The sequence below is a fragment of the Rhinopithecus roxellana genome, chromosome 15, assembly GCF_007565055.1.
Source record: "Rhinopithecus roxellana isolate Shanxi Qingling chromosome 15, ASM756505v1, whole genome shotgun sequence".
Classification (NCBI taxonomy): domain Eukaryota; kingdom Metazoa; phylum Chordata; class Mammalia; order Primates; family Cercopithecidae; genus Rhinopithecus; species Rhinopithecus roxellana.
The window spans coordinates 122,952,873-123,024,961 of record NC_044563.1 but is presented as its reverse complement, the minus strand read 5'-3'; positions in this window follow the sequence as shown (position 1 = coordinate 123,024,961).

Here is a 72,089-nt window from a genome sequence, read left to right as displayed (position 1 = left end):
CTCTAATCATTAATGCATTTCTGCTAGATAAATGCTAAATGTCTAGATACTCAATTATATTAAATGTAGTGTCAGAAATGGATACCCTCTTCAGTAAATGGTGCTGGGAAAATTGGATATTCATATTCACCAGAATGAAGTTAAACCCCTATCTCTCATCACATACAATAATCAACTCAAAATAGGTTACAAAACTAAATGAAAGACCTGAAATTATCAAAACACTAGAAGAATATATAAGATAAATGCTTTAGGACATTGGTTAGTAAAATACTTTATGGATAAGACTTAAAAAGCACAGACAACAAAAACAGACAAATGGTACTATCTCAAAGTAAAAAGCTTCTGCACAGCAAAGGAAATAATCAACAGAGTGAGAAGACAACTTGTAGAATGGGAGAAAATATTTGCAAACTATCCATACGACAAGTATCCATATAACATCCAGAATATGCAAGGGGGTCAAACAACACAAGGGTTCTTTAAAAATCCCATTAAAATATGGGATATAAATAGACACTTTTCAAAAAAAAAAAAAAAAGACACTCAAGTGACCAACAAGTATATGAAAAAATTCTCAAGATCACTAATCATCAGAGAAATACAAATTAAAACCACAATGAGATATCACCTTACCCCAAATGCTGGCAAGGGTGCAGAGTAAAGGTAGCTCCTATACATTATTGGTGGAAGTGTAAATTATACAGCCATTATGGCAAACAGTATGGAGAGTCCTCAACAAAACTAAAGATAGAACCATATGTTCCAACAGTCCCATTACTGGATATTTACGCAAAAGTAATCAGTGTTTCAAAGAGATATCTGTATCCATTTGTTAATTGCAGCATTATTCCCCCAATAGCCTGAATATAAAATCAGCCCAAATGTCCATTAACAGATGAATAAAGAAAATGTTGAATATATACACAAAGGAACACTCTTCAGTCATAAAAAAAGAATAAAATCCTGTCATTAGAGGCAACATGGATGAGCCGAATGACATTATATTAAATGAAGTAAGTCAGGCACAGAAAGATAAATAATGCACGTTCTCACTCATGTGGATTCTACAATGTTGAGCACGTGGAAGTAAAGGGTAGAATTGTGGTTTTTAGAGCCTGGGAACAGGAGGAGACGGGGGAGGACAGGGAGAGGATTGTTAATGGATAAAAAGTTATAGCTCTATAGTAGAAAAAAGTTATAGTGCTCTATAGCATTGTAGGGTGAATATAGTTAATGATGTATTGTATATTTTTAAAAAGCTTGAAGATTTTGAATGTTCCCAATACAAAGAAATGATAAATATTTGAGGTAATAGATATGCTAATTGCCACTATAAGATTATTATACATTGTATACATGTATCAAAATATCATTCTGTATCCCATAAACATGTACGATTATTACGTGACAAACAAAATTAAAGGGAAAAAATGGGCTACAGAGTGTCCTAGCTAGGTTTAAGAAGTAACTGGATGAATAAGCATAGTTGTTTATGCGCATGATTTTATTAACCTGAAGATATTTATTCATATGCTAAAAGGAAGGAAGAATTATAGATAGGTTCTAAGGAGAAAAACAGAAAAATTCAGAAATGAGAATATAGTATTTGCTCCCCAACCTGGCCCCAGGGACTCTTATAGGAAGGAACCCCAAAAGTCAAAGCTGAAAAAGTTGTTCTGCTAAAGACTCACATGCTACCTAGACAATAAGGAGTGCTGTTTCAAAGCCCAGGTGATGAATTTAACAGATTGCGGAAGAGATGTCCTCCCCAAAAGATCTGTTTAAACTTTAGAGAGAGGACTTAAATTCAAAATGTTACTGAGTTTTTAGAGAAAAGGTCACACATAAGCAATCTCTCACATAATTAAATGTAACACGTAATACCTGTTTGCTATCATCAAATCCTGAAGTTTCTGCCTTAGATAACTTCTTTTCCACCCTCAACCAAAGCATTGTGGTTCTTGCTGTCATGGATATGGCAGATGCAATTGTCTCTTACCCAGACATGCTTCACTAGCACTGGTCCATCAAATAGCACTTATCTGTGAATACTTTCCTTGTTCACAAAAAAAAAAAAAAAAAAAAAAAAAAAAAAGAAAAGAAAAAAAAGAAAAAAAATTATTTGGTGCTAAATCAATTTAATTTGAAAAACAGCTTTTAATTTAGAGGTTGAGTAACAGAAAGCCCAATTTAGCTGTATTGAGAGCCATGGTTGACAATAGATGTTCATTTTTTATATTTTTTAGTTTGCAGGAATACTTGCTCATTGTCCTGACCTACCTAGAGAATGTTTATCCATTCTTCTGTGTGACCACTATTATCTCTGCCTTTATGAATTTTTTCTTATCTTCTTCCCAACACCCTTTAATGCCACTGTGGGACATTAGTATCGGAAGGAGGTTGCCCCCGCCTTAGGAATGTAAAACAGAACAGACCACTAATGGTTAATAGCCAATGATGGAAAAGAGTGTCTTTTAAGATGGGTATACTGGCAAGTAACAGAAAACTGAATGCAATGGGCTTTTAAAAAATAAAGAAAAATTATGGGTTCACAGAATTAAAAATTCACATGTGCTACACAGATTTTGCATAACTGTGACTCCACCCTCTTTTTCCTGTCAGTTTGGTCTGCAGACTGGCTTCTCTTGTGAAAATAAAATAGCTTTGGCAGTACTTTTCTTCAGTCATTGAAGGAAAAGAAGGCCCTCTCTCTTTCTCTGGATTATGTTCTGATGTGAAGCATAAAATAAATTTAAAATAATTGCTTTGACTGGAGGAATGCTGTACCCTCACTAGTGGAAGCTGGATTATAACACATCCCTGAACCCAGCCTGAATTAAAGAGGGAGAAAATTATACTATTAGTTTACGGCAATAAATAAGCATCCATGTAGCTTTTGATTGGCAGTTATCCAATGGGAAAAGGGTGGAGTGGATTTAGCAGGTTAGCCATAGTTAGGCCAAATATCTCAGGATTATTTAATCTGCCAGTGGGTCACCCAAAATATGCAACACATTTTAGACATATCTAACACCCCAGTGTAACCAATTCAGTGTAGTAGAGATATTTGCATTTTCAAAGTAGGAATCAACATCAGTGACTAAATAGTGCATAGAAGGTAATATTTTCAGATGAAGTCTAGTTCCTAGTATCCTATAAGTCACATCATGTAGGTAGCCTCCTGCTTTGTATATGCATAAAGCAGTTCTATGACCAGAAAAAAGGTAATGTGAACTTTAGTATCACTGCTAAATCATGCATCTTTTAAATTATTAACTGTATTGAGGGTAGGGACTTTGGGATAGAATCTACCATGTGGATAGATATTAAAATCTTAAACAGATTTTTTTAAAGTCTGTCTCTCTGCCTTGTCTGCTCTTCATCATTCACCTAGAAAGTATGGAAGGAGGTTCATGATCAATGGTAATACTGAACATGTAGGAACTCTAGCCAGAAGACTGATTTTTCTCATTTGGGACCAAATATAAAGATGTCTCAATAAGTTAATGCAACTCTTGAGTTTATTAGTGCTAATATAAGACAGTGAGAATTGATTTAAATACCTGATACACACTGAGTAACGCATTTAAATGTAGAGCAAGACTTTCAGCCAGTTAAGATGAAAAGGACTCTCCAAATAACTTTTGCTGCTTTTTCTGGTTATGTGCAATTAATCAAGACTCATAGATAAGAATGGCCACCTACTCCACCCACCACCTCAGCACAAGATGGCTGGAACCACCATACATAATCACAATGATCCCACATGAAGATTTCCAACAGAAGATGCCCAATTATCACCAAGCTTCATGGCCAATCCTTGCACATCTTTATATTCAGAAGGGGTTTCTTAAGGCTGAGTTTAATAGTGAATTCTCTTTTAAAGTTTTCCAAAAAAGGGCTATAGTTATTAGTAAATTTGGACTACATGTAAGGTCCCATTTTACATTATTTCTTTCATTTTGTCCCCATGTTAACATTAGTATGTGGTTATTTGTTATTATCTGTCAAAAAAGAGGAACATTGAGAATTAGCAACTTTTCCCAAATCAGCTTGTACATTACAGAGCTAAACATCAGATTCAGAGCTATTACCTGTATTTCTCCAATATTGACAGAAGAATGCTAAATCTTTCCTTTTGTTAATTTTCCCTGTCTTAAAATCACCTCCAGTTTTCATCTTAAAGAGCCTGAATTGCAACCCTTGAATGATATGTGTTAATTTCTCATCATCCCTATCCAGGTTCTAACATTTCTAACATTCATTAATTTATCAAACATTTATTTACTAAACATAAACTCGAGCCTGGAGCTGTGTTTGGGAGGACATGCTTCCTCCCATGAGGGAACTGAATAAATTATAAAGGAGACAAAGATTAATCAGAATTGCACAATCAAATGTATAAATACAAATTGTGAAAGATGTGATGTGGGAACCTTAAGAAGTACTGTGATATGCAGTGAAACCCTGTCTCTACTAAAAATACAAAAAAATAATAGCCGGGCATGGTGGTGGGTGCCTGTAGTCCCAGCTACTCGCGGGGAGGCTGAGGCAGGAGAATGGCATGAACCTGGGAGTCGGAGCTTGCAGTGAGCCGAGATCACGCCACTGCACTCCAGCCGGGGCAACAAAGCGAGACTCTGTCTCAAGGAAAAAAAAAAAAAGAAGTACTGTGATATGTACAATAGAGATGAAGGAAAAAAATCACTGAGAATGGAGATTTTGAGCTGAGCTGAGTTCTGATGGGTGAGTGGGAGTTCTTAAAAAAAAAAAAAAAAAAAAAAATAGAGGAGAGAGGCCTCTATCTCCAGCACTGTAAAAGAGGAGAAAGCCTGAAAATGCCCCTCTAAAAAAGAGGTAGAAATGAAGGATGAAATATATAGATTAGCATACAAGAAAGTAAGAGGATGAACTGGAAGCCAAAAAGACAGAGAAACACTTGAGCTGATGCTTCAGAAGCCCTGTAGTGGTATGAGGAGAGGGAGAAAAAAAGATGACCGTTGGTCTCATTAAATAAGACATTTTAACATCTAACAGACACAAGGTCATAGGCCACAGGGAACTAGAAACACTTGGGATAAATTTGAAACTTACATGGGGTCAGTATAAAGGTGGACTGGGAAGAAAAAAAATCCACCCTATCCTGGACAGTTAGTTGCATGGAGGAAGTTTTCCTGCCTCAGTATGACTCAGGTGGGACACAAATAATAATTTTTCCTAAGTATTGATGACCACAGACCACAGTTAGGCTATTGAAATTATGCTACCATAGAGAATTTCCCCTGAAATGCTAAAACTCCTTGGATGCCTAGCAAAAAGAAAATGCAAAATATCTCTGGCATGAGATTATTCCAACCCAGAAGAAACAGAATTCCTAAACATAAAGCACTACCAAACATTAGTTCACAATCTAAAATTTCAAGACATAGAAGCAGAAAAAAAACTTCCACCAAAAATGTACCAACAGAAAAAGACAGAAAGGAGAAGGGTTGTTGATCTCAATAAACGTAAAAAGAATTATCTTATAAAAGAGTAGACCTTAAAAGTAACCTGAGGAAAGAAATAGAATTTCCACAGAGGAACAATATTTAGACAAGCAGCATGTATGTTTCTCAGTAACCATAATACAAGTCAGAAAGGAGCTGGTATATTTTTGTGTGCTCAGAGAAAAAGACTATAAATTTAGAATTCACAAGTTAGGGCAAAATAAAGACATTTTTACATAAAGATGAACTCATCACAAAAAGCTACTTAAGAATATATTTCTGGAAGAAATTAGAAAAAAATCTCAGAGAGATGATCTGAGACGTAGGAAGAATAAGAAGGAAGATATTAATGCATGCTTTGGTAAATCCAAATAAGCACTGACTATATACATAAAGAAAAACCATAATGCTGATTTAGGAGATTAAAAAAATCAAAGTGGGATAATACAGAAAATAACAACATGTAAAATGAGAATAAGTGATCAGAGTTAAGTTTTTTGAGTCTTATATTCTTGAGAGGAGGATATAAATGTTGATTAACATTAGACTTTCTACATCAGTTATGCCTGTTACAATTTAATAGTAAACTCAGCAGAAACGGAAACAAATTGTAAACTTTCAAACACAGAAAGAGAAAACAAAGAAAAAATAAGTGTGTGGAAAGAAACTAAAAAAGCTTCAATTAATACAAAGAAACAGAAAAAGAGAATACACAGGCATGGTCAAGAAAAAATACAAAATAGAATGTGTATAAATGTAAGAGTAATGACAATAATGTAAATCAATTAATATTGCCAATCCAAAAATGATAATTTTCAGCTTAAGTGGTAAAGAAAACTGCTTTGCTCAATTTCTCGAAAGATGAAAAGTCCGGGTGCCTAGGCCTTGGTCTTAGTCTTGCAAGGCTGCTATATAGCAAAATACCATAAACTAGGGAGCTTATAAACAGCAACATTTTGTTTCTCACCTTTCCAGTCCAAGATCAAAGCACATGCATACTTGTCTGGTGAAGGCCAGCTTCCTCACAGACGGTGCCATCTAGCTGTGCCCTCGCCTGATGAAAAGAATAAACCAGATCCTTTGGGCCTTTATAAGGTTACAAATTCTGTTCACAAGGGTTCCCCCTCATGATTTAATCACTTGCCAAAGGCCCTACCTTCTAATACCACCACACCGGGGGCTAAGATTATAACATGAATTTTGCAGGCACGCAGTCTGCTCACTGCAGCCTGTCTGTGGAACACTAAAAATACTGTGTGTGTGTGTGTGTGTGTGTGTGTGTTTATATATGTATAATTGAGGTATAAGAAATAGTACATGAGCCAAGCATTTAAGAGCCATAAAGCCGATCTACCCTTGAACATTTTATCATATCCAGTAGAATTGAACATGTACAAGTTGAGAGCTAGTATCACCAGAAAATAGAAGATAAACCCAGGATTTTGCCTTCATTTCTTAAACTCAGACCACAAAGAACTAAACCTTTGATGTAAGAGTAAATGAAAATGTAACTTCTCCCTACTACTTAGAAAATAGCAAGAAAACTATTTGTTTCATTCCTTGGCACTGATTAGAGGACAAAATTAACATCTCCCTTGAGAAATTATAATCGTATCTTGATTCTAATGCAGGTGAGCAAGTCAAATGAAAATTGCCTGGGCTGGCCAATAACCTCAAGCCAAGGATTGCAAAATACAATATGTTTAAGGCAAAAGAAAAGAAATGGTCTAAGTTTGTCTCTGACAGAACTTTTAAAAGAACCTTCTAAAGAATGTGCTTTTGGGTGAAAGGAAAATGAATCCAGAGGAAAAGAATCTGAGATTCCACAATTAATTTAAAAAATAGAAAGCAAAAAAAAGTGAATAAAATTAAAAAATTCATTGGCCACATAAAACAATTATTATAATATTTTGGGATTATAAACTATAAAACTAAACCAGAATATATGATAACAATATCATACAGGTTGGGATGGGCTGATCACAGATAATATAAAGGATATTTATATATCCTTAGATGTTCTAAGAATAGACCCTGTGTCATTTGCCAGAGGCTAAATAAAGGTATTGATTAATGTGAGATTTTGGAAAGTTGCATATGTATTTTAAAAAGTATAGATACATATTAAAATAGTATAAATTATATCCAGATTAGTAGAGGAAAAACATAATGAAAAATGAAATAGTCATTCAATCCAAAATAAGGCAATAAAACAAAGAAAAAACAGAAAATACTGGGAGAAATAAAAGCACAAAAACATGTTAGCAATAAATCAAAATATGTCATTAAATTATAATAAAAAAGAAATTTAGAGGTAATGTTAAAAAAGAAAAATTGCCAGACTAGGGGAAAAGTTCATCTATACGTTATTTATAAAAAATACATTTATAACAGAAACATACAGAAAGGTGGAAATAAAAAGATAGAAAAATATACTGAGAGTCCCTCTCCCCAAATTTAGCTATATTTATATCATGGAAAATAGACTTTAGGCAAAAAACGCCACTAGATGTTAAGAATATCACTTTCACAATTCTGAAATGTTCAGTTTACTTTAAGATAGTAAAATTATAAACTTGCTCTTCGTAATGAAGAGGTGTTCACGTGTATGGATGTGTGTATGTATGCACAGGTACAGTTGGCCCTCCATATGTGGAAGTTCTAGGACCCCTCCCCTCCCAGATACCAAGATCCTCAAATGCTTAAGCTTTTTATACAAAACGGTGTAGTAAAGCTGGCCCTCTATATTTTCAGCCTCTACATCTCAGGATTTAACCAACTGCAGACAGAAAATACATGTAGTTGGTCCTCCATATCCTCCAGTTTTGACATGTGGTGGGTTGAATTCAAGGATGCAAAACCCATGAATATGGAGGGCTGGCTGTAGGTTGCTTGGTTGGTTGGTAGATAGATAGATAGATAGATAGATAGATAGATAGATAGATAGATAGATAAAGCATATGTATGTAAGCCATATATGTACCAATAAAAATCCGCAGAAAGGATAAGTAAAATAGGCAAATCAATAATCCTAGTGAAAAATACTTTTTACATGCTTTACTCAGTAATTGATAGACCAAGCAGATATGAGATTCATAGGCATGTGAAATATTTGAACACATTTAACACGTATGGAACGTTTTACGTAACTGCTGCAGAATACCCTTCCTTTTCAAGCACACAAAATAGTTAGAAATTTTTCCATATTGTACTATATGACACATCTGAACAAATTCCAAAGGATTGCTTTTTTTCAGTTCTAAATATTATTTAAGTTTCCTTATGGTTTGTTCTTTGACTCACAAATCATTTAAATATTAGACTCACAAATCATTTAAATATTATATCAAAACTTTAAGGTGATCTTTATAACATTCACATGGAAAAATTAAATCAAACCTCTATCTCATATCATCTATAACACACATTTCAGGAGGTTTAAAAAATTTAAATGTGCAAGGCTATACTATAAAGCTTTAGAAGAAAATAAAGCAGAAAATCTGTATGACCTTAAGGCAGGGAAGGATATCTTATTGAGACAGTAAAAGTATAAGTCATAAAGAAGATACTGGTTTATTAATCTATTTTTTAATTTTAAGAAACACAAAGGAAGTGGAAAAAAAGCACAAACTGGAAAATCATGTTTTTATCACATATAATCAATAAAGCATTTCTATTCAGAATATATAGCTTTAGCACTCCTAATTCAAAACGTTCCAAAATCCAAAATTTTTGAGCGCTGAAATGGCACCGTAACTGGAAATTTTAGCCCTGACCTCATGTGATGGGTCACAGTCAAAATGTGGGCACAAAACACACAATCATTCGGCATCTCCAAGAGAAAAACACCCCCTTCAGCTGTGAGACATGTTTTTTGTGCATGCCCAGATTCCCTCATGCACGCATGCCCCAAAAGGACAATAAAATGGCATATCTGCAGGTTAGACATGCCAATGGCATGTTCCCTACAATGATCCACACGAGGCCAAGACCTATGGCATTACTCATTGTGATTTTTTTTTTTTTTTTTTTTTTTTTTTTTTGCTTATTCTCTGCTCTGTGATGTAGAGGTACTGGTAAAGGTGTTGTTAAAAATGTCAAAAAGACTTGCAGATACCTATATGGGTAACAGTAATTAGAAAAAGAGAAGCATTCATGTTTAACTATAGCACAGAAAGTCAAGCTATAGGAGAAACTGGACAGCAGTGTAAGTGTGAAACATCTTACAGAGAAGTATGGTGTTGAAATGACCAGCAAATATGACCTGAAGAAACAGAAGGACAAACTATTGGAATTCTATGCTGAAAGTGATGAACAAAAATTAATGAAAAATACAGAAACACTGCATGAAGATCTCAATTGTGTATTGAATGAGTGGATCCTTCAGCATCACAGAAAACATGTGTCACTTAATTGTATGATGATCATGAAACAAGAAAAAACTATCACAGTGGATTAAAGTGAAAGAGTTTAAAAGTGAAAGAGAACTGAATATTCAACAGGTTGGTTGCAGAAATTTTAGAAAAGACGCAGCATTAAACTTTTAAGATTTGTGGTAAGAAAACATCCACTGATTATGAAGCAGTGGAGAAATTCATTGATGAGTTTGCCAAGGTCATTGCTGATGAAAATCCGATGCCAGAACAAGTCTAAAATGATGACAAAGCATCACTATTTTGGCATTTTTGTTTCAGAAGACATTGACTACAGTTGATGGGACAGCCTTGTAACTAAAGATGCCAAGTAAATAATAATTGTGTGGAGATGTGCTCATATAGCAAGTATGCATAAGTGTAAACTTGCTGTGATAGGCAAAAATTTGCATTCTCTCTATATTCAAGTAGTGAGTTTCTTACATTCATTATTATGCTAACAAAAAGGCATAGATCCCTAGGGACATCTTTTTTGATTGGTTTCACACATATTTTGTACTAGGTACATGCTGATTGCAGTGAAGTAGGACTGGTTAACAATTGTAAGTTTTTATTATGTCTTGACAACTGTTATGCTCATTCTCCGGCTGAAAATCCCATTGAAAATAATGTTTATGTCATGTACTTTCTTCCAAATATGACTTTATTAATTCAACTCTGTGACCAGCTATCCTTAGATCAATGAAGAGTAAGCATAAAAACACTTTCTTGAACAGCATGGTAATAGCAGTGAACAGAGGTGTGGGTGTGGAAGGTCTTCAGAATAAGTTTAGCATGAAGGATGCTATATATGCTGTTCCCAATGCTTGGAACACAGTGACTAAAGACACAGTGTGCATGCCTGGCACAACCTGTGGCCTGAGCTATGTACAGTGATGATGAACAAAATGGTGACTATGATTCTGTATTCAAATGGGAAAAAAAAAATGTTTCATCTCCTTTATATGCTAAATATATACCTTCAGAGTCCATCTGTAAACTGGAAGAAGTGGATATTGAAAAAGATTTTAACATCAATAATGACGCTCCAGTTGTTCATTCATTAACCACTGGTAAATTAGTTAAAATCGTTTCAAGTTAAGGTGACTGTGATAATATTGACAATGAAGATGATGTTAATACTGGAGAAAAAGTGCCTACAGATGACATGGTGAAAATGTGTGATGTGGTTTTGTCATACTAGAACAGCATGCCCTCATAACAGAACAAGAAATCACATCAGTTTACAAAACTAAAGAGAGGTTTCTAAGACAAAAAGTATTGTTAATGAGGAAAATGACTCTGGAAGAAATAGTTTTAAAAGTCATCCAGCAGAATGCCTGCTCATCCCCAGAGAACCTACTTTCTGGGCCCTCAATTTCTTCTGATGTTTCTTCTCATAAAAAAATTTAAAATACATAAAAAAAATTAAAATACAGTGTATAGTAACCATTTAATCAAAACACAGAATCATAGACAGAGACCAAAAAAACATGATTGTTTGTTGTTGCTGTTGTTGACTAACTGATGCAGGTATTCTGGTGATGCTACTGTGTTGTTTAGTTACCCTAAACACATTATTTTTTCATTGTGTTAAATATGACATTTGTTTTTATTGTTAAGTACTTATGTGTGAATAAATGTAAAAAAAAGATTGCTTATCGGTAGTTGATAAATGTATAGTGAGAATGATGGTGACGCCACAACCACAGACTGTCCACATGGGTAGCTAAAATAGTGACACCTTTGCTTTCTGATGGTTTAACATACACAAACCCTTTTGTGCTCAAAGTTATTAAAAATACTATATAAAATTACCTTCAGTTTATGTGTATAAGGTCTACATGAAACAAATAAATTTTGTGTTTAGACATGATCTCATTCCCAAGATAGCTCATTATACATATGAAAATATTTCAAAATTGGAAACTTTTTTTGTCCCAAGCATTTTGGATAAGGAATACTATATTAAAGAACTTCCAAAATAAGTAAAAAAAAAAAAAATCAACTACCTAATAAACAAAAGAAAAAGAAATTTCACAAAAGAGATACAATTGTCCCAAACATAAGAAGAATGTAAAGCCATTAATCATTTAGGATATACACATTAAAACCACCATGTGACACCATTTTCATCCTCCAGATGGACAAAATTAAATAATCAAACAATATCAAGTGATGGCCAGAGTGTGTAGAGAAACTGAAATGCTTGTTCACTTTTGGTACGAATACAAAGTAGGAAAGACTACTTTAAAAACCAGTTTTGCATTACTTATTAAAGCTGAATATACACAACATATCTACAACCTATGGCTTCTTAATTCCACTACTATATTTATATGTGAGAGAAATTTTTCATATGCACCAGAAGTCAGGTACAAGGATATTTACAAAATCTTTGTTTTAAGGCAAAAACCCCCAAAACTATTCAAACATCTATTAACAATAGAAAGATTAGTTCAGTTATGGTATGCTCTTAAAATGATCTAAGAAAAGGCATGTAAATTGATGAAATAAAATATGTTGAAACATTAATAAGTCTCTAAAACATAATGTGGACCAAAAGAAACAAATTTTTAAATCATATAAATATGGTTTATATAATATTCAAGAGCAGATAAATCAAAAAATATATTGTTTGGGAAGAGATAAATGTATAGATACAAAAACTACAAAGGAAAAGCATGAGAATGAGTAGCATAAAAGAAGAAGCACAAATGGCCAATACATATGTGAAGGGTGTGCTACTCGCTAGTAATCATGGAAATGCAAATTAAGACAATAATGATATCCCATTTCAAACCCAGTTATTGCCAAAAATTAAAAAGAGTTACAAAATCAAGGTTTAGGAGCAATATTAGCAAGATGGGTAACAAGAGGTGCCTAATGTTCATTTTTCCCCTACAAGAAAAAGGACCCAAACAACAACCAACCATATTTTAACCAAAGTACTTGAAGTAGAGTGCTAGAGTGCAGCAGCAGACTGGCAGATCTCCTGTAGAGCATGGAGACATGGGATGTGTATTAGTTCATTCTTAGGCTGCTATGAATAAATACCCAAGACTGGGTAATTTATAAAGAAAAGAGGTTTAATTGACTCACAGTTTCAATGGCTGGGGAGGCCTCAGAAAACTTACAATTATGGTGGAAGGCACCTCTTCTCAGGGTGGCAGAAGAGAGAATGAATACCAGCAGGGGAAATATCAGAGGCTTATAAAATCATTAGATCTCGTAAGAACTCATTCGCTATCATGAGAATATCATGGGGGAAACTGCCCTCAATGATCAATTACCATCCACCGGGTCCCTCCCATGACATGTGGGAATTACAGGGATTACAACTTAAGATGAGATTTGAGTGCGGACACAGGCAAACCATATCAGAATGGATGCATAGAAAAGGAAACTAAACACTCTGTTTTTGCTACTCTATCTCCCTTGTTGGGGTCAGTTTGAAAATAGAAGGGACTCCTCCTGTGGGGAAAAGGTAAACAGGAGGCCCCCAGAAGTCCTAATTAAAACTGTCAAAATTTACTGTCTTTGTTGCTTAAGAATGATCTAGTACTCTCAGGACCTGAGCCCAGTCTGGGGTGGGGCTGCCAAGAGTTCACATGACTACATTGCTCCAAAGTGGAAGTCTACATTGTGCTTCCTCTACCTCATGATATGATCCAAGCTGCTGCTGTAAGGTGCTATCTCAAGACTGAAGCCACTGCTGGAGTGTGTCCTGTATTGGGGGCCAGTAGCCACGGCAACTCCCCAAACCTGAGGCTCTGCTGCCACTACACAATGCTCACACATAACACACCATTCCCTAGCCAAGCAGCTACAGCTCTGCCTTCCGAGAATCAACTGTATAGGAGGCACTGTATCTTCCTATTCAAGTTGCTGCAGAGTCCTGACTCTGCTACTCAAAGCCTAGGCCCAGAAGAATAGCCATAATCCTGGCACTCAGTCTTACAAGGTGCCCTGCCTTCCAAGGAATAGGCAGTCTTGCCCAGCATGGACTTTATGACCGAACTGGTGGTAGAGTAGCCCCCAGGCACCTCTGACCATGGCACAGTGCAGTGCTCCCATCACCAGCAGGGAGGTAATGGTAGACCCAGTAGTGGAGCAGCCCTGGTACAACCTTGGTGCATCGAACAACCTGGTGCCCTTGGCTCCAGTGGGGAGGCTGCTCTTGAGAAGCTGCACGAACTTCTGTAGCCTATGCCACTGAGTCACTGGCAGGCATCACTGACGTTGACTACAGCTAAAGAAACTGCACGAGATTACACTTCTGTGCCCACCTGGAACCAAAGCCAACATCAGAAGACATATCTATAGATGATAATGTTTCCCAGTGAAAGATGCTCTATAAAATTGGAAGTGGTAACTCTTACACCAGATGCACAGATGTCAATGCAGGGAAAAAGGAAACATGAAAAAGCAAAGAAGCTTCAAAACACCAAAGAAACAAAACAACTCTCTAATAACTGACCCCAAAGAAAATTTATAAATTGCCTGAAAAGGAGTTCAAAATCATGATCTTAAGGAAACACAGCAAGATGAAAGAGAACACAGACAATTCAGTGAAATCAGAAAAACAATTCATGATCTGAATGAAAAATTTAACAGAGATAGATATTAAAAAAAAACAAATCTTTGAGCTAAAGCCTTCAATGAACAAAATAAAAAATTGAATTCAGAGCTTTGAGAACAGACTAGATCAAGCAGAAGAAACCATTTCTGAACTCGAAACAGGTCTTTTGAAATAGCCTAGTCAGAGGGAAGATAAAGAAACAATACATAAAAGTGTGAAAATATCCTTCAAGACCTATGAACTCATAAACAAATATTTATATTATGGGCATTACGAAGGGAGAAGAGACAGAGAAAGGCACAGAAAGCTATTTAGGAAAATAAAAGCTAAAAACTTGCCAGGTCATGAGAGAGACATGGACTTTGAGATACATATAGTTTAGAGGTTGCAATTAGAATCAGCCCAAAGAGGTCCTCTTCAAGGCACATTATAATCAAACTTCCAAACATCAAAGACAAAGAAAACATTCTAAAAGCAGCAAGAGAAAAGTGTCAAGTCATATTTAATCCTCATTAGATTATCAGCAGATTTCTCAGCAAAACCTTGAAGGCAAGGAGAGAATGGGATGATATATTCAAAATGCTGAAAGGGAGACAACTGTTATCAAATAATAATATCCCCAGCAAACCTATCTTTCAGAAATGAAGCAAGCAAAAGCTGAGGGAATTCATCACCACTACAGCAGCCTTACAAAGAAACGTTTATGGCAATACTTCAATTAGAAGTGAAAGGATGCCAATTACTAACATGAAATTATATGAAAGTATAAAACTGACTGGTAGAGGTAAATGCATAATAAAATTCAGAAGACTTCATTACTGTAATAGTGGCACATATAATCTTTTAAGTCTCTCCTGTGAAAACATCAAAATAGACATTGATATTTATAGCTACAATAAGTGGTTAAGGAATATACCCTAGAAAAATGCAAATTAATGTAACAAAATTACAAATTATGGGAAGGAAGATAAAAGTCTAGAATATTTGTATATGACCAATGTTAAGTTGTTATCAGCTGAAAATAATCTTCTACAGGATTTTTAATGTAAGCCCCGGAGAAACTATAAAGGAAAAGATTACAGGAAGGGATTATTGTTAAAGATGGGAGAAGTAAGTCCTGGTATTCCACTGAGAAACAAAGTAAGATGATTACAGTTAACAATATTGTATATTTCAAAATAACTAGAAGACAGACTTTCAATAGTCTCACCACAAAAAAAAAAAAGTTTGAGATGATGAATAAGCTGAATACTCTGATTTGATCATTACGCAATATATATGTACCAAAACACCACACTGCATGATATCATTTGGCTGTTTCCTCGCCCAAATCTTATCTTGAATTGTAGCTCCCATAATTCCCATGTGTTGTGGGAAGGACCTGGTGGTATATAATTGAATCATGGGGATGGTTTCCTCCATACTGCTCTCATGGAAACGAATAAGTCTTATGAGATCTGATGGTTTTATAATGGATTTCCCCTTTCACTTGGCTCTCATTCTCTCTTGTCTGCCGCCATGTAAGGCATGGTTTTGCCTTCCACCATGATTATGAGGCCTCCCTAGCCACATGGAACTGTGAGTTCATTAAACCCCTTTTTATTAATAAATTACCCAGTCTAAGGTATGTCTTTATCAGCATCATGAGAACAGAGTAATACAGTAAATTGGTACCAGTAGAGTGAAGCACTGCTGTAAAGATACCTGAAAATGTGAAAGCAACTGGAACTGGGTAACAGGCAGAGATAGGAACAGTTCAGAGGGCTCAGAAAAGACATGAAAATGTGGGAAAGTTTGGAACTTCCTAGAGACTTGTTGAATGCCTTTGACCAAAATGCTCATAATGATATGGACAATAAAATCCAGGCTGAGTTGTTCTCAGGTAGAAATGAAGAACCTGTTGGGAACGAGAGTAAAGGTGATGACTCTTGCTATGTTTTAGCCAAGAGAGTGTCAGCATTTTGACCCTGCCCTAGAGATTTGTGGAACTTTGAACGTGAGGGAGATGATTTAGGGAATCTGGCAGAAGAAATATCTAAGCAGCAAGGCATTCAGGAGGTGACTTGGATGCTGTTAAAATTATTCAGTATTAAAAGGGAAATAAAATTTCAGAAAATTTGCAGCCTGACATTGCAATAGAAAAGAAAAACCCATTTTCTCAGGAGAAATACAAGCTGTCTGTAGAAATTTGCATAAGTGACAAAGAGTCAAATGTTAATAGCCGAAAACAATGGGGGAAATGTCTCCAGGGCATGTCAGAGACCTTTGCAGCAGCCCCTCCCATCACAGGCTGAGGCCCAGGAAGGAAAAAACGGTTTTGTGGGCCCAGCCCAGGGCTCTTTTGCTGTGTGCAACTGAAGGACTTGGTTCCCTGCATCCCAGCTGCTCTAGCCATGACTAAAAGGGGCCAATGTACAGTTCAGACCATGGCTTCAGAGGGTGCAAGCCCCAAGCCTTGGCAGCTTACCTGTGGTGTTGAGTGGGCAGGTGCATAGAAGGAGATTTTAGAGCCTCTGCCTAGATTTCAGAGGATGTAAGGAAATGCCTGGATGTCCAGGCAGACATTTGCTGCAGGGCAGGGCCCTCGTGGAGAACCTCTGCTAGGGCAGTGTGGAAGGGAAATGTGGGGCTTTCCCTTCCCCAGTGAGAAGTCTCCACTGGGGCACTGCCTAGTGGAGCTGTGAGAAGAGGGCCACTGTCCTCCAAACCCCAGAATGGTAGATACACCTGCAGCTTGCATCGTTTGCCTGGAAAAGCCACAGACATTTAATGACAGCCTGTGAAAACAGTCTGGAAGGGGACTGTACCCTGCAAAGTCACAATGGCAGAGCTGCCCAAGACCATGGGAGCCCACCTCTTACATCAGCGTGACCTGGACGTGAGACATGGAGTCAAAGGAGATCATTTTGGAGCTTTAATATTTGACTGCCCTGCTGGATTTCATACTTGCATGGGGGCCTGTAGTCCCTTTGTTTTGGCCAATTTCTCCCACTTGCAATGGCTATATTTATCCAATGCCTGTAACCCCATTGTATCTAGGAAGTAACTAACTTGCTTTTGATTTTGTAGGCTCATAGGTGGAAGTGACTTGCCTTGTCTCAGATGAGACTTTGGACTGTGGGCTTTTGAGTTAATGCTGAAATAAACTAAGACTCTGGGAGAGTGCTGGGCATGATTGGTTTTGAAATGTGAGGACATGAGATTTGGTAGGGGTCAGTGGGAGAATATGATTTGGTTGTGTCCTTACCCCAATTTTATATTGAATTGTAAAATTGGGGTAAGGACACAACCATAAGGTTGTGTCCCACCTCATAAGGAGGCACCTGGTGACAGAAAAGTGAATCATTGGGGGCAGTATCACCCATACTGTTCTTGTGGTAATAAATAAGTCTTACGAGGTCTGATGGTTTTACAAGGGGTTTCCCCATTCACTTCGTTCTCATTCTCTCTTGTCTGCCAGCAAGTAAGACATGACTTTCACTTTCAGCTATGCTTGCAAGGCCTCCTCAGCCACGTGGAACTGTGAGTCCATTAAACCTCTTTCTTTATCAATTACCCACTCCTGGGTATGTCTTTATCAGCAGTGTGAGAACAGACTAATACAATGCACTTTATAAATACATACAATTGCTAAGTGTCAATTTAAAATGAAATAAAACATAAATAAACAAAACAACTCCCATCCCATGGTTTGGCCAAATTGAAGTTGCAGATACCACATATTATGAATCCAGTAATTCCAAACCTATGTTTAATATGCAGGAGAAATGTATGCATATGTGCAGAAGGAGGTATGTATAAAAATAGTTTAAAAATGTAATATAGTCATACAATGTAATTCTAATTAGCTAGAATGAAAAATGGATGTATAAAGATGGATAAATTCACAATATTGACAACCCCTGGTGATAAATATGTTCAGACATGGGTATCCAGAAGGTATCACTTTGTTGGTATTGGTTTAATATATTCTTTATTTAAAGAGGGTGAGTGGAAACAAATATGACAAAACTAATACTTGATAAAGCTAAATAATGGGATGACACATAGTGCCACCTGATTTCTCAAGAAATCAGAGCTAGATCACAAATTAGATGTTATTTAAGAGACTGCACATATTTTTGTTGATTGCATGGTATAAGAGAATATAGAGCAAAATAAAATTATGTTATATAAAACATCTTGAACTATCTGAAATGTTCTCATTGACAGGTTTCAGCATATTGCCATTAAGTAATATTTTTAAAGCCTAATGTAAACAGCATGGTGGTGAAGAAGATGGCCTACTATTAAAGCTAAAAAAAAAAAAAAAAATGAAGGTCAAAACTTCCAAAAAGGCTTATAATAGAGACTCAGTAGTATGGGTCAAACTGGTTGTTTATGACTGATGCCCATTCTAGTGAAGTTGTCTGTACCATACAAGTTGATAAATATTTTAGACTGTCATTCTTATTTTGATATATCAAGATTTAACCAAATATTTCAGTTAACGGAAAATTTCTATACACATTACTAACAAAATTACCAGTTTACAGTTGTTCAAATGTATTCAGACCTAAAAGTTTATCAAATTAATGCAGGTTTTACTTTTAAAAATTTGTTACTGATTCTACTTTTTTTCACTTCTTAAAGTGCTTCAAGGCTATTTAATAAATTTTCAATAACACTACATAGTGTTTGAACAGAAATATAGGCTGACAGAGTTCCAGTTAATTAAGATGAATCCATTGCTGGATGTATTCAATTTTTATTAACTATATTTTACTTTGTATTCATGAGAGCACAAATAGAAACAATAGTAAAATTTAAGTTACTAGCTTTGGTTGAATTCATAAGTTTTGAAATTTTAATTTTCACAACTTGTTGGTGCTTACTGGTATGTGAAGAAAAGGCAAAGGGTTAGCTATCCTTAATTAAATATACAACATTGAGAAGGCTGAAGTGTAAGTTTTCCTTCTTAAATCTAGAAAAACAATGTTTGCCCGAAGGAGTTAGTTTAAGAAAAGAACCTGATATTCTATAATCAGGATAAACTGCAGGTATCTGAAGAGCTTCCAGAGAGAGGTTAAAAGGAAGAGACTGAAAATGTCAAAAGTACATACACAGGAAGAAGACTTGGAACACTTTGCAAAGTGAGATAAGTACTTGGAAAACACTTTGAGATGAAGGGATCTCAGATTTTTCAGCTCAAGGTGAATGTTCTATACTCACATAAATGGCTTCCTATGAATCTAAATCTCAACTCCCACTCACCACTACAGTGCGTGCAGGGAAAAACATATTTTGAGGAGTCCTAGGCACAACCTGTAAACATCACTGAAGCACAGAATTTTCTAGGCTTTCTTGACTTCCAAAGTACTGATAACTCAAAAAGGCAACCAGGATATAGCAAACCCCTGGAGTTGGCCAGAAAGGATGACTTTCCTTCATCCAGCACTTTCTTCATCCAGAACTAGAATTATTTGCAAAGGGAATACAGACACTTGAGTGGTGAAGAGGGCTAAAATGGAATATTTTATCTTTAGTGGCAGCTCTGGAACCTATATAGATGTTAGAATTAGCAATCTCATTCTTTTTCTTTCTGCTTCTCAGATTGGATAATTTCAAGTTCACTTATATTTTTCTTCTGCCTGTTCAAATCTACTGTTGACTCCTGTAGCAAATTTTTCCTTTTAGTTAATGTACTTTTAAGCACAGAAATTATGCTTGTTTTTTTAATAATTTATATCTATTTATTGATATCCTCATTTAGTTTATTTTTCTGATTTCCTTTAGTTCTTTGCCCATGGTTTTCTGTAACTATGTTCATATCCAGTTTTGCCAACTCCTTTAGTTGAAAAGACTGCCTTTCCGCCTTTGAGACAGCTTATAACCTTTGTCAAAAGTATTCTCTCCTCTTCAGTTTTCTGGAAAAATTCAAAGAGTATTAGTGGTAATTCTACAAATGTTTGGTAGAAACCATCAGTAAAGCCATCTGGTTATGGACTTTTCCTTGCTGGGAGGTTTTTGATTACTGATTCAATTTCCTTAGTGTACAGTTTGATTTAGACTCTCTATGTTTTCATGAGTCAGTTTTGTTAGGTTGTGTGTTTCTAGATATCTGACTAATTGCTTTTACTTAAATACATCTTATAATGCTACCAAGAGCTTGCTAAATAGTAGCAAAAGTCATCATGCTTGTGTCATTTCTTCACTTTACTAGGATGCCTCTAATGCTTCCCCATTAAATAAAAAGCCAGAGGATTTTAAAATATCTATGGAGATAAGCGGAATTTTTCTTTTCAGACTTACTCATACAATGAATTGTATTTTCTGCTTATTGAAACTGGATTCATGGAATGAACCCCAGTAAATTATAATGTGTTTTTGAATATGCAGTTGAATTGTATAGGATAGTGGTTATGCTTTTGTAACTACTAAGTGGTGTGTAGTTTTACTTTTTAAAATAATCTTTATCAAGCTTTAGTAATAATACTATATTCATTTCATTAGTTTCTTTTCTTTTTCTATTTTAGTACAGTTTAAGTAGCACTAGAAATATGTGATTTTTAAAAGCTTGGTAGGCCTTTTTCCATTTTCTTTCCTATATTGAATTGCTCTGTTAAACTTTCTAGGTCTAAAAGAGTCATTTTTAATAAATCACATTTTTCTAGAAAGTCTTTGATTCAATTGGCATTTTTAAGTGTTAAAAGAAAACTTATCAGATGAACTAAATTTAACAGAGTTAATTGAGCAAAAAATGATTCACAAATCAGGCAGCCCCCAGAACCTGGATAGGTTCAGAGTGACTCCGGCTGCCACATGGTCAGATAACATTTATGGACAGAGAAGGAAAATGAAAGCAAGGTACAGAGACAACTGAACTGGTCACTGCTGGGCGTTTGCTTTATTTGAACATGGTTTGAACAGTTGGCTGCCTATGATTGGCTGAGACTCTGCTACTTGTTACATGAGTAGGTTACAGTTTGTTTACACATTCAGTTATGCTACAGTTTACTATGTATGGAAAAACCTTTAGGTTTTACATAAAATATGTAAGGAGGCAACTTTAGGCTAAACTTAATATAATAATTCCTCCCTTTTGGTCAGCCTCTCAATTTTGACCAAAGAGATTGACCAAAACTTCAGGCATTGACATCACTCTGTCACCATCATAAATGGACTTACTGGGGTACTTATCTGTTCCTACTTACTCCCACTTATCTATTCCCACTTATCTGGGAAATAACAAATGATGGGTTTTGTATGCTGTGAACAAGGAAACAGAACAACAAGAAAAAAACCTAATGGGTTAACATAAGGTCACTTCAGGTTACTTTTTTCTAAGGGTTAGAGCAGAAAAGACTATTTTGCTGGAATCTCCTGTTTCTAGCAGAAAAAAAAAAAAAAAAAAAAAAAAAGCTGGTCTGCTTAGGGTTATATCTGTTTACTTAAAGTTTTATTTTGATTATATTGCATTTAGCATGAATGACTTTATTTTGGTTTGGTCTTTTGTGGCATAGTGTACAAGCTCAGTCCAAAACAACTGCCTCCCATAATTTTGTTTTACAATTACCCCCTTTTGATGAGGTTCTCAGTTAGATGAGAGTGACCAAAACTTGGGGCTTTAATGCTATTCCCAGTTACCATCATTTTGGGTTTTCGGTCTCAGCATATCATTGGTGGATAAACGTCTTTATGATTATGCATTTCTTTGAGTTGTTGTCATTCCAGCTGAAGACAGACCATTTGACATTGTATTAATGGCTGCACGTAAACATTTAAACTTTTGAAAGAATATAGCACACCAAGGAGACTACCACTATGATTAGGAGATAATACCAAAGTTTGGAGTGTGTTCCTTAGCCAGGGTCCCCGTGATCAATCAAAGAATGAGCCAAATGAAGAGTCTACTTGCTTTAACCAAACAGCATGTTCATTAACCTGCTGTAATTGAGTCTTTATATGCATTATGTATTCATCCATGTGTAACAAAAAGTATCAGCAACTGTACAAATTTTTCCTTTGTCATCCGGTAGGTAATTTTGAGCAATTCTATAATCTATTACAATTTTAGCAAGATAATTTTTGAAATTCTATTGTGCAACAATAACCTCATGGCGGAATCCTGCTATAGAGCTTATTATGAGGGATAAATTTTTAATTATTGCCCCATTTACTCCAAGTCATGGAAAAAGTGACCTAAAACTGATGTCCAGTCAGAAAGGTGAAGTCCTCCTGGCACTGTTCTCTTTAACCTATGATGTAGGTTAAGAGGAGCTGACCAATGTTCTGTTTCTAATTATGAAGTAACAAAGGTACCATCAAAATTACTAACCCACATTGGACTTTCATCTCCCATTCATCAAGGCATAAGACTGGCCATGTGTAAGATTAGCTGCAAAATCCTTTACAAATAGAAGTGGGTTAATACAAGGCCCGTTTTCCAGTTCTATTGTTCATAGCAAGGAAAACAATTGAGAGAGCTAAAAGTATTGTGATGGCGGAGAAGTACTGATTTTTGATCTTGAGGAAACTGTCCAAATCTAGGATGGCATCTGCTTCTGGGCAGAAGCTTTCTTGATTCTTAAGGTTTCCAACGGGTGTGCCATATTCCAAGAGTTTGAAGAAACACTTCTGAGTTGTAAGATTACAGACCCAAGGTTTGAAGTCCCAAAGGTTTGTGGAAGTGTGTGTGGAAAAGGCAGTTTTTCTCTTGGTTTTCAGAAGATTTGATCTCTAAGTTCTAGATTATGAAGGATTTTATTGCTCTTAGTCAGTAGATCATGAAAAGCTTCCTTTACCTACTGAAAATACACTTTGGCATAATGCATTAAAGCCTCACAGCATTTAGACATAGCAGAGTTTAGCAGTGGAAGATACATAGAAGATACATAAACAGACTTCCACTGACTATTTTAAAAGGGGCCAACTTCTGCTTTACACTGAAAGTGGATCTAATTATTACAAATCTGTAATACCTTTCAGCAAGGCAATCCTCAATTCATTTAGTTTTGCCTAATGCAATTGTATCTGTAATGCCTTATCTAATTGTTTTACAGCATGTCTAGTAAAACAAATACATCTATCAATGCGTATTTCTCAAATAATGTCTCATGAAAGAAATATAGTTCCTAATAACATTTTAGCTACTGCTATATCATTGATCTTCCTGATTGGGAGAGTTTCTATAAAACCAGAAAACACACATTGAAAATGGCAGTTGAATGAAATCTCTCTATTAATGTTCATGAGGTCCATTAGGTAGCAGAAATGAACCAGAAGTTCTCTTTCCCAGGATTCAAGATTTGACAAAACAAACATTGGTATAAACTTTCAGAAAGTTAGAACAGTCACCACAATATATATGGGCATGTGTATATGTATTTTATTTAGATCATTTTATCTCTTCCATGATGAGTCATGGAATGCAGAGCTTTTAATAATGGAAGCTTTAAGGACTCAGGAAGAACCAGGACACCATCCAGGCTCTCCATGAGTCCACATTGAGCTTATATTCTCTTCAATACCAATTTTGGTTTTCTTTTTTTAGCTTAGGTGCATAGCACTGATTATTAAATGTGTGACCAGAGGTAAACTGAACCTCTGAGCTTGGAGCTCATTCAAATAGCACATCTTAGCATTTTAATACCGGCTGATTTAGCATGAAAATATGGCAAAGTATTTTGTTGGTATTATTTATTGTTCTGCATGGGCTAGCTGGTTTATAATACATTTAATCTCTTCATTAGATTTCTGGGAATTCTTACCCAGGCCAAATGATATAATCCTAATGTTATCAGAAACTTTTATTCAGGAGTGCTTGTCAGTATTATTTTCATTCTGTTTATGAATCTCCTTAAAGAAACAATACTTTAGAATTACAACTGCTTGCAAAGAGCTTGTAGAGAAATCATCAGAATTAAGCAATTAACTGGACAAGACAAATTTTCATGACTATAGACACAATTGATGAAAAATTCAGTAATTTCTGTGGCCTTCAATGATTTAAAATAATAGCCATAATTATGTGTGATAACATATACCAAAACATATCAGAGTTTTAGAAACCTCATACAATTCTGAAACACGTATTAAGTTATATTTATAGAAATATAACTTAAAAATTAAACGTTATTTCTTACTGCAAGGCCTCCCATGTAACACAACATATCAAATAAACCTGTTCGCTATCAGTCTTTTGGATGCTTCAGGGCCCTTGGGAACATCTCAAAGTTAGTTTGAGGTCAATAAACAATTTTAGAATTTAAAATTTGATTTTGGAAAGTCTGTTAAATACATCAAAGGTTAAAAATACTTAATCCAAATCAAATCACAGGTCAATGTAAAGTAATATAATTTATTTAGCCAAATGATAACTAAAAAAGTTTTTTAAAAGCAAATGTTTTTACTCTTTTACAGAGTGGAGACAGTTTTCCAAACAATTAAAAGACCAATAACAACAGCATGAGATGGAATTAGTCTCTCCTCTGTTTTTCTTTTTTTTTTTTTTATTCTTGTTTTGCAGTTTGCTCAAAGGTGAACAAAAATCTTCTAGTTTCTAATTAATACTACATGAAAATCTTGTTCAAAAAAGAAAAGCAAATTTGTATTAGCTAATTTTAATAAAATTTTATAAACGAATTCATCCAATGTCAGTTAGCTTTTGACCACATTGAGATTTCCATAAACATTTTATAATTCTTATCTGTTCTTTTTATTTTCCCCATTTTATATATTAATCTAGTTTTATCTACATTTCTTTTTATTCCATCAATTTGAAATAACTTTTAAGTAATTTCTGAAGTACACAAAATTATTTTTTCTTGGCAAATGCACATTTTCATGCCTTTATAACTTTCCTCACCAAAAACATATTTTGCTTGTACACTTTGCATATAGAATTATTTCTTATTTTAGTAGTTTTAACTACATATATTAATGTGACTTTTAACTGTTCCTAGCCCTAATTTATAGTAAAAATGTAGAAATTGTGAACCATTTAATATCTATGTTTAGATTTTGTAGATGAAAACGATTTTGTAATTTTATAAACACGTTTTCTTGTTTTTAATGTTTATTAGATCTAAATATATTTAGCTTTTCTAGACCATAAAAAAATAAGATTCCGACATATATAAACTTAAACTTACATTTAATAATTAATGGTTTGGTAATTTACTTAGAGATGCCTCATACATTTTATGGTAGCCTATTACTTAACATAACATGATTTTAAGATTTTAAATTACTAAAAATAGTTTTGAAACTATTACACAAGTACTCTTCCCTATATCTTCCCCAGTTGTCCTGGTTCTCAAGTACCCATGAGGCACCCAAGGAATGCTATGAAGAGCATGGCCTGTCTGCGCCCTAAATTTAAACACCAAATGTAAACCTCAGGACAGAAGACAGTTGTGCAGGCAATGCCCAGAGGAATTGATGCCTCTCAACACAGTCAGGAGGCAGCTAGGCCAGAAAGGATGGGGCCATATTAGGCTTGCGTTTCCTTTGCAAACAGTGGCCCAAGCACTATGAATCCCATATATTCCTAACATCATCATGGCCACCTGTCCAGACCTCAGAATCCAGAAGCTCCAAACCAAAGACATAAGCTCACAGTAAGGTGTGTAAAAGGCTTTGGGGGAGCCCAGCAACCAGCTCTTATTGCTTTGGCTTAATGACAAATCAAGCAAGTATCAAAAAAATTAGGAAAGTAGGAATGTTATTACCTTAAAACATCTAGCAGAGATGGTATAAATTTGTCTGATGAGTAGACCTAGGCAAAAATGTCTGAATTATATTTAATACTAATAATTCTGAAGACATTCCTATTTTACCACCAATTTTAAAGCTAGCTTTAATTGCCAAATATTATTTTAGATCAGAGATATCACATACACATAACACATAAAGACACAGATACGCAGACAGAAGTAGATCTTATTACTTTCATAAAGATTTTTCATTTGCCACTTTCCAAATAGACTTTTTTCCTTTTCCCCTTCATACTATCAATTTTCCAATTACCTGCTTCATTGCCCTAAGCAATTGTTAGCTAAGCAATCCTAAATTTTTATATCTAAACAGTTGACTGCTAGATGAAATAAGATAGAAATTTTTTATCTCAAAAGCGTAAATCTGAGATTTCAGGTATAAATGTTATATCATCGTTTGCCCAAACTAAGGAGGGAAGGTTTAGATAAAGGCCAGTTGAGACAAGATGATCAGAAAGAGCACCTTAAACAAAAGTAAGATTTGTTTGTAAATGTAAACCAATTGTAAGGGTTCCCAGTGACTCAGTCCTTCCTCTCTCTCCAGGTTGCAGAGGCAAACACATTTAGAAACGGAGATTTTCTTTATAGATATACATTTATTTTAAAAAGGGTTTCAAGATAGTCAGCTAAATACCAGAAAGGTATATTTTGGATACAGATATTTATCCACTATTTGTTAGCTAACACTATTGAGTTCAGAAAAGACTCCATTAACTAGTAAGGCAAAGAAAGCATTCCCTATGCAGGGACTCAGCATGACTAGCTCTAAAAAAGAAGCAAGCCTATATTATCTGAGGGGCTCCCTTTCATAAACACATTATCCACTTTTCTTTGGCCTTTATTGTACAATAGTAACTTAGCCAAATGGTGAGCAGATTCAAGTTTTTTTATTAATTAGTCGCTTAAGCTTTTTATTTCCTCTTGGGAAGAGTTTTTAAAAGAGGCAATAAAATATTGAAATCTTTTAAGAAGATTTCACATATCAATATACATCCCTGGTTTAACCTAATTCAGGAGCTCTCTTTTTTACATGCACTTCTAAAAGTACACTATTGTGGATTTGGAATGTTCCACTGTAATTTTAAATTCTCCTTAGTAAAATCTGGCTATTGTTGTATTTTCTTCTTCTGGGGCATAATCCTTATACATGAAAGGTAGGCATAGCCAGAAATTTGACGACTTGGTTATTTGTAATTAAGGATCCAATTTTTACATTAAATCTTGGCTTTGGTTCTCAGATCTCTTTGATCAACTTAGCCAATAATTTTACCCTATCTAACTGATCAAGAAAAAGAAACAAAGGAGAGAGAATATAAAAATCTCATAAATTTTTAAAAGTCTTTATCTGTATCTATCTAATTTATTTATATCCTCATTCTGTTAGTCTGGAGAACCTTGACTAATACAGTAGACTAGCTCCAGAACATTATACAGTCCAGAAGTGCTTGGTTGCTCATGTTTTTCTATTTGTTCATGCAGTGAGGTATGGGGAAATGTATTAGTCAGGGTTCTCTAGAGACAGAACTAATAGGAGAGAGAGATATATATATAATTATAATATATCATACATGATATATGATATATATGATATATTATATAATATGTATTATATTATATCTATTATAATATATATCTATATATTATACAATATATATTTATATATTATATAAAATATAATACATATTATATATATTATATAATACATACTATATATAAAATATATATCATATATAATTATATATTATATATTATATGTAATATATAATTATATATTATATATAAATATATTACATATAATATATACTATTAATTAATATTAATATTATTATATATTAGTATATATAACATATAAATATAATATTCATACATATGATATATCTCTCTCTCTCTCTCTCTCCAAGTTTAATGAGGAGTATTAACTTACACGATCACTAGGTCCCACAACAGGCCGTCTGCAAGCTGAGGAGCAAGAAAGCCAGTCTGAGACCCAATGCTGAAGAAGTTGGAGTCCGATGTTCGAGGGCAGAAAGCATCCAAGATGGGAGAAAGACGTGGCCTGGGAGGCTAGGTCAGTCTAGTCTTTTCACGTTCTTCTGCCTGCTTATTATTCTGGTCATGCTGGCAGCTGATTAGATGGTGCCCACCCAGATTAAGGGTGGATCTGCCTTTCCCAGACCACTGATTCAAATGTTAATCTCCTTTGGCAACACCCTCACAGACACACTCAGGATCAATACTTTGCACCCTTCCATCCAATCAAGTGGACACTCAGTATTAACCATCACAGAGGAGCATAGAATCAACCACAGGGGACTGAAATAACTTTGGCTATCAAACATTCTATTTGATTAATACTTGTGACACTAAAGAAGACAAGAGGCACAGAGTAGATATTATTTTACATCACAAGCATAGAATGTTGTGTCTGAAAATGAGTCAAGCTCAATATTGAAGTGGACGTATACAAATGCACCCACAGGCCCCATAAGAAAGGGAACTGGGACATGCTGTGCATATGACGTGTTCAGAGAATCCTTGTTAGCATGATCTTTGCATAAAAACATTTTTAGTGACAAAATCATTGAGGGTACACTAAATTGTCCATTTGTTAATTTATTCTCCTGTGGGGAGAAAATGATATATAATAAATGTTCATTATAACTATTCTGTTCTCCCAAAAGCATTTTTTAGGTGTCTGAATGCTATTTTGAGGGCCAGACACTGGAGCCAATTTTCATACAGAGTGCTCACTATTTCTTAATACCGCTCCTGCCTGATTAGAAGAAGACATAAAAATTTTAGCCTATATTTAAAATAAGCCTGTAATGATGATGATTAGGGAAATGCTGGCTATCAATGGCTAGCAGAAGCATGTGGACATTATCTGGACATTTTCAGCCATGGGGCAGCATTTAGCGGCTAATGACCTGACACGGTTTGTTTCAGTGCCTCTGGTATAGGCAGAGATAGGGGAACCTGGGAAGGTGTAACTATTTGCACCCCAGGAAGAGGGAATGTAGGGACAACAAAAACATCTATATTATTGTGGAAAACAGTCATATGCTTTTTACACTTGTCAGCGTCATAAGTAGAAGGCAGACTTACTTGAGTGTTTTGGACTCTCCTTGGAGAGCCAGGTCAGCACATCAAAGGTTTTGAAAGCCACACTAGATACTATGACAAATCCCCAAGCAGCTGTTTAATTGTGTTCGTAGCTTGTTTTACACCATATCCCTCCATCTCGCCTTCAGCACTACTAACATTTGAGACTGAATAATTCATTGTTGTGGGGGGCTTTGTGCACTGCAGGCCATTTAGCAGAATCCATGGCCTCTACCCGTTAGGTGCCAGTAGCTGCCTGACCCTTAGTTGTGACAACAGTGAAATGTCTGCTAACATTTCCAATTATCCACTGGTGGACAAAATTCCCCCCAGTTGGAAGCCACTGTTCTACAAAGTAAAAGCTTCATCCCTTAGAGGACAGTAACTTTTATGATTTTTTCTGAATTGGTTTTTTAATGGGATTTTAAAACATGTCAATGACCTAAGACTTCTACACATTTTGTCTTAACTTTTTGTAATACAAAAATTACTTTTAAAAATTCTGTTTTAAACATTTTATTTGCTTAAAAGTTTGCTTGCCAATGGATGAAAGCAAGGCTCAACACATTTTGTCTCTAAAGGGCAAGAACTAAATATATTGATCTTTGCAGATTCAGTCTCCATTGCAGCTACTCAACTCTGATGTTGAGTAGCAACTGTAAGCTGGATAGTATGTAAAAGAATGAGCATGGCTGTATTTCCGATTTTCTTTACAAAGTAGGCAGCTTTTCCCACTCCCTGCTTGATTTGAGAATTAAAGTAAAACTTTAGAATCACCATATTTGTTGGTTAGTTTCTGTTACTACATTCACAATAGAGAACAAATAGATTTAGGAACAAAGAACAGAGGAATTTAGACAGGAAAAATGATTCCTAATTGTAAAATACAGTATAGGAAGAAAAGGATTATTCACTAAATCACTACTCATGACATGTACTATGTGGATATTTTCATACAGAACCTCAACTGTGTATTATCCTCAAATTACATATAGAGATATTGGCTCAGAGATGTTAAGCTACTTGAATAAGATAACACAACTAATAAGTGACAGAGCCCAGACTCAAACCCAGGTGTTCTGACCTAATTCTAGTGTTCTTTTTTCCATGCCTCATTCTGCTCTATAGGAAAAGGACAATTGGTGTATGAGATGATGTTTCTTGTAAAAACACTGCTGAAAATAGTCTCCCCAGCCTGGATTTGCGTGATTCAGTAGTAATGCTATAAGGAGATAGTTTCATAGTGAACTTTAACTGTTTTTTATTGTAACTTTTCAAAGTCAGTTTCTTAAAGTTTCATTAGAGCACTGAGAGAGTTTACTGGACAATGGGAGTTAAGAAATGTGTGCGAGACTTCCAGAACAAGGTGGCTGCCTGGGTCTCAATCACTGATTCAGTGAATTTTTATTAAGAACATGCACCATTCAGTGCCTTCTTCTAAGTGTTAGGACACTGTGGCGAACAAAGCTTATGAGACCCTTGCCCTCACAGTTTTACTTTCTAGTACAAAAGACAGCCAAACAAGTCAACCAAAAGGATCATTTAAAATAGTAATCAGTGTTCAGAAAATATAACAGAGAGAGAGCATGTACCTGTTGAGGGGAGGTGTTAGTAGGTAACATTAAATATTAATACTTTTGTCAGAGAAGGCATTGCTGAATATGAGATATTTCAAATGATACTAAAATGATCACAAGAAATTGGCTATGCAAATACCCTCTCAAGCAATTCCCAGGTAGGAGGAACAACCAGTACAAGGCTTTGTGGCAGGAACCAATGTTGATCTTAAAATGAAGCCTTGCTAATTGACAAGCTCCATCCATTGTTTCAGTCAGCTTTTTTAGTATCTAATCCTTAAGTATAACTGGGCAACCTAACATTAGCTACTATTTGAGGAAACATTGCAACGTGAAAAAATAATACACACACATATAGAAGAAAATAATTCCAAATGGAATAAGAGCTAATTCAGGGTATGAGAGGGAGCATTACTTTATATAAGAGGAAGCAAATTAGTATCTCTATTAAGAAGATTATTGCATCCATAAAGCAAGAACAGGATGCTAACTAAAGAATAATCAGAGAAAGAGATCCTGAAAATTACTGTACAAGAGAGTAAACATCAGGAAGTATTCACTGGGGAGCCATGTTTGGATGGCTACCAGTTGGCCACATGGCCCCCAAGGAGTCATGTCATTCCCACATGTAAAATGCACCCAGCATGTCCTGTTCTCAGATTTCATTCTGACATAGCATCAGGCTAAGGGTTGGATTTTAGGACCTTGCCTTTTAAATTAGGTCCAGGTATGGATAAGGCTCTCTGAGTATGACTTCTCTCAGGCTGAAGACATATGAACTAAAGAGATGTTCTCTCCTGACTTTTCATCGACCACCAACATACAGTGATGAGACTGCAATGAAAGGACCACAACAGACACTTCCATTTAAAAAGAGAATGGAAAACCAGCAAGCACATGGCAGTCACTCCTTCGTAACAAATCTGAACTCCAGATTTTCACCAGGCACCTGTTGCCAGCTCCTGATAAATGCCCATTTCTGTTCCCTGGAAGCGGTTTTCCCCTCTTAGTTCTACCCTCAGAACTCTGGATCCAGCTTCTGAGTCATTCTTCCTTTTTTAATAAAAAATTAATGTTTGTTTTCTTGGTTTGCTCCCTCTGTCAGAATTTAGGGGCCCAAAGACCTTTTGGTTTGCTTCCCCCTCCCCCCCCATTTCAAATGGCTTCTCTTCTCTCCTTTTCAGTTCAAAAAAAAACTTTGTGAGTTTTCTTATGATTCAAGGTATAATTTATAGCATGAGACAAAAGCCTTACCCACGTATCTCTGTAAGACAGGTCTCTCTCTATGTTGGATTAACTAACTACTATGGTAGGATATTATGAAACAATACCTTTAGGATTTTAAAAGCCCTACATCTAGCTGAGGGAGTCTTTGAGGCACCATCTTCATTTTTTCTGAGATCTTAAAAAAGGATCTTGAGATATTTACCCTGAGATCACATTTTAAATGAAAAACACTGGGTTTGATATTCCTCCTAAGGTTCTTTCTTCCTTTTAGTGTATTTTGCCAGGGACCCAGAAAGTCTTGACATGGAAATGTTTATCTTCTTGAAAATTGAATAGTTCCTACTTTAATCTTTTTCTGTATCCGTATCTAAGCACAGCTAAAGGAAAACTGTTGGCACTTTTAACATTATGCCTAGCAATCTCCTTAATCAAATATGCACAATTTATTAGACATATTTTCTATTTTCTATGTTACTACAGATGACAGTGCTGCCAAACTATTCGTCCTTGCATTTCAAGGGTCACCATTATTGCAGCCTCCTTGTCCTTGTAGCCTCTTTTAATAGTAATGTTTAGACCTTCTGGCCTCCAAGTGTTGCCCATTAAAAAGCCAAAGCTACATATTTTTTTGTTACAAGCAGTTTATATTGTAAACAGAACTCTTCTCTAATAAATATGTTCTAATTTATGTTTTGATTATTTATTGCTTTCCAACAAACCATCCGAAAACTTCACGGCTTAAAAAACAATTATTTATGATCTCCCATGGTTCTGAAAGTTGGCTGGACTTAGCTGGGTGGTTCTTGCCTTGGCTCTCTCACGTGCTAACAGTCAGATGGCAGCTGATGCCACATGGGACATCTGGGTATTTCCTCAACAAAGTAGTCCCAGGGCCTCTCTTTTCCATGTGGCCTTCTCATCGGGCCTCTCCAAGTGGTCTTTTCAGCAGGATAGCTGATTTTGTATTACATGCAGGTCAGAATTCCCAGATGCACAAAAGTGGCAACTAATAAGCCTTCTTAAGGCTTAGGCTTAGAACTGGCACGTGTCACTTCCACCATAATCTGTGGGGTCAAGTTAGTCCCAACTGAGGCTGAATTCAATGCTGTAGGGAATTACATAAAAATGCGAATTCCTAGAGGCCTAGTTCATTGAGGGGCCATCTTTGGAGACCAGCTGTCATTAAGTATGTATTCTTTAGTGTTGAGCTTCTTTTGCTGAAAGATATCGTGAGATTAATTCTCCCAGTTCCCTGCAGCTGGAGTTGAGGGTATTTTGTCTGCCATGCCATGTTCCATTGTATGAATGTGTCACGATTTAATTATCCATTTTACTCTTGAGGTCATTTGGGCTGATTCTAATTTTCATCTGCTACGAACAATGCTGTCATGAACCTTCTTGTGCCTGTCTTTTCAGTGCCCAGGTTAATACATATATTTGCTATAACTAAGCATGGAATTGCAGAGTCTATGACACATCTAAGTTCAACTTTAGTAGATAATGCCATATAGTTTTCCAAAATAGTCTTAATTTTTACAAATGCCACCAGCTTATGTTAAATTTTGCCTCCCTACAACTGACCCTGCACACATCAGCCAATATATTTTTAAAAAATAAACTCAATTATGTCTCTACTCTGCTTAAGACCCCTGGGTGAGTCATACAACACTATAAATGAAGCCCATACTTCTTACTGTGGCTTACAAAGCCCTCCACAGTTTTGCCCCTCCTGCCCCAGCAGCACAGCTTCATACTACTTTCCTATTTAGTTACTGGGCTGCTGTTACACTGTTCTTTCAGTTCAAGAATCTGCCAAGCTCATAGCCACCCAAGTTCTTTTCTCTAATTGTTTCTAACTTTGGAATGCTGTTCCACTTGACTTTTATAAATGGCTCTGTTTAAATTAAAACAAGAATTACTTACTGAGCAGCTATTCGGTATTAGACATTACAGGTTCTCAAGATACATTAATGAACAAAGACAAAAATTGCTGCCCTCTTGGCGCCTACAGTCATGTAGGAGAAGATAGACTAAATAAATAAGTAAATTATATAATATCTTAGCAGACAAAAGGAATAAGTGTCAAAAAATTGGAGCAGGAATAGAAATACCGAGGGAAAGGGATGTTATAATTTTAAATACCAAGTACAGGATAGACTTCTTGGAGAATGTAACATTTGAACGAAGGCTTGGAAAAAGTGCAAGATTTAGTGTGTGGAGGCCTGAAGAAAGAACATCCCAGTAGGTGCTTGTGACTGTGCAAAGACCCCAAGGTGAGAGCCTGTCTGTTCAATGGAGACCGAGAAGGCCAGCGTTGCTAAAGCAGAGTGATCAGAGATGACTTCAAAGTTGATGCACTTGAAAAAATTTAGAAAGATTATCAGGCTGTGATACAGAAGGAAGATGAGAAGCAGAGGGACAAGTTAGGAGGCCACCACAGAATTCAGGGGAGAGACGATGTGGCTCATGCTAGGGTGGTAGCAGTGGAGCTGCTGCAAAGTGCCAGAAATTTTGTAATGTAGAGCCAAGACGGATTGTACATGAGGTGTCATAGAAACAGGGGATTCTGAGCAACTAGAAAGATGCAGTTGTTGCCAACTGAGATGAAAGCTATTGCAAGTGGTGTAATTTTAGGGCATGGGGTCCGGGGGGTATATCAAGAGATCAACTAGTTACATTTTTAACTGAAATCTGTTAGAAATCCAAGTGGATAAATTGGATAGGCAATGGGATCTATGCACCTGAAATTCAGAAGAAATATAAGTGAGATATCAATCGGGGGGTCATAGCTGCATAAACGTTGTTTAACGACATGAGACTAGATGAAATTCCCATGGGAATGAGTATGGATAGAATAGAAAGGAGTTTGTGCTCCAGCTGTTTACTCTCTGACCTTGGGCATGTTATTTATCCTCTCTGTCCTCTGGTTTCCTTATCTGTATAATGAAGTACTAGAGTGTAGTAAAGATTACATGATGTTAACACAGTATATGTAACCTACTTGGGGCATGACTAGCATAGAATAGGCACTACATAAACATGAGTTGTTATCCAGTAGAATGTAAACCCCATGGTACCAGGGATTTTCTTTCTCATATTTATCACTTTATACCCTGCACCCAGGACCATGCATGGTCCATAGTTGGCACTTAAAATATTTGTTATGTAAATTTTTGGACCTAGATAATAATGAAGAAATCCAGAACACTGGTGTTTAAAGAAAATAATTCCTCAAAAGTATTATTACGATTTTAAAAGTACAATCATTGAGAATTTGTTTCTATTTGAGTTACAGATGAGGCAAAAAGAAGGAAGAATCACATCTAAGGTAGCAGTTCCAAATTGGTATGCCATAGGCTGAACAGGAAAACGAGTGATTTCAGATGAGAGTCTGGGATTCCAGAGTATTTAGTAAGGATTCTTATTTAATTCTCATTTGGAATCTCAATGCAAAGAAATTCTCTACTCCAATACTGAGTGGTGGGATACTACATTAATAGTAGCTAGAGTATTTTAATTTTTGTTGCCACATGCACAACATCAACTCTTCCCCAGTATATCTGTTATTTTATTATTTGTGAATGTGAGATATCTTCTAGCTCAAATTGATAGCATTCTCTACAATAAAGTCATATTCATGAATGTTCTCTTTAAGTCTCAGGATTCTTAACAGAACTCTTAGATATAAACTGGTTTTAGAAATACTTGGAATCTAGAGGTTGGTAGGGTTGGTAGATGGGGCCTATTCTACTGATAAGTCATTGGTCTTGGCTTTAGGTATTAAGAGGTGGAGTTCAAGGCTTTTGCAAGAATAGTAGATGTGAAATTGTTGACATTTAAGTCTGAACTAAGATGAAATGGCACTTCATGTGTCTCTTCTGCCTCCATGTGAGAAGCCAACAATGCTTCAATATAGGATCACAACAGCGGTTTTTGTCTTCCCTTGCATCTGCTTTAGGAAACACCTGTTTTTTTGGCAAGTTGTTTTGATATCAGGTAGTAAATAAAGTTGCATCATATTGAGCGTCAAATCTTATTTTTTTAATAGCAAAAGGTGAAGATCCAGAGGACTTTGAACTACACCAGGCATCATTTGACAGATCATGCAGCTTGTACCTCTAGTTACCACAGGCGAGTAAATCCAGCAGCTGGCATTAAACCAGCTAATAAACTGCAGAATGCATCTAGTATTTTCCCAGTGGTGTTCTGCTCTTTGGGGAAAAGATTTAAAAGTTTACCAAATAAAGTTTTGTTTCTGCACTAATATTCTGACTTCAGCTGTGGGAATGCCATCTGTGGGTTGCCTGGTCGGGAAAATACAAGACAAAGGAGCAAGAAACATGGATCTAGACCTAGATCTGCCATTGAGATTTTGATAGTTTCTCTTCCTCTCTAGAACATCAAGTTTCTTAATCTGTCAAATGAGGAGGGGAATAGCTCTCTCATAAGGAATTCTAGACCTTTAAATCCAACTCCCCATTAGACATCTATACTCCTCCTCAGATATCTATATCAGAATTGATCTCAAATATAACAAGTCTCAAACCAAACTCATTATATTTACTTCTTTATTTGTATTGTTATAATTGAACCCACTTATTCTTATGAGCTACTAATTTAGAATCTTACTCAAATGTTCTATTTCCGTAGTTTCCATCATCTATACAGTGATCAGATTCTTGGTATTTTTCCTCAGAAATTTGTTTCCATTCTATCTGCAGTGACACTGTATTGGTCAAGAACAAGAAAAAAAGTTTAGTTTTTTTTTTCTTGTCCACATGGCAAGTGTTAAATGATCAGGAATGCTTTCCTGCTCAATCTCTCTACAATCTCAAATTTTACCTCACTAAACTTTAAGCAGCCAATACTAAGATTTATTAAATATGCTGACTCTCAAATTATTTAAGCATCACAAAATATACATATGTCAAAGGACTCATGTCTAGTATAATATATGTAAAGAACTCTTACAACTAAGAGTAAAAGACAAACAACCTGATAAAAATGGGCCAAACTTCTGAGAAGAAACTTCACAAAAAGAGATATGCAAATGATCAATAAGCATATGAAGAAATGCTCAATCTCATTTCTCATTAGGAAAATGCAAATTACAATCACAAACAGATACCTCTACAGTACCCTTCAGAATGGCTAAAACCTAAAAGACAGACAAATACAAATGCTGGTAAGGATATGGAGTAACTGGGATCCTCATACATTGTTAGGTGGGAGTGTAAATAGAGTACAATAACTTTGAAACATTACTTGATACTTTCAAATAAAACATAATGTATACCTGACAGAGCAGGAATATCCCCATCTTGGACAAGCACCACCATTTTAAAGTTCTCCTTGATCAAAAACCACCTAAATCCAACCCAAAGGGCATCAGCCTAATGGCTAATGTCAGCACGACCATAAACCACAAATGACATCTCCGACTAGAAACATTCCAATCCTAAGATAAATCCCTCCCCAACCAGAGACATACCAGCCCTGAGATAATCTCCCCTCCGACCAGAGACATTCCAACCCCACAATAAACTTCTCCATGACACAGAAACATTCCAAGTCTGTGATAAGCCGTCTTGCCCCTGAACACTTAAATACTCTTAGTCTGTAAGACAGAATGCTCCTGAAGTCCCTCTCAGGTTTATTCTCCAAAACAAATGTGTCTTTGGCTGTTCAGCTACTTTTCATGTTTCTTTCCTCTTTAACTCTTACAATGTCCACCCTTAAAAAATAAAAGATTTGTATAAGAATGCTCACAATTTAATTAGTCCTAACCAGACACTAGAAACAGCTCAGGTGTCCAACAATACAACAATGTTTGAACAAACTGTGGTATAATTACTCATATAAAGGATTATTATTGTGCAATAAGAAGGAATGTGCTAATGATATGCACAACACAGATGAATCTTAAAAACATTATACTGAGTGGAACACACTTTGCACAAAGAGTATATATTGAATAATATCATTTATATTAATTCCTAGAGTAGCCCAAACTAATAGTCAAAAAAATATCAAGGCAGTGTTTGTCTCTGGGGTAGAATATAGGGAATGACTGGGCAGTGGAATGAGAGAATTTTCTGGAGTGAGGAAAGGTTTTCTATCTTCATACAAGTTAAATAGTTATAGGCATTTGTCAAAATGTAGCTAATGTACATTTAAGATTTTTGCATTTTATTGTACATAAATGATACTACAAAAGATAAAACTGCATACAAATATTAAGTTCTGGTGAATAATATGAATGCTAATGTATGCAGTGAAAAGGCAAGTGGTGCTTTCAATTTACTTTGTGATAGAAAAAAATAAAATTAATGGGTGACTGGCTACAGTAATAGATGAATGGATGGATACATGATGAAGCAAGTTTAGGAAACTGTTGTTTATATGGGTGTTCACTTTAAAATTATTTTAATTTTGCTGCTTGTTTCTAAAATTTTTAAAAAATTATTAGACACCCCCATAGTTAAGGCCTTTTTCGTTAGCCATTTTGATTGTATTCCAGGCTCTTACCTGATATTCTTACCCCAGATATCTATCTTCTCTGATTCATGTTCATATTGGTGCTAGTCTTCTAACTAAAAAGAAAATATGATCATGCCATTAATTTTAGCCTTCAAAATCTAACTCCTTTGTAACTCCTAGGTTTGTCTATCCTTACTCTACCCACACACAATGTAGATCAGCCATGTGGAACTTCAACAATTTCAAAGCATATCAAGATTCTAAGGACAACCTAAGAAAGCCCCCTACTCACCCTTCCAGGTGGCACATCACCTTGGATGTAAACCCTGTGTAATTTTCCCAGTAACTGCCTTATTGTGTTTCCACATCACACATGCAACATCATTATTAAAACATTGATTACATTGTGGTGTAATATATTTCTGTTTCTAGCTCACTTATGAGCCCAGTAGTCTCAAGCTAGCATGCATTTGAATCACCTGAAGGTCTTACTGAAATAAAAATGACTGGGCTTCATCCCCAGAGTTTCTGACTCTGTAGGTCTTGAATGAGGCCCGGAGAATTTGCAGGTCTCTTAACTTTTCAGGTGATGCTGATTAATTCATTAAAAACCACTGCATTGAACAATATCTTCTTTTAAGATAGGTACTATGCCTGATTCACTTTTATATCCTAGAATATAGGCCAATGTCTGGGAGAAAGTCAACATTTAATAAATTCATGTTGAGTTCCTGAATAGCTCTTTGTGCTTAAAAGATTTTTTTTTAATGATACTGCATATAGAATGTGTGGTGAGCTTTGGGATACATGAGTTCTTTCTTGACAGCTCTGAGTGTTGAGCATGTAATGCAGGCACTCAGGCTGTGCATAGTTAAGAAAGTCTGCAACTCTTTTGACAGCCATTTTTCCCTTTTTTTTTTTTTTTTTTTGCTATCACCTCAGTTGTCTACAGAAGACCTTCATTTTTGAATAGTCATACCCAATCCTTTCCAGGTTTTGCAGAATAGAATAGGAGCGATCTCAAACACCCTAGAAAATGTGACAAAGACAAATAAAACTTACAGATGGGAATTGCTGATTTAACTTTAAGGTTAAACTTTAGGTGACATTTCTTAGAGATAGCTCTTTCATTGTGAGATTACAGATGAATGGAGGTGGGGAAACACATGTGAACTGCTTCCATTTTCCCCTACATCAGTAATTACAGCACGTATTTGTTAGGGGGTGACTCAGGTCAAGGTACAAAATTGATAGACTTATAGTATTCTTATGTGATAGGCAGCATAATAGCTCTTGAAAGATGTTCCCTAGCATTTGTAAATATACTATCTTTCATTACTGAAGGTTTTTTTTTTTTTTTTTTTTTTTTTTTTGCGATTAAATTTAAGGTCTTGTGATGGGGAGATAATCCTGGATCATATAAATGGGCACAATGTTATCATAAGGTTCTTATAAGAGGAAGGCAGGAGGATGAGAGTCACAGGAGAAAATGTGACAGCAGAAGAGGAGACTGGAGTCACGCCAGGCCATAAGCTAAGGAATGCAGGGGGCCTCTAGAGCTGGATGAGCCAAGGGAATGGTTTCTCCCATAGACCTTCAAAATCTGGCTGATTTTAGCCCACTGAGACTTATTTTGGGCTTTTTAACCATGAGAAAGTCAAAAAATACTTTTTTTTTAATACACACGTTTGTGGTAACTTGTTGCAGTAGCAACAGGGAACTAATATTGCTTGTTGGATAAAGCTGTTCATGGCACACTTTTCTTCTTCTTTAGAGATTTAGTGACTATCATTGGTTTATACTTTAGCAGGTTTTAGAATCAATCCCAGGCCTGGGGCAAGCTACCAGGAATTCAAGCTTAAAATCATGGAGTCTTCAGTATTTTTCATTCAAGCTATAATACATATGTATGTAAAAAGAATCAATACAGTGTCATGGTAAGAGCTTGGAATAAGGTTCAGGTGAGCTAGAGCTCAGCTATACTCCTGGCTCTATCACTAACTTGTGTATTTGGGCAATTATGTTTCTTGACTTGCTTAGAAAATGTGGGGCTTAGATTACAAGTAAATTGCTTTTAATGGTAATTCCAGCACATTTATTTCTTTATAAAACAGATTATTTGCCAATATTTATGTCAGCTGCTTGGAGGAATAATAAATGCCATATTTTATATAGCTCCTAGCTCTACAGCTAAATGAGAAATAAACTGTATAGGATTTAAAGTCCATGAGGAGTGGTAATAAGAGAAGATATTCATTATGTTACTCATTATCATTTTAATAAACAAAAATAGAGTTACAAAATCTCAAGGAGAAAAGTTAAATTAATTTGGACATTGCCACCAGCATAATTAGAACTATCTTAGATGAAAGAAAAAAAATCAGACATTTCATTAGAATAAATCTCAATGTGCATTGTCCTACATAATATAAATTATATACTTCTTCTGATGCTGGTTAAATTATTCCATCTCTGCTACACTATAGTTTAATTTTTCAAGTACAATCATGTGGAATATTAACCTCATTTTAGTTTGCTAGATAAGAGAAGAATTACTCTTGCAGTTAATATAGCAAGCACAGAAATCTGATTGCAATGTAGATACAATTTTTCTCCATTTTGTCTCATTCTTCTTCATTGCTTTCACAGATGTGTAGTTGTTCTAAGTGAGATCTACTTCCAGAGGAAGCCAATTGTATCAGGTTACAGCAATGAAACCTGATACAAGAGGAGAAACTTGTATGATTTTTTTTTTGTCAGCTTGGCCCCTTCCCTCTCTTACTATTTCCATTTCTGTTTCTGACCCATGCAACTAGTAGTCCGAGAAATTTTTCCAGAAGAAGGAAATAAGTAGAGAAGGACAGAGGGATGTGTGAGGGTATAAAAAGGAAAGATAGGGGCATTTGAAAGACATTTGTGGCCGGGCACGGTGGCTCATGCCTGAAAATCCCAGCACTGTGGGAGGCCAAGATGGGCGGATCACGAGGTCAGGAGTTCGAGACCAGCCTGACCAACATGGTGAAACCCCGTTTCTATACAAAAGTTAGGTGGACATTGTGGCACATGCCTGTAATCCCAGCTATCCAGGAGGCTGAGGCAGGAGAGTCGCTTGATTAGAATAACAAGGGCCAGAGATACTAAGTAGTTAAGTAATATTTCACAGTTAATTATTGCTAAACAATTCCAACCTGTGTCCATCTGACTCTGAAGCCAAAGCTCTTGCTACTACAAAGTTACCTCCAAACTGTTTCTCACAGGTGCACCACTTCACTCATCTCCAGAAGTTTCATGGATCTTTTGGCTTTTCCCATTCCCTCAATTCTAAACCTCTAGCATTTTCCTATTTCTATTGTACTAAAAGTGAAGTATTTTAAATATTTATTTAGCATGGATAGGTAATTGCCTATATTTGTCACAAATTGTTTCATATTCTCGCAACCAAAAGTTCAGAAAATTAAATGAACTGCATAGGTTACGACTCTCAGCACTCAAATTTGTATTTACATTATCACTCACACTGCATATTCCTGTTAGAACAATCTTTACAAGTACCAGGGCCAGCTTGAGGCAGGTACAGGATGCAGTTCCATCTCTATCTGGCAGACTAAGTACTCTAATCTATTATCTCTTTGACCATCCCTTTTCTTAACTGTGCTTCTGACTCATGGAGAAATTGTTAGGGATTGATTGCAGATGAAATTGATGCTCAGAGAAGTCAATGAAAGTCAACTGCTAGACTTTCTCTTAAGACTGTGGAATAGAGGGTTTCCAATTATCATAGAGATGACTTACACAACCTAGGCATCACTGTGTATCAATACTATACAGGCAAAGAAGGGAGGAAGAAGGGAAAGGGTGGGAGCTAACACTGAGTAATCAACAAAGATGTGCTAATGTTTCTTAGATAATCTATCACTGAATCTCCAAAACAATCTTGAGAGGTAAATATAATTTCTTGATTTATTAAAAATTATTTATTGACTATCAGGTACTGTTCTATGTACTAGTGATAGAGCAATAAACAAGACAGATCAGATCCCACCTTTTCCAGCTCTTATATTCTGGTAAGGTGGAGGCATACAATAGAAAAGCAAAAATAAAACCAAACAAAGGGATGGATGGTGATTTTTGAGGAAGTAACATTTTAATCTCAAACTCAAATGATAAGGAGGGACTGGCCAGGAGCCAATCTTGGAGCTGGACATTTTAGGCAGAGAGCAAAGGCCCTGAGCCTCTTGCATTCTCGGACAGAAGAAGAGTACATGCAGTGTAATGAATGAGAGGTTGAGTAGCTGAAGATAAAGTGAGACTCACGGGAAAGTTAGAAGGGCCTTATAGGCCACTGTTTCTCAACATTAATACACATATGAATTACATAACGATCTTGTTCAAAAACAATAACTGCCTCAGAAGGTCAGTAGAAGAGTCTACAATTCTGCTCCCAGGTGATCCTGCAGATCACAGTTCAAATACTGAGGCTTTGGGTTTTGATATGTTTGTATAAAATTCTAGTGTTACTGAAGTCACAGAAGGGGTCTTAAGTGGGCAGCGATGTGATTTGCTTTTCAAAATTTTACTCTGAATGATGGATTTTACAAACGCAAGAGTAAAGCATGAAACCAGTTAGAGACTGCAGAAGAAACTGATTTTTAGAGAAGTTCTATGATTTGCTAAAATCTTTCTGTAGATTCATAATCATGTCCAGGCCTATCTGACCAACGTCTCAGCTCCCTTATCCATCATTAGATAAGGAAAAGCTTGTCTTAGAAGATGGACATTCTTGTGATAGAAATAGCCTAAGGCAAGACAAATGGATCACTGGCTTCACCATGAGTCTTTTAAAGGTGATCTGCAAATAGGCACCATTTATTAGGGGCTAGGAGCATTGTTAATTCCACAATTGTTAGTGACAAGCATATACTACATACCAAGCACATTCTAGAGGAGGACAGCTTCCTTAACTTCCCAAGTTAAGGAAGCTCCTTTTATCTGTGTCTTGGTAGAGGTGAATAGTATTCCAACTCCCAAATGTGCCGTTGATAGCTGAGTTGTTTACGTCCAAGGGGAAATTAGTTTTGTTGCATTATTACCCAGCAGGAATCAACCCCAAACAGATCCAGAGAGTGCATTCGCAACTATCTAACAGCTGCACCAGGTAGCAAGAGGCATTGCTCAAGTACCCTCTGCGTGGCTGAGACTTTAAAACAAGGAAACATCAACAGCTGTTGATGTTTATCACATGTGCCGTCACTAGAAATGAGTCCCACGCTTCTAGTGTAGAGGAGCCTCCCAGCTGTTTCACTTCTTGAGCAGCATGGTACATGGCTCGTCACACGGCATGCCTATGGGCTACAAATCTAGCCATTTATCCCAGGAATCCATCTTCAGGAAAATGCCATGCCTTTTCCCAAGTAAAATAACCTGGTACTTTTTTCAATTATGCCTATATTGCTACTTCCATTTTCCCTTCTTTTTAACTTTCTCACTGATATGTTTTCTCACCCCAAATACATCGATGGAGGGTAAAATTAAAAAATTTTCTTCATTCCAATTTGGGTTCCTCAAAATGGTCTTCCACCTGGGATGATTAATAGTTAACATGTATGTAGCAATCACTGTGTTCCGAGCACGGTGCTACGTGCTCCACAGATCTTACTCGTGAATCTTAATCGTGAGGTTAAACTTGTGTAGGTCCCGTTGCTGTCCACTGAGGAAGCCAAGATTCAGTAGAGTTCAGCTACCCGAGTTCTCACAGATGGTTAGTGACAGGGTGAGGATCCAAATCTACTCTACTCCAAAGCTGCTTTTCACTACTAGACCAGAGATTCTCCAAGTGTGGTTGCTGCATACACAGCATCAGTATCAACTAGGAACTTGTTAAAAATGCAAGTTTTCAGGCCCCATCCTAGACCTTCTGAATCAGAAGCTCTGGGAATGGCAATCTGTGTCAGAAAGCCCTCCAGGAAGCCCTTATGCATGCCAAAATTTGACAATCACTAGTGCAAACCAGGGGTTTGTAAACCGCAAGCCGAGAGACAAATCCAGCCCACAGCCTCTTACTGCCTGTATTAGTCCGCTTTCACGCTGCTGATAAAGACATACCCGAGGCGGGATAATTTATAAAGAAAAAGAGGTTTAATGGACTCACAGTTCCATGTGGCTGGGGAGGCCTCACAATCATGGTGGAAGGTGAAAGGCTCCTCTTACGTAGTAGAAGGCAAGAGAGAAAACATGTGCAGGGGAACTGCCCTTTATAAAACCATCAGATCTCGTGAGACTTCTTCACTAACACAAGAATTGCACAGGAAAAACCTATCACCGTGATTCAATCACCTCCCACCGCGTCACTCCCATGACACGTGGGGCTTATTACAATTCAAGGTGAGTTCGGGTGGGGATACAGAGCCAAACCATATGGCTGCCCCCAGCTAAGAATGGTTTTTACAACTTTAAAAAGTGGTCAAAATAAAAACAAGAAAAATATCTAACAGAGAAGGTGTGTGGCTGACAAAGCTTCAACTATTTATCATCTGGTCCTTCACAAAGTTTTCTGATCCCTACTCAAGACTATATTTCTTAAGGAACTGTGATAACTAGACTCGTTCCTATTGTTTATTCCTTACTGATTGGTAACAAGTAATTATTATTTCCCCATACTGCCGGTTTCTTTCAAGATTTCTGCCTCAATATTTTTTCACCCTGATATTTTTAGCAAAATATCAGCACTCTGTTTTATACACGATTGCCCCCTTATTTTGGGCATATCTTTACAGAGTTAAGTTTGCAAAAAGTGCTTAGGGCACTTTGTCTTCAAACACTAAAATCCCCTGGTGGCTCAGACTGCATTTTTGTGGCTCTCTCCTTTGTACACCCAGCTCCCAGAGTACTCATTAGTATACTTATAAAATATATGCCTTTTTCTTTATGTGAATATATACTGTTATAAATATAAAAGTTATCTTTTCATTATCTTAAGACACATTTCAGTTATGTTTATAAATCTCTAAAATAAGAATGCATCTTAAAATTTATGGTGCTTATAGTTGTTTTTGACCAGACAACAATCATGTCATATTTTTCATTCCTACATGAATGAGCTGGGTCATAGGTATTCATATTTCTGGCTTTATCATCATAGTCAATACTACCCTTGTCGAGTAGTGTTGAGCTATTTAAAATACATTAAAGATCACATGGCATTTCAGTGTAGAAACAAAAGTTTTTCTTTATGTGGAAAAACATAGAGAAAGAAGAGAGGGAAGCAAATATTCATTGTTGTAAGGACAACCTAAATTCCATATTTTTTTGCAAAACACCCGAGTACTTTATGAGATCAAAGAAAGGAAGATGCTGGTGAATATATAATGCTATGTTACATTCTGTTTGTGTGGAATGTGTAAAGGGATTGCTTGACTCATGCTAAGCAACTCAACAAAAGTCAGGAGAAACTATCAAAATTCTTAAAATAGATGGATGTAATTTCCAAGCAATAAGAGGCTTGTGTGAAAAATTCATACATAACACAACATTTTTTTTAATGCCTTGTGTCATATTTTATTTGGCAGAGTTTCTGTCTTAGTGGTTTGTAAAATAATAATGGGGCTTGCAATCAATATTGTCTTACATTTTATGTGAGTCTTAAAAACTGTATTAATGAGTGTTGCTAAATATTATGTAATTATTGCTAATTAAAGTAACATGGATTTATTAATTTCTATATTTGAAATACAATGTTCAGAGGCCACTTACTATATATATGCATACTGATATAATCAAGGTTGTTCACAAATACAGATGTGGTCCAAAGTTGTTTAATTAACTGCTCTTATCCAATCTTAATTAGATGTTTTTTCTAAAATCCTAAATTGATGAAACAAAACTCAGTTTTTTTTTTCCTGAGATTAAAAAGAAAAAAAAAAGGCGAAGATGCTCTTAGCTAGGCTTGTGTCAAACTCTTGCAGATTGCTTCTTGTTTTTGTTTTGTTTCACATCTTTTTTCAAGGAAAACTTCTAATGGCCTGTCTACAATTCATCTGAAGAAAGGCTTAGATTATTTTTTCAGAGTAACCATTTTCGACTCCAGCTTCATCAGAGAAAGCAGAAACCAAAAAATAAAGAAGACAATTTAGCATCGTGAAAGCACTGGCTTACATCAATGCCCATGATTATTTATCTCAAATTAAATATAAAGTCAGTCTCCCACCCTCACTGTCTGATATGGTTTGGCCCACCCAAATCTCCTGCCTAATTGGAATCCCCACGTGTTGACAGTGGGGCCTAGTGGGAGGTGATTAAATCACTGGGGAGGTTTCTAATGGTTTAGCACCATCCCCCTAGTGCTGTCTCCTGATAGAGTTCTCATGAGATCTGGTTGTTTAAAAGAGTGTGGCACTTCCCCCTGGTGCACCCTCTCTCTCTCTTTCCCAACCCCATGTGAAGAAGGCCCGTGCCTTGTCTTCCACCATGATTGTAAGTTTCCTGAGGTCTCCCAGTCATGCTTCCTGCAAAGCCAATGGAGCTGTGAATCAACTAAACTTCTTTTCTTCATAAATTACCCAGCCTTGGGTAGTTCTTTATAGTGGTGTGAAAAGGGACTAATACACTGTCAATCTTCTTTGTTGAGAATACTTGCTTTCTTTTTCCATTTGATGCCTGTCCTCTTGCCAGTCTTAACATGATGGTCTCTAAAAGTTGCTTAGCATTTTCTAAAAACCAAAAACAAACCAAAAAAATGGTCAAAGCTGAAATAATTTATTTATATTCAAATGACGTATGCCTTTAAAAAAATCATAGTATATTTGTCTTTATAGAAGGAACAGTAAGATTTGAACTCTCTTTTACGCAGTCAACCTGAATAAAGAGAAACCCAAAATCTATTTCCTACTTGACCCCCTCACCAAATTACTATATAACAAATTGCACAGTTAATATGGATCAGTGATCATTTAAGAGTCAAATGCTCTCTTTCCTGATAATAATCTAGTACTATGTGAGTGCTTCTAAATGAGGGAAGATATATCCCTATGCTTGCAATTACAAAGACAAGTGGCACTTGAATTTTGTGAGCAGAAGATTGGCCTTGGCAAACCAACAGCATCTTAGGTTTAGCTCATTTCCCCTGAATTTCATTTGAGACTGCTTTGCAATAAAAGATGTCCTGATGAAATCATAACCTTCAGTACTAGTGATGCAAAAGCAGTAGCTTAACACTGCTTAAAGCATAGCTAGAGTGGAGAGAAATACAGCATTTCAATGTCAGCATGTCCATTATGAAAGTAATAGAAAAATAACAGTTTCTCCCTGATTAAAGTACCTCTTTACTGCCTAATAAAAGCTATGTGAGGCAAGTCATTTTCTCTGTTTAGTTTCCTTGTTTCCTTAACAGGAACCCTATAATTTGAAGAAAACTGTCACTTTTTGAGAATATGTCACTTTCTGAAATATGGGCATGAATCTACTTTACAATGGAAAAAAAATCTTGAAATATTCTTTATTTTACTTACTGGATAAAATCAATAAACCAAGCATTTGTTCATTGCTTTAAAATATAATTTTAAGGTATCCTTGACCAGGTTTTACTGAATAAGCTAAATTCACTGGTCAATAGGCCAGTAGGATTACAAATTTCCTGATGAGATCTTGCCTTATCATTTATTATGTTTATGTAGCATTTCACACTACACACATAATAAAGTGCAGACAGGAAGACAGGCAGAAAGGGTAAGAAAGAAGAAATAGGAAAGAGAAAGAGGGGAAAGGGAAAAAGAAGAAAGGAAAAAGGAGGGAGGAAAGGAAGAAAGAACATTTTAAAAGCAATGAACAAATATTTGGTGTATTGGTTTTATACAATAAAAAATAATATTTCAAGATTTTTTTATTCTTTGTAAAGTAGATTCATGCCCATATTTCAGAAAGAGAAAAAGGGGGAAAGGGAGAAGGAAGGAAGGATAAAGAAGGGAAGGTACTTCTGGAGGGTAAAAGAGCCTTTTAGTATAACTTAAAATAGAAGTTCTAACTTCAAGTAAATATTATGTTTTCTACTAGTAGTATGTTGAGTAGTCATCAAGGAGAATACATATCTTTGATTGATGGGGGTAAATTAAGTCCAAAATTATACATGAATTGAGGCTTAACTTATTTCACTCCTTGAGCAAGATGTAACTTAAATAAGGCTTGTTTTTTTATTTGTCTCACGGGAAAGTCTGTGGGTGGAACAGGCCAATAGAGGTAGGGCTGAAGAGACAGGATTCTCAATGGAAAGGCTAGGTATTGGCCATGAGAGGCCAGCTCTGAGGGAATGGTAGCAGCAGCCATGAAGTGGACTGAACTCGTCCAATGCCCTGCACCTCTGCTCCTCTCTATTAGTTTGGATAATTTAACAGTGATTCAACCTGAAGACTTAGAGTTTGGGGAATGGCTTATTTATCATCACAGTTCTTTGAACTATTTGGTGTAAGATAAAATATATCAGTTTAGTTATTTCTTTTCAATTTCTGAAGTCAAACACAGCAATCCTAATAGTTACTTGCCATTTGAAATATGTATAACAGATGGCATCTTATTTGGCATAGTTTGATGTGTTTGAAAATGTTATGTTCTTTGCTTTCATGTAGAGTGCTCTTTGAGTTCACTAAAGGAGAATTGGTAAAAATTAAGACAAAAAGAAGAATAAAATGGTCAGTTAGAGGGCAGGTCATGCAGGGAGTACTGAATTTAACAAAACATTGAGAACATACTTTGATTTTTTATTGAATAAAAAGGCATTTTTAAAAGAACACAAATTCTTTGTTGATGAAAATTCTAACTGAACTGGGAAGTATTCTAGATTTCACACACATACCCACAAACATTGGGTAAAATTGGCCATTTGGTAGAAATCTGAACATTAGATACTGCCCATTATTTGTAAATACCTAAATGGTGGTTCTACCAGTTTTTTCCTATTGAAAGCCAGAAGCTTCACTGCATATGACATTCTTGCAGTTTCTTAGTACTGATTCTGTCCATGTTATGTATTTTATTGCCAGATAATTTGGAAACCTATGAATATATTATAAGTTTCAAAATATCAGTTTTTTTCCATTTTAAATTACTATGGTTCACATGAATGAGAATTTAAAAATCACTAACATTTATGGAATATTTACCACGTGAAAATGACATAGGTTATCACCAGTCTTCACAATAACTCTTCAAAATAAGTTTCCTTAGTTTCATTTTACCGACAGAAAGGTTGCCACAGCACATAACTTAGAGTGAAGAGTAGGAGTTTTATAGTCTCACAAACCTGGGTTCACATCCTCACAGACCTGGGTTCAAATGCATTCCCTACTGGCAATGTTGGGCAAATCATGTTTGTTTCTATCCCCTTCTGCATTTAATGCTCATAAAATGGAATTATTAGTACTTATTTCAGTACTTATTTCAGGTGTGTATTATAAGAATCAAGTTAAGAATGCACTAGTGTGTACTAAATGCCCAATATAACTTAGCGCTTATTAGTTCGGAGTCTCTTGCATGAGGCCATAAAATTAATAAGTAGCAGTTTCAGGAATCAGAGCCAGCCTATCTAACCTCAAAGTGAAACTAGCTTTTTCTACTATATTGAGACAAATCATCACAGTGATATTTCAAATACATCTAATGTCAGCATAATATAAAAATTCACTATATTTTGAGTATAGAGTCATAGAAAATAGAAGATTTTCTATATCCATTTAGTGTTTTGTTATTTGATAAAAAATAATATTTATAGCCAAAAGGATTCCAGACAGCTTACCATAAGTAATATTTATTAAAATTCAGGATTATCTTTAGAGCACCTGAAAAAAATTACATTAAGTTTATGGAAGAGCAAAACTTGTCAGATACAATTATGAAATGATAAATTCTTTTTTTTTTTTTTTTTTTTTTTTTTTTTTTTTTTTTTTTTGAGACGGAGTCTCGCTCTGTCACCCGGGCTGGAGTGCAGTGGCCGGATCTCAGCTCACTGCAAGCTCCGCCTCCCGGGTTTACGCCATTCTCCTGCCTCAGCCTCCGGAGTAGCTGGGACTACAGGCGCCCGCCACCTCGCCCGGCTAGTTTTTTGTATTTTTTAGTAGAGACGGGGTTTCACCGTGTTAGCCAGGATGGTCTCGATCTCCTGACCTCGTGATCCGCCCGTCTCGGCCTCCCAAAGTGCTGGGATTACAGGCTTGAGCCACCGCGCCCGGCTGATAAATTCTTAAAATAATAATAAAATAAATCTAGCTTTATTTCCCCTTTAAGGTCCTTACTTTCTGCATGACTTTATGCTAAGGCCTTTAAATACTATCTCTCAACGGAACTTCTAAATAACACTCAGGAGGTAATTCACATACTCTCTTCAATTTGTGGTAGTACAGTGAAGGCTTGGATAAATCCCATAACCTAACCAAGTGACAAACCCAGGATCTGAGCCCAGATCGACCTGATGCCAAAGCCTAGTTCTTAACCTTTAAAGCAAAAGTGAATTCAATAGGACATTTGAATAAGCACACCAGGGGCCATTTACAGGGAATAATAGCTCTGAATAGAACCAGACATGAAAATATTTAGATGTTCATCCCTAGAAATGTCCTTACAGGGGAGAAGTTTTTAATTATCTGTGAAACTCTCAAAAGACAATTATTTTATTCAAAAGACAATTCAAAAGACAATTATTTATAAAAGGGCTCTTTTACCCTGGCTGCTTCTAGCCTTGCGGCCATCAGGGCCCTTTCCCCCAGATACTCGAAGCTTCTTTGTTGCCTGCTATGAAGCTGTAACAGGCCCACTCACTTGTGCTGCAGAGGTTTGAGCTGAAGGTCAACCTCCTCCCCAGCAACTTCCTATGCAAAGTTCCGTTCCAAGCCTGAGAATGATGACTAACCAACTCCCAGTCTACATATGACTTAAAGGCAACTTAATATCTCATTTTGTGTCTCAGGCTACCTCAGACTTAAGCTCCCAATGTGATCAACTACCTTGTGGCACTGTCGTTTACCAACATTGCCCAAGATGTCTGTCATTCTTCAACTCACTAAACACTGTGAGAGGTAACCATGATCTCATAATAGTCAAATCTCTTCCCAGGTCTCTGATGGCTGATCTTTCCTGTACTATTTCATACTGTTTCCTATTCAAACTTCCCTTCCTTCCTTCCTTCCTTCCTTCCTTCCTTCCTTCCTTCCTTCCTTCCTTCCTTCCTTCTTCCTTCCTTCCTTCCTTCCTTCCTTCCTTCCCTCCTTTCTTCCTTTTCTCTCTCTCTCTTTTTTTTTTTTGGGCAGAGTCTCACTCTGTCACCTAGGCTAGAGTACAGTGGGGTGATCTTGGCTCACTGTAACCTCCGCCTCCCACGTTCAAGTGATTCTCCTGCCTCAGCCTCCCAAGTGACTGGGATTACAGGCATGCACCACCACGCCCAGCTAATTTTTGTATTTTTAGTAAAGACGGGGTTTCACCATGTTGGCCAGGCTGGTCTCAAACTCCTGACCTCAAGTGATCTGCCCATCTCAACATGTTCACTACATTTTAGATTTGCTTATGATTACCTCTCTCATCAACTCTGCCATGGATGAAGTTGATGAGATTGGGGCATAATCCCTGCATTGTGCCCCAGATATTTGGCTGACTACAGTGGGTATAGAGGACCACTTGCAGATCATTCTAAACATTCTAAAATGTTTCATAGCTGTAGTTGTCTCTTCCTTGAGATGTTTGGCTTCCTTGCTCCCTTTGTAATCATCCACTTTTCAAAACTTAGCTCATGAATTACTTCCCCTTAAAAAGTTATTTCTGATCATTCCATATGAAAATGAACACTCCCTTCTTTATAGCCTGGTCTAACTCTGTGTTTATTTCTATTATAGCACCTGGAATGCTTTATTTCACTTATTTTTACTCATCTCCTTTGTAATTAGACTGAAATAATTAACCCTGTCAGGGACCACCTATAAATGGTATTTAGTGAAATTAAGTCAATCTCTCCTCCCTACTTCCAGTCCCAATGTTACACTCCAGATATAATCAGTAACAGACTTGTGTGTATGCTAGCAGAAACTTTCAATGTATACATTTAAATTTATAATATTTAGAGTTTTATAAACATTTACACACTCAAAATAGTATACACATTGGTCTGAAGCTTGCTTTTTAATATATTTAACACCATCATAAACATTTTACCATGTCAATAAATTGTTTTAAATAACATTATGATATCCTATCATATGAGTGTACCTGAATGGATTTAAACAGAGAGGATATATCTTTCTCATTCTACATCCCTTCTACCTAGTATGATGTTTGGCATAGAGGACATACATAACAAATGCTAGAGGAATAAATGTTGTTATCCAAACAGAAATACACAGCCTTTCCACTTTCAAAAGAGGTGGGCTTTGATTTGAACGAAGTCAAAGCAGTTTACCACCGTTCTCCCTCTGTGTTGCCTTTCAAATCCTGACTCTTTCTGTGCATAGCTTTGGACTGAATAGCCATAACTCTATGCTAAGAATGTTTGATATTGCTTGGATTTTTATTTTTAAGAGAAGCCCCACCTAAACACAAACAGAATGCCTTATTTAGAAACAGATCTTCAAGATGTTTTCATTCCAATTCTAGAGCCACTTCAGTGGTATTCCTCTGAAATTAGGACATGTAAGGCAGCAGCCAGCAAAATTAGCCTGATTCACATTTGTTCTACTCAGTTTGTAGCTCTAGTCAAAGAAATGAAGATTTTGATTTTGTGATTGTCTTAGTCAGCTTAGTCTTGGTCTGCCATAACAGAATGTACAGAATGGGAGCTCTAAACAACAATGTATTTTCTCACATTTCTGGAAGCTGAAAGTTAAAGATCAAGGTGCTGTCAGAGTTGGCTTCTGGTGAAGCCTCTCTTCCCAACTTGTGGACAGCTGCCTTTTCACTGTGTCACCATAAAGCCTGTTCTTTGTCACATATGGAGAGGAAGATCTCTGGTCTCTCTTCCTTTCCTTATAAGGACACCAGTTCTATTGGATTACAATCCCACCCTTAAGAATTTCTACCTTTATGAACTCATTTAATCTTAATTACCATTTTTAAAAAGCTCTGTCCCCAAATATATTCACACTGAGTGGTAGGGCTTCAATACATGAGTTTTCAGGGGATGAATTCAGTCCATCACAGTGATAAAACATCCTAGGGTAACTGTTTACTCTAATTTGCCCAGGACCATTACAAACTATGTCTATTATCTGGTGTCCCATTGTTAGTAACTCCTTGCAGTCTCAATAAATTATATGGTTACCCTAAGCATCCTCTCTCTCCAACAGGCTTTGCTCTCTTATGATCCAGTTGGACGAGTCATAACTTGAACTGCAGCAGAAGCATTATGGTAGCCCTGCTCAGCTGCCTTTCTGGTAGTAGGTCTATCATTGAAATCTATAAAAATGGCTTTTGTAGTATACATTTTAATGCTGTTGTCTATGCATGGCCTACTATCTCCCTTTATTTCAGATGAACTTCCAACTAATTTTTACTCCTATGCCCTTTGGTCTTGAGACCTGGTGTGGTTTTTCAGTGTCTTTGTCAAGGCCCTCTCAAGAAGAGATCTTTGGTGTAACAACATGTACAAGTGGGTCTTTGCGAGTCCTAGGAATGGAACCAAGAATAGGATAAGAAGTCTGGCTTCTTTTCAGATTCTTCCAGCCCCTGATCACTAACATCTCTGTTCAAACTTTGCTTCTGGCTTGGATGACTCATCTGCTGATACTGTCTCCTGGTCTTCTGAGGGGGCTGGCTTGCTCTCTCTCTCTATGATGGCATATTTGCTTTCTAAACTTGAGCAATGCTTCCCCCTTTCCCTCACTCCAAATGTCTCTCTCAGTCCTTCCTTTTTTGGCCTGAACACTGGACTGACCCCTAGGTCTTCTCTCCTCACTGTGTTCTTCTTAACCTTTGCTTTATATGAACTGCCTTGAGGTTTTCCTCTACTTTCACCACTGAATCTGAGACTGACTGTAAGGCAGAAATATGATTTCTGCTCTCAGTGATAGAAGTTAGACACCTGCTTGGCAGACCCCTGCTATTATTCAGTGTCTTTCTTTATCTGGACTATAAACTGATCCTATGGGCTGAAAGCAGCTACTCAAAATAGAGTGTCCTCGACACTGATAAAACTCAATGAAAAGAGAAAAATTCAACTAGATACCAGGTCTCGATTCAGTATAGACATGAGCGTCCTAAGTTTAGTTCAGTACTATCACACTAAGTACCATATATACCATATGAAACTATCCATTTGCTTTGATCATGTGCTATCTCAAGAGTACATGTGGGAATGATACTATTTTGGAAACACTGGGTTAAATAAAATATATTATAAAAAATAATTTCATCTTTTTTTAACATTTAAAAATGCGGCTATATCCCTACATACCTATTAAAATGGCAAACAAATGAAAACTGACCATACCACCTGCTGGCAATAATGAGAAGCAACTGGAACTTTTGTACCCTACTGGTGAGACTTTAACATGGTAGAGCCATTTTGGAAAACAGTTTGACAATTCCTCATGAAGTTAAATACAATAATTTCCTTATGAGCCACCAAGTTAGGTAAATACTTACTCTAGGTATTTACCTAACAAGAATTACAAGTTGTGTTTACATTAAAACTTGTACAAGAACGTCTATAGCAACTTTATTCATGACCATCTGAACTGAAAATAACCAAATATCCATCAACAGATGAGTAAGTAACTGTAATGTATCTATACAGTGGAATACTTAATAAAGGAGCACTACTGTTACTCACCACTACACTCATGAATCACAAATGTATTGTGCAAGTTAAAGTAGCTATATTCAAAAGGCTACATGCTGCCATTGACTACCTGGGAACTACAAAAGAGAATGCTCAAAGTAGGAGAATAGGCAAATCTGTAGAGACAGAAAACAGATTCGTGATTGCCTAGGGCTGGGCAAGACGTTGGGAGGTAAGTGGGGAATGACTGCTAAATGGCAAAGAGTTTCTTTTTGGAATAATAAAAATGTTCTAAAATTGACTGTAGTGATCGTTGTACAACTCTGCAAACATACAGAAACCATTAAATTGTACACTTTAAATAAATTATATGACAATTGTCTCAAAGCTGATAAAAATAAAACAATATAGTGAATAAAGGGAATATAAAATGATTTATTTAAAAATGTGACTACTAGATAATTTAAAATCATAGATGTGGCTTGCATTATGTTGCTATTGGACAGAGCTCTCCTCCTACTGACTTAGTACTAGAGTGAGGTAGTGAGTCTGGAAGTAGTGGGAAGGAGGCAAAGATACAATGTGGCACTTATTTCTGAGTTTCTGGGAGGACTTGATCATAGCAGTTATTCTTTCATCAGTGCTCTTCCCTGTACTGTATTTCAGGGAATGTGATTTTTCTTCAGTACAGAAATGCCACATGGATTAACTAACTAAATGACCAATGAGCTATGTGTAAAGATTCTTTTCTCCTATTTGCAAAAACAGATGAACAAACAGACAAAAAGAGTTAAGCCACAGAACAATCAAAGGGCAGACTGTTGTTTAGTGTTATAGACTGCTTAAAGTTATTAATTTCTAAAATGAAGAAGTAAGGAAAACAGTTTTAAAAATCATTTTTATTAATTAGACTTCAATAGGCTTAAAATATTCATGGACAATATTTCATTTTGTCTTTTCAGCAACCCAAAAGGTAGGGATATTATCTCCTTCTTCCAGGAAAAGGATCCTGGGCTTAGAGAACTAAATATGACCAAGGACTCATAGCTGTTAGGTAGTATGAATGGTCTTCACCTCCACATCTCTTATTCCACAGGGGTTGAGCTCTTAACCACTATACATATAGCCTATAAATGGCATGGATGCCAGGTGGCCAAAAGAGGGCAAATGCCAACTAATGAGACATAATTTAGGAAGTCAAGTTGTCATCATAGAGGTTTAGAGTATGCAGAAAACAAGTCCCTGAAGGTGATTATAAAATCCACAGAAATTCTGCAAACTGTAAGAGACAGAGACGTAGAGAAGCAGGTGGGCTGTTTTGAGAGTCTGAAAGTAAGTAACAAACCCAAATAAAGTAGGTGGGATTCGGGGCCACAGGTAAATTCCTGGAAAGACTGTCATCTATCAAAGGATTCCATTTTCAAAGAAATGAAAATGTAGGCAACCCTGAAAACAGCTACGAAGTGCTTTTTTGAAAACCTAACCCTAAAATGAGTATTTCAGAAGTAATTTTTCTGTAAAAGGTGGTAGTGAGAAACTTGTTGTACCATTTATAGACTACTAGGTACAGAGGCATGTTCATTGCCTAAGGAGCAACTGTGACTCATCCGAGGCCAGAACCAGGGGAGTCATTAGCACCTATTAGATTCAATTACCTTCCTATTACTTTGCTTCCTGCAACCGTCAAATATCACAAATGCGCACACACGTCTCTAAAATATGCCTCCCCTTCTTTACCTTTGATTTAGTCTTTGACCCACTCAAATATGGCTCTACTTTACCACTACACAAACACTGTTTTCCCATAGTTCACCACTCTCATATTGCCAAATCTACTGGAAGCTTGTTTATCTTCCTCTTATTTATCTTTTCAGTAATATTCAGCATATTTGACTAGTAGTCTTCCGCTTTCTTGTCTTGACTTCCCGAACACCACAAACTCCCGAAAATAAATCTCTCACCTTCTCAATTTATTTGTCTGGCTACTTTTCTAGTAGCAAATTCTATATGGAAGGAGTCCTCAGGATTTGGTTCTTGCTCTTTATCTACACATTTGCTTTAGATAATCTCATTCACTTGTAACTTCAAATGTCTTTTAAATGATAATAAATTCTAGATTTTGATTTGCCACCTTGACTGCACTCTGAGTTCCAGACCCATTATGTCAATTAGTCCACATACGTTTCAAACTCTAAACATCCTCCAAAGCCCCTCTGTCTTAATCAGCTAGGGCTACAATAACAAAATACTACAGGCTGAGTGACTTCAACCACAGAAATTTATTTCTCACAGTTTTGAGAGGCCTGAAGTCCAAGACCAAGGTCCAGCTAATTTGGATTCAATGAGGGTTCTTTTTCTGGCTTGCAGGCAATCAGTTACCTTCTTGCTGTGTCCTCACATGGAAGAGAAAGAGATTGACCTCTCAAGTCTTCTTGTAAGGGCACTGGTCCTATGGGATTAGGCCCCCACTCTTGTGACTTCATTTAACTTGTATCACACCTTGGCAGGCCTTTCTCCAAATACAGTCATGCTGGATGTTCAGGTTTCAACATATAATATTTTGGAAAGGAGGACAAAATCCAGTTCACGGCACCCTTTTTCTTCAGTCTTCCCCATCTTAGCAAAGGGGACTCAACTGCTTAATTCCAAATCATGGGGCTCACTTTTATTACCTGAATGCCCATAAATGAACTTGCTGTTAGATTGGATATTTCTTCTCAAGATATCTTGAATCAACCCACTTTGCTTATTTCCACTGCCTCCACTCTAATTTAAAGTCACTTTACTGAATGTCTGTTTACTTTTGATCTCTGATCCTTTCCATTCCATTTCAACATTAGTTTTTAAATTAATGAGATAATTTCACCCATGGCTCTGAACACATGGATGGTTTTCCATTGTACTTAGGATCAAGCCCCAAGGTTAATATTGATTATGAGCCCAGGATATTTTGACCTGTGTCCACAGCCCCGGTCTTATTTTGAGCCATTTTAGCTAGTATTTTCTATGGGCTAGGTGCTTTGACTTTCTGTTCCTCAAATACAGAATTTTCCTCCCTGTCTCATAACCTTACTACCTGATTACCTCCTATGTAACATTCATTTCTTTGCCTAAATGCTGTTTCTACATACAAAGGCATTCTTTGATCCACAATCTCAATTATTCCATCTCCCTATACTCTCTCACAGCTCCTTGTAACCCTTCACAGAAAAATTATCTATGTGACTGTATTCCCCACTGAGCTTATGCAGGGATCATATCTCCTTTGTTTACTTATTTATTCCACGTCCTATCAGAGTACTTGGTATATAGTAGCAGTTCAATAAACACTTGCTAAAAAAATACTTGCTTAATCGGTTGAATGATTGAATCAATAAAATAGTGAATAAAGCCACAGTAATCAGCCTGCTTCCTACTCCAAAAGGTAACCACCTTTACCAGTTGGCATCTCCGCCAGTGTTATCTCTCAGAGATATCCATCAAGTGACTGGTTGTCTTAGTCCACTTCCTACTGCTATAACAGAATACCACGGACAGTAACTTACAAACAACAGAAGTTTATTTGGCTTACGGTTATGGAGGCTGGGAAGTCCAAGATCAAGGGGCTGCTCCTGGTGCTTTCTCAGCGTGTGATGCCGTCTGTGTCAAAACACAGCAGAAGTCATCACACAGTGAGAAAGCACACACATGCATGTGAGAGAAAAAATCAGGCTGAACTCACTCCTTTCATCAGGAACCCACTGCTGCCATAACTAACCTACTCCCGCGATAATAGTATGAATCTTTTCATGAAGACAGACCCCCTCACAGCCTAATCACTTCTTAAAGGTTCCATCTCTTAATACAGTTAAAATTGAAACTACATTTCAATATGAGTTTTAGTGGGGACGTTCAAACCATAGCACAGGTATACTATGACTTAGCTAGGAGAAACAGTGGGCACAGTTACTAATAGAAGGGCAAACTACGTTCATGGCCAGAGCTCAGTTAGCAAAGCTTGGCCACAGGTAACATCTCCTGGCTAGAGATTAAGTAACTGAAAGATCTTGCCACCTTCCTCCCTCATCCCAGATCATAAGTTTTGAGGTATAAGTCAAGTTGATTAAAAGTAAATAAATAAATATCTATATTAAGTTTCATTACCACCCCTAAATGATGAAAATTAAAACTTGAAAAATCAAAAAAACTTAAAAGGGAATTGTGTACATTAAGATATCGATAAAAGCACCCCAAGCTTTCACATTCTGCATATTATCACCAAAAAATATGTCACATAAAAAGTAGTTTATTATTGCTGGAAATGGGTTAGATATGCCCTTTGCAATCTTCTTGCAGGAATAGTAGATTGCAATATGTAAGTTTTGCAAAAACTCACTTTGAAAGGATTGAAACAAATAACTTATACTTGTTTTCCTTTTAAGAGAAAATACACCAGATAGTCTAACTTGGGGGAACAAATTAGCTAAAAGATGAGATCAAAACAATAGAAAATTAGAACAACAAAAGCTTGATTAAGATTTTACTCCATTGGTTCTTAAAATTTATTCTGAGAGGCTCAGCAGTACCTAAGTGTATCATCTTTTGAAAATCTTGGCATTTGCTAGGAAAATTAAACTATATTTTTATTATTAAAGTAATATTAAAAACAACTCTTCACTTTAGATGTAGAAGGTGAATATTAAACAGAAACGTGTTAGAAATGCATGAGTCTTCATTAAGGGAACGGCAAGAGGCCTTTTGAGGAAAGAAAGTCTTGGACTTTGAAAATATCATTTCTATGTGTGTGTGCGTGCGGGTGTGTGTGTGTGTGTGAATATATTTCCATTGCAGGACACTGAAGACTGTAACTGAATCTTTCACATTGTCATTTAAAATAACAATTGTCATTTGTGGGTTATCACTTTCTTCAATTTCATACTGACCTGGAAGACAAGGAAAGAAGGGCCAGCACTTTGGGCATGTAGACACGGTTCCATCCAGGGTATAGTATGTTTAAATAATGTGTATTAATGTATTATAGTACACATTTTGGGAGAACCCACCCAATCTATTCTGCCTTTCTGAGAATGGACCCCACTCACAGCCCCTCTGTAGGAAGCAACTCCTCACCACTAGCTGAGTCAGCTTACGCTGAATGCCAACATAAGAAGCAACAGTGCATAGACTGGGTTGAACCAGTTCAATTCTTTCTCTTGAAGAAGTTGCCCTTGAAGACACAGGGACCATGTGTTAGACGATAGTGGACGATTGAATTGAAAAGGAAAATATCACGGCAAGTAGAGGAATGTGGAACCACGTGAAGCCAAACAAGAGAAAAAAGAAGGAGGCAAGGTGAGGAGGATACCTCATGCTTTAGAAGCACAGAAAGAATAAACTTATAACTGATTTTTCTGTCCTAGTATCTGTCCCCATGTGGCTTGGCTTTATTTCATTTCTCATCCTTAAATGCTGGTGAGGCTGCTTTAGCCTAAAATAAATTCCCCTTAACTCAAGCTAGCTTAAACAGGCTTTTCTTCCTTGCCACTTGATCCTGGGCTGATATATTATTTTACAAAAAGGTCTGTCTAGGCCAAGCGCAGTGGCTCACACCTGTAATCCCAGCACTTTGGGAGGCCGAGGCGGGTGGATCATCTGAGGTCAGGAGTTCAAGACCATCCTGGCCAACATGGTGCAACCCTGTCTCTACTAAAAATACAAAATTAGCTGGGCATGATGGCACATGCCTATAATCCCAGCTACTTGGGAGGCTGAGGAGGCGAAGGCTGCAGTGAGCCGAGATTGCACCACTGCACTCCAGCCTGGGAGTCAGAGTGAGACCCTGTCTGAAAAAAAAAAAAAAAAAGAAAAAGATCTGTCTGAAGTTAACTTACTCTCCCTCCTCAAATCAGTCTGTACATGCAAACACAGCTTGTATGTGCATAAATGGACTCTTGGCTCTTTAATCAGAAACATCATTTCTATTGGTCGGTGCTCACAATCTTAACTGGACAATGGCCACAAATGAGCAGCCTCTAGAGTCAAGTGAACTTTTGTACTATTTTCCCATTACAGATACAAAATTCAAGCAGCATCTTTCACCACCAGGAGGGAGTCATTGCATCTGAGGGTTCAAGTTCTCAATGCCAATTTCTCAGCAGTGGTAGGTCAGGTCTTTGAAGCTCTATCCTAAAATTGCAGAGCTCTAAATAACCCAGATGAAACCTATTGGGATGAATTCACAACTGTCTGCAAGAGAAAGCTCCTGCTGACGTCAACAGGAGTTTATCCTGAGGGCCTAAGAATTAGGTGAGTATTAATAAATTTTGCTGAGTTATTTCAATCTGATCTGAAGGCTTTAGCTTTTTCCTTGTCAAGAGTGGGTTGGAAAAGAGGGGGTTGTGACTATGTGGGAACACTTTGATGTTCCCAATGTTGTACTTGGAGATTTTACTTAGAAAGTTTAAGTTAGAAGAAACTTAGCACTGATTTTTATTTCTTTTTGTGCGTTGACATCTCATCTCGCTTCTCAACCCCTTTCTAGTCTCCTTGCAGTTCTCTTGCATGATTTCAATTTTCACTGATGATGAGAATTACTTCTGCAAATAACATTTAGATTTAAAAGCAGGGGGCATTGGCTGTAGACTATTAATTATTATTTTGGGGTCTGGGCATAAATTTATGTCCTTTGTTCATTGTTCTTAAGAAATCAGCTTCTTTTTTGACAGGCTGAGTATAAGCATACAAAGTGATTAATTTCAGCAGAACCATTACATTAGGCAAAATCTTTTAGATCAAGAGATAGGAAAAAAAAGTTTGTGATACAAATGAAATGCTATGGCTTTGGAAATGCATATTTTTTCAAAACCATAAACATATGAAGAAGCCATTCTGCATTCACTCAGTTGGAAATTATTGTACAGACTAAAATTCATCATTGAAAAAAATATTTCTTTCCAATAAAACTTATAACTTATTGTCTAAATGAGAACCTCTGACAATGAGAGGACACTATTAATAATTATACTGGAACAATATGTACAAACCAGTACACCTTACAAACAAGGCCCCACTTATCACCATTTTCTCACAAAAGATCAAAATAATTGAAAATGGTTTTCCTCTAGTTTTCCAAACAAAATAATTAAAATGCTCCCCATTTACTTCATAGAACCAACTTCAAACATAACATTTCCCTTAATATAGACAACTTGAGATTCATCCGATGTCAGCTTTGAAGTTAGTGTTTGATTCTATGTAATCTAGTTACTTGGCCTTCCTAATTTTATTGTTTTGTGTTTGGTTATTTTATGGTGAAATATTATAGACATATAGAAACATATGTAAAACAAGTCTATTTTAATTATTGTAAAGAAAACATCTATATAACAACCTCATGGGTAAAGACATGGAATACTCTTATTACCTCAAAGACCCTATGAGGCATTTCCCAATAGCAATATTTTCTCACCCCTGAAAGGAAACCACTACTCATATTAAGGGAAATTACTTAATTTTTAAACTAGATTTACCCTGAAGTATGAATTCCTAACCCATATAGTTTAGTCTTGCTCATTTTACTTAAAATGTATGTAAGTGAAATCATATTGTATTTTGTGTATGTGTCTGGCTTTTTCTGTTTCATATTATGTTTTAAATAATCATCCATACTGTGTAGGCTGGGTGTGGTGGCTCACGCCTGTAATCCCAGCACTTTGGGAGGCCAAGGCAGTGGATCCCATGAGGTCAGGCATTCAACACCAGCCTGACCAACATGGTGAAAGCCTATTTGCACTAAAAATACAAAACAATTAGCTGGATGTGGTGGTGCATGCCTATAATCCCAGCTAATCAGGAGGCTGAGACAGGAGAATTGCTTGAACTTGGGAGGCAGAGGTTGCAGTGAGCCGAGATGGTGCCACTGCACTCCAGACTGGGCAATAGAGCCAGGCTCCTTCTCCAAAATAAATACATAAAATAAAATAAAATATAGAATCATCCATACTGTGTATAGATATATTTATTCATTGTTATTGCTATATGTCATTTTATTGTCTGAACAAATTGTTTTTATTCTTTTGCTGGTAGATACTTGGATTGTTTTCTGGTCGGAGTCATTGAAAATAATACTGCTAAGAAACATTCTTATCCATGTCTCCTGTTGCATTAAAACATGAATTCTGTAACAAATTTAGTGAGCACATAAATTGCTAGGTAGGATATGCATAACTTTAATTTTAGCACCTAAGGCTAAGGAGTTTTGCAAAGTGATCCTATGGAATGGTTCCCACACTTGTATTATCAGCTTCACCTGGGAACTTGTTAGAAATGCAAATTACCCTGCCAGCAGAATCAGAAACTCCGGGGGTGGAGCCTAGCAATCTGTGTTTAAATAAGTCTTCTAGATTATCCTGATGTAAGTTCAAGAGCAGTGGTTCCTAAACATTCCTGCACATTAGAATTATCTGGGGATCTTTTAAAAAAATACCAATGCCTAGCTCTCTCATTCCAGATTTTCTACTTTAATTGGTATGAGGTATGACTGGCGCATCAGGATTGAGAGAGTAGTTCTCAGTCTCAGTTGTTCAATTAAAATCACCTTGTGAGCCTTCAAAAGAAAAAATTAAATACCCTGCCCCTGACAAAGATTCAGATATAATTGTCCTTAGGGGATGAGGAGCTCAGGCATTGATCTTTGCTTGCTTGTTTGAGTTTGTTTTGTTTCCTTTTAAAATAGTTCCCTAGGCAGTTTCAATATGCAACCAGGACGCATACCACTGCCTTAGAGTAGGGAAGCCCGATAATATCATTATAAATATCCTAGTCTTTTCCAATTATCTCTCTCCTCTCTACTCCCCTTTCATCACCCTCTATCACTTTCTTCAATACAGTTTAGCTCACTTAGTTAAAGCAAAAGAGAGAGAAATATGCTTCAACTAAATCATACAAATATGTGAACGATGTACAGCCTGAGTCCCAGAGTTAATTCCTATTTCATACTGAATTGTTATTGAAAATGAATCTCTAATTGGCAGAATTTCAGGTAGAATAAAAAACTGGAATAAAGAATGATTTGCAGCAAAAAGAGCTATTCAGCACTACTTAAATGGCATAAAGCATGTTCCATTTGAGAATGTGATAACATTTCTTTTTTCCTTTAAGGTCTCCACTTCTAATTTGTTTTGTAATCCGGTAGACATTATTTTACTTCTCAGTCATCTATTTCCCACTGAAAGATGTCCCTATTCTCTCCAAAATGGCATTTGATGAAACATTTTGATAATGTTATAAAGTACTTTGGACATCTTAGTAGAAAAAAATGTAAATTAAATATATTTCAGAAAGATACATGAGTATCCATTTTCACCATTTAAGTCTTATTTCTGAGTAATTATTTAAAGAATGAATTAAAAGAAAAACAACCAGGCTGATTTTCAGAAAAGTCAAAAAATTGTTTTTACCTGTTACTTAAGGTATCTCTTAAATTCAAAATAGCGTATCCTATTTCTGACCACTCTGTGATCCGTGTAATGTCTGAAGCTAAAGATACAGAGTTCTATTTTCAGTATGTTTGTCCCAACAACCTTCCATGTGTTCTATGCTACCTCACAGCAATGCAGAGAAATACATTCAATCATTTTTAAAATGCTGATTTTACAGTCCCTGAATTAATCAGCACCTATCTACAAGACAGAGCCTGAGATTCTCAACCACGTTAAACTAAGTAAGCAGGAGGTCATGAACTACAACCTAACTCAGTACATGAACAAACTGAAACCTAACTTCAGAGTTCATTTTTTGTAATGGATAGCAGGGTCTTAGACAATCACAAATAGTTTCAGCTAGTTACAGGCAGCCAACTGTTCAGAAACATGTCCAAATGAAGCAAACAGCTAGCTGTAACCAATCAGTCAAATTATTTCTGTACTTTACTTCTAGTGTTCAACCTATGCTGTACTGTTCATGCTGAGGAGTGGAGGTTCTCTGAACCCCAATTTCTCTACATCCTTATTAACACATGCTATTTTCTGGTTTTAAGTTTGTTGGTTGGCTTGTTTTGGATAATAGCTATTCTAATGGGTGTGTAGTGGTTTTTATTTGCATTTTTCTAATGACTAGCAATACTGGATATCTTTTTATGTATTTATTGACCATTTGTATATCTCTTTTGAAGAAATATCTACTGAAATTGTTTACCCATTTAAAAAATTGAGTTGTTTTTGTTGCTGAATTGTAAGACTTTTAGAAAATATATTCTACATATTAATTATTTGTCAAATATGTAATTTGCAAATATTTTCTCCCATTCCAAGGTTGCCTTTTCACTCTGTTGGTCTTGTCATTTGATGCACAGAAGTTATAAATTTTCATGTAGTCCTATGTATTCGTTTCCTGTTGTTGTTGTTGCCTATACTTTTAGTGTTATATTCACCAAATTATTGCCAAATCTAATGTCACAAAGCCTTTCTCCTAGGTTTTCATCTAAGAGTTTAGCAGTTTTAGCTCTTACATTTAGGTATTAAATTTTTGAGTTAACTTTTTTGTATCGTGAAAGACAAGGGTCCAAATTCATTCTTTCACACGGTTTTTGTGGGGAAAAGAGAGGTCAGCCTGTTACTGTGTCTATATAGAAAGAAGTAGATTTAAGAGACTCCATTTGGTTCTGTATTTGAGATGCTGTTAATCTGTGACCCTACCCCCAACCTTGTCCTTGCAAGAGACATGTGCTGTGGTGATTTAAGGTTTAATGGATTTTGGGCTGTACAGAATGTGCTTTGTTAAACAAGTGCCTAAAGGCTGCTTGTGGTTAAAGGTCATCACCATTCTCTTAAATCTCAAGTAAGAGAAAAACATTTGTCTCCTGCCAGTCCCTGCACAATGGAACATCTCTGTGTAAAACCCATTGTGTGCTTTGTTTACTGAGCAAAGAGAAAACCGCCTTTAGGAATAAGGTGGGACTTGCTGGAGCAATGCTGCTAAAAGGTTTATGGAGATGTTTGTATATGCATCTCAAGGCACAGCATTTTCCTTGAACTTATTCAGGTCACAAAGATCCTTATCTATATGTCTTACTGCTGATTTACTCCCTTAACTTTTAGATGGCAAAGATAATTATCAATAAATACTAAGGGAACTCAGAGACCGGGGCCAGCGTGGGTCCTCTGTAAGCTGAGCGCCGGTCCCCTGGGTCCCGCTTTTCTTTCTCTATACTTTGTCTCTGTGTCTTATTTCTTTTCTCAAGTCTCTCGTTCCACCTAACGAGAAACACCCACAGGTGTGGAGGGGCAGGCCACCCCTTCAGTTTTCAATACCCAGATTTCCCAGAACCACTTTTTGAAAAGACTGCTTTACCCCCATTAAATGATCTTGGCATTGTCATTGAAAACTATTTGATTATATGTGCAAGGATTTATTTTTGGACTTCCTATTCTTTTCCATTGGCTTATATGTCAATACTTATGCCAGTATCACTACTTTAATTACTGTAGCTTTGTTGTTGTTGGAGTTCAGAAAACAATACACCAAAATGAAGGCCTCAGTGGCAGCCTCAGAAACAAAAGATTTTATTTGACCTACCCCTACCCTCCTGTCTCTCAGTCCCATCCTCCCCCAAGGCTGGCCATAGAAACTAGAATCCCTCTTTTTCAAGCTGGGTTGTAGAAACCAGAACCCCTTTTCCTGAAAGGCAGCCATAAAACCTAAAAATAATCTATGTAAAAATTGGCCATAAAGAAATTATTTGACCTGCCTTGTTTGAATATAGGTCTTAAGACCCCCATTCCAAAGAGGACTCTGCCCCCACACCCAGAAGGAAGACATGCATGCTCACAGAGGCCAAAATAATCTAGATGGACAGGCTTTGCTGGATTTCCCCACTCAGTCTATTAACATTAGATCATAGACTTTTTGTCCAGTCATAGTTCTACATGACTGTCCATACTTTGTTGAATGTAAGCATAAAAATGGACAATTTTCCCTGTATCTTTATGTCTTAATTCTGAAGACTCCTGTGTATACAGATTAAATAAATCTGTATGCCTTTTCTCCTACTCATCAATCTGCTTCAAGTCGGCGATTTTTAGTGAACCTTTAGTGGGACAAGGGCCTTGGTGCCTGCATAATAGATACTGATATCAGAAAGTGTGAGCCCTCCGACTTTGTTCTTTCTCAATATTGTTTTAGCTATTTGGGATCCCTTGAGATCGCATATGACTTTTAGGATAACTTTTTCTACTTATGCCAAAAACATTATTGGAATTTTGATAGGGATTACTTTGAATTTGTAGATCTCCTTGGGCAGCACTGACAGCTTAACAATATTAAGTCTTCCAATATATGAACATGAGATACCTTTCCACTTATTTATGTCTTTAATTTCTTTCAGCAGTATTTTGCAGTTTTCGGAGTATAACCCTGGTGCCCCCTTAGTTAAGTTTATTCTTATTTTATTCTTTTTGATGCTAGTGTAAATGTAATTGTTTTCTTAATTTTCTTTCTGGATCATTCATTGTCAGTGTATAGAAATAAAACTAATTTTTGAGTGTTGAGTTTGTATCCTGCAACTTTCCTAAATTCATATATTATTTCTAACCGTTTTGCTAACTGTTTTTGTACCTATGTCAAATATTTAAGGTTGACTACATATAGGATTTTGTTCTCTGTAAATGTAGATAACTTTCCTTCTTTCTTTCCAATTTGGGTGACTTTTGTTTATTTTTCTTGCCTAATTGCTAGGGTTAGAACTTTCAATATTAGGTTACATAAAGGTGGCAAAACAAAAGCAGGCATCTGTATCTTATTCTTAATCTTAGTGGAAACGTTTTCAGTCTTACACCATTAAGTATAATGCTGTATAAGTAGCATCAGAAAACATAAAATACACAAGTAAATTTAACAAAATGCATGAAAAGTTGCAAAACATTTTTGAGAGAAATTTTAAAAGATGTAAACAAATGTAGAGCCACAGCATGGTCATGGATTGAAAGACATTTAAAACTTTTGTATTTCAAGTTTGTATCAAAAGAGAATGTAAACAAATACTGAGCTCTAATTAATAGTATACATACTGAAGTGTTTAGACGGCTGTATAGTAATGTCTGCAGTTTCCTTTGAAATGCATTAAAAAAGAGAGATGATTAAAGAAATAGTGCTATGGTTTGGATATAGTTTGTCCACACCAAAACTCATGTTGAAATGTGATCCCCAATGTGGTCATATTAGAAGGTGGCATCTAGTGGGAGGTGTTTGGGTCATGGGGCAGATCCCTCATGAATGGCTTGGTAGTGAGTTCTCACTCTCATGAGACTGGATTAGTTCTTGAGGGAATGTTTCCCAGGAGAGCTGGTTGTTAAAAAGTCAAGACACCCCTGGGATTTTGTCTCTTCACATGTGTCACTTTGCTTTTGAACTTCTCTGCCATGTTATGATGCACCATGGAAGCCCTCTCCAGAAGCTAGTGCCATGCCTCCAAACTTTCCAACCTGCAGAACCAGAGCCAAATAAACCTCTTCCCTTTATAAATTACCCAGTCTCAAGTATTCTGTTATAGAAACATAAAATGGTCCAAGACAGGTGGATAAATAGATAAATGCTAAAACAAGTACTACTAAATGTTAGTGGTAGAATCGAAGTGGTGAGTATATGGGTGTTTACTGTAAAATCCATTCAACATTACTACATATTTGAAAGTTTTCATAATAAAATGTTTTATATGCATGAGCATATAAGTTAATTTATGCTTGAATATGCATAGAATATCTTTGGAAGGATATCTGAAAAATCACTAACTGTGTTTGCCTCCCAGGGATGTACTGTGTGGCTAGAATGCCAGGGTTGCACACACAGGCTTCTTTTAAACTGTATACCTCTTTGTACTTCTGAATATACACCACATGCAAGTATGACATTTATAAATGGAAGAAAGAATATCTCTAAGACCTCTGTACCCTTACACACTCTTTCTTCTACCCTGCATTTTCTGCATCATATATGAAATTCTACTATATATAGTAGGATTCTATATATAGTAGAATTCTACTATATTACATATATGTTAGAATTTCATATATTACTTTTTCTTCATAATATATGAAATTCTATATACTACATATAAAATCTATAATATATAAAAATAATATAGTAGAAATAATACATGAAATAATACAGTATATATTTTATATACATATACATATATATATAGAGAGAGAGAGAGAGATGGTCATTTTTCATTGTAAGTTTTGTAATGGCAGGGACTTTGTCTCGTTCACCATTGTATCATCAGTCTCGAGTACAGGGTAGGGAGGTGCTCAGTTAAAACAAAAAACAAAACCAAAACATGACCACTTGGGATTCTCAGGCAGGCAGGAGGAAGTATGCAGTCACTGAGTGGGCAGGCCAAGGCAGGGCAGCCAAAGGGTACTGGCCATTAGGGTGACTGTTGAAATGTGAGAGAGGGCTAAGGAGGAGGAAAGTGAGAGGAAAACCAACATAGGATGGTGTATTAGTCTGTTCTCATGCTGCTAATAAAGATATACCCACAACTGGGTCATTTATAAAGGAAAGAGGTTTAATTGACTCACAGTTCCACATGGCTGGGGAGGCTTCACAATCATGGCAGAAGGCGAAAAGCATATATTACATGGCGGCCAGCAAAGAGAGAAATGAGAGCCAAGCAAAAGGGGTTTCCCCCTAAAACTCATCAGATCTCCTAAGACTTAGTCACTAACAGGAGAACAGTATGGAGGAAACTTCCCCATGATTCGATTATCTTCCACTGGGTTCCTCCCACAACACATGGGCATTATGGGAGCTACAATTCAAGATGAGATTTGGGTGGGGGTACAGCCACACTATATCAGATGGTTTTACTATCTCTAAAGTTAGAATTCAATTATTAGTTCCTTTTGATCTTCATGTTATGTCTACATTAGGGCACATATTGAGCATAGCTTGAGATCCTAAATATCCTACTGAGGGCTTTGGCACTTTTTCTCCCTCAGAACTCAGATCACTATTGATGCTCATTATCACATGTTAACTCTCTAGGCTGCTGACAAAGCTACATTTAAAATCTGCACAATGCAAATGTTGGGACTCAGAAAACGACAGCCCCAAATATAACGCTTTGACATGCTGAACTGAAGAAGCTGCCTCAAGCTCTCTCTCCAACCTTTCCCTGCCTCCCTGTCTCTCTGATCCTCATTCTTGAAGCACTGGGAGGAAATCTCCTTAGAATTTCTTTATCTAAGAAAGTTCCTTTCCAAAAGAAATGCAATTGGCTTAAGACCCCCTCCCTAAGATCTCATTTAATAACCAGGAAAGATTAAACACTGGAGAACTGGAGAACTTCTGTTCTCCAGTTGTCAAGAGAGGTGAGTCATCTGAAGAGAGGAGTTGTTACCTTGCCCAGACAGGCTTTTTATCTATTCTTCTGAGAGATTCTTCTCAGACACTATTCTAATCTCTGCAAGATTACCAGGGAGGATTTATCTGCATAATGAGATATTTTTTAAGATAATTTTTATTCACAGTAAAGTTATGCACTGCCCGCCCCCCACCCCCACCTTTCTTTCACCTCCCCCAGAGCACAGAAGAACTTTGTCCCAGGCCATTATTCTTTGGGCTCATTAAATTCCTACATCTCCATCCCCCACTCCTCTACGAAAAAGGGTATATAAACATCTGGAACTCATTGAGTTACTGGGTAACAATTCTACTGAAATTCCCTCCATGCTATGTACCTTAAATTTGGTATTCCTTTTTTCTCCTATTAACCTGTCTGTTGTCAGTTCACTTTCCATGAACCTTCAGAGTGGAAGAGAAGCTTTCCCTCGGCCACTACAGATAGTATTCCCTTAGAATTCCTATCTTGGGCCTCAGTTGAAATAGTCAAATAATTTTTCTCCTTCTTTCCTACAGGTCGTTTTTGAGTGGAATATAGCCAAAATCCAAAGTTCTTTTTGCTTCACAGTTTCATTCATTCCAACCCCATACTGCCCTCAATATCTGGCATTACTTTGAGCAGCTGCACAGCCTATGGGGTGGGAAGACTCTTGTTCTCTTGCTGGCTAAGCTTGAAGGCAAAGTTTTGATTTCTTTGACAACCTGAGTTTATTTTTAGAGATATCAAATGACTCACCTCTCTTGACATTTGTTTCTATAAAAACTAACTTTAAAATATCACATTTCCAACTCTGCACAAAGAGCAAGAGTAAAGCCGTAAAAGCACTTGAACCTGAAGAAGAATCCACTTGAGAATTCCTTTCATCCTGCCTTGTCTCTCCTCCCGCCCTTTCACATCCTGAGATTGATATGCCTTTTCTGACCACCCCCCACAGAGCCACATCCTGCAGGTGTTTGTGTATGTGTGACCTGACAACAGACATCTAGGGGTGGGAGACAAGTTACACAAGTCAAAGTAAAAGAAACCAGAGTTTACATTGCCGCCTCCATCCATGAATTGATGGCTACAATATTAGTAATAGTTAAATTACACAAATAATGTATAAAATACCAAAGAAATATTAAAAAATACTTCTTTCAAGGATATACAATACAGAAAAAATTAATATTTCTAATACAATATTTAATACACCATACCTTATTTTTATTTCATTTAATCTTCTCAGGGGAAGTTGACAGGTTCAAAACAAAGAGGATAACATAAAGAATATGAAGTAACTGATAAGCATATGATAACTGATTTCTATATGACACAGAAGAAGAAAAATGCAGGTTCCAAAGT